Source organism: Arachis hypogaea, chromosome 13, assembly GCF_003086295.3.
Source record: "Arachis hypogaea cultivar Tifrunner chromosome 13, arahy.Tifrunner.gnm2.J5K5, whole genome shotgun sequence".
NCBI classification, from domain to species: domain Eukaryota; kingdom Viridiplantae; phylum Streptophyta; class Magnoliopsida; order Fabales; family Fabaceae; genus Arachis; species Arachis hypogaea.
Window position 1 is genome coordinate 20944237 of NC_092048.1, and position 72089 is coordinate 21016325.

The 72089-nt window shown below is 32.3% G+C and overlaps 4 protein-coding genes across 5 annotated transcripts; 2 read left to right on the forward strand and 2 right to left on the reverse strand.

Moving 5' to 3' along the window:
• Positions 1-7499: 7499 nt before the first annotated feature.
• On the reverse strand, positions 7500-10828 carry LOC112732934 (heparanase-like protein 2). The gene is made up of 8 exons (XM_072210592.1): positions 10586-10828; positions 9495-9531; positions 9013-9193; positions 8775-8917; positions 8444-8674; positions 8140-8329; positions 7917-8042; positions 7500-7827 (listed from the first exon to the last, which is right to left on the reverse strand). Exons 1-8 carry the CDS (start codon positions 10826-10828, stop codon positions 7719-7721), a joined length of 1260 nt encoding a protein of 419 aa, XP_072066693.1. The 3' UTR covers positions 7500-7718.
• Positions 10829-21876: 11048 nt separating this feature from the next.
• On the reverse strand, positions 21877-23953 carry LOC112737613 (uncharacterized). The gene is made up of 2 exons (XM_025787579.3): positions 23396-23953; positions 21877-22891 (listed from the first exon to the last, which is right to left on the reverse strand). Exons 1-2 carry the CDS (start codon positions 23694-23696, stop codon positions 22194-22196), a joined length of 999 nt encoding a protein of 332 aa, XP_025643364.1. The 5' UTR covers positions 23697-23953; the 3' UTR covers positions 21877-22193.
• Positions 23954-24784: 831 nt separating this feature from the next.
• Positions 24785-29807, forward strand: LOC112737614 (monocopper oxidase-like protein SKU5). Of its 2 annotated transcripts, none has more exons than XM_025787580.3 (9): positions 24785-25041; positions 25771-25880; positions 25967-26237; positions 26323-26461; positions 26635-26995; positions 27293-27658; positions 27749-27827; positions 28937-29133; positions 29423-29807. In XM_025787580.3, the coding sequence occupies exons 1-9, from the start codon at positions 24898-24900 to the stop codon at positions 29550-29552; spliced, it is 1797 nt and encodes a 598-aa protein (XP_025643365.1). In that variant the 5' UTR covers positions 24785-24897; the 3' UTR covers positions 29553-29807. The 2 variants fall into 2 exon arrangements, with proteins under 2 accessions (XP_025643365.1, XP_025643366.1); XM_025787581.3 differs by having other exon boundaries at positions 24793-25041; positions 25956-26237.
• A 6396-nt stretch (positions 29808-36203) lies between these two features.
• LOC112737615 (probable galacturonosyltransferase 10) lies at positions 36204-39476 on the forward strand. Its single transcript, XM_025787582.2, has 2 exons — positions 36204-36748; positions 37738-39476. The coding sequence occupies exons 1-2, from the start codon at positions 36581-36583 to the stop codon at positions 39187-39189; spliced, it is 1620 nt and encodes a 539-aa protein (XP_025643367.1). The 5' UTR covers positions 36204-36580; the 3' UTR covers positions 39190-39476.
• The last annotated feature ends 32613 nt before the right edge of the window (positions 39477-72089 follow it).

Genomic DNA, 72089 nt, shown 5'->3' on the forward strand with positions numbered 1-72089 from the left:
AAGAAGCATACAAAGAACGTGATGATATTCTTCTTTAAATTATGGCAATCATCCTGTTATTCAAATTAAATCATACACACCAAACAAATTTAGCAACCGAATTCAGTAGACAAATATATAATCAAACTCGATAAACACTTATAATCAAACTTGGTAGTCAAATATAGCACTGAATCTGAATATAATCAAACTCTGTAAACATGATAATCAAACTCAATAGTCAAATATAGCATTAAATCCCCACACATTCATAGAATCAGTATCATCATCTGATCTAAGCAAATGCAGCAAGCAAAATCCAATGAAATTTACCAAACAATGCACATGTTTTAGAAAGAAACTCACATTAGTCCATTTTGGCATGGCTTTGGATGGTTCCCACAATTCCATCCATTTCATTACAAACAAACTACAATCATGCAAATTTGGTTGTTTGGGAATGTCCAGATATTCAATTGTTGGAGTTGAGGGGGTTTGAACATATGCAGGATCCACAATTCCTAACATGTTGTCAAGATAATTTGCCTGTCAAGATAACATGAAATTATCAAAGTTATATGATAATCAAATATCAAGACCTAAATAAAAGTTGTTATAACAAAATAAACTTACAACATATTGATCTATTTCATCCTGTTTAGCAGTCTCAGATGTGTACAACGGGTCGAGGACGTAAAACCTGTTATTAGAAATATCTAATGCATATAACCATCAATGACGGTTGTGGCAAAAAGGCAAGAAAACAAGTTTTCTTCCTCGCATCCTAATTTTATCAAAATTAGGGATCCTAGATATGTCAGCTGATGTAGAGCTCTTCCCACCTTGTCCATCTTTATAAAAACTCAACAACTGCAATTAGAATCAAATTGATCATAAATTAGAATAGAACAAAATCTGTCAAATAAAAAAACGAAGAGATACATAATAAAATTTCTTACCACTGAGTCTGAATTCATGCAATATATATCTTTCTTGAATCTTGTTTGTGGTAACTCATTAAGCATGCATGAATGATAGTTAACCACCTTGATACAAGCAAAGCAAACAATTAATAATCAAATAATTCAAGAATAAAATAAGTACTTTATACTAAATAAAATATTTTATATTACTAACCCAATTATCTATTTCATTTCGTGGCTTTAATGTTTGCGCATTAGTCCTTTTAAGGAAGACATTGCGCTGGCCACTAAATGTTGCCACAATCTCCTCTTCATCTTTCCTTTCATCCATCGTCCACTCGTATAATTTTTCTGTCATATTAGCATCCGATACTAATTCCTCAACAATTGGTTCTGACACATCTATTGGCACATCTGAAGATAGATTTAGGCATGGTATCTTTGAACCCAACACTTGTTAGGTTGGAACATCAATTGAATCCAGGGTCATAGCTATTGGAGGTGTTGGAGGTGCTAGAGGTGTTGGAGAAAATTCAACTCCAAGGTCGAAGGCATTAATGATGAGTGTGTTTTCTTTTCATTCCGACTGTGGATAATGCACAGAAAAGCAAGGATATAATCAAACTAGAAACATATTTGCGATTTACATTTCATGAAGATTTAGATTGTACTATGGGAAGGATAATCAAATTCATTAGTCATTTATAATCAAACTCAATAAACATGTATAATCAAACACAGTAGTCAAATATAGCACTGAACCTGAGCATAATTAAACTCAGCAAACACATATAATCAAACTCAGCAATGAAATATAGCACTGAACCTAAATATAATCAAACTCGATAAACATGTATAATCAAACTTAAATTATAATCAAATGCAGCAAACACATATGATCAAACTCAGCAGTCAAATATAGCACTGAACCTGAATATAATCAAACTCGGTAAACATGTATAATCAAACTCAGATTATAACCAAACTCAGCAAACACATATAATCAAACTCAGTAGTCAAATATAGCACTAAACCTAAGTATAATCAAACTTTATTTAAAATATAAAGAGAATTTGAAAATATGTCTTTGAAACTTTGGATTAATTGAAAATAGCCTCTAAGCAAAATTTGACTAAGAGCTTTTCACAGAGCAAGAACACTAGCTAGGGTCGAATTGGTTTAAGAAAATATTTTATTTTTCTTTCACATTTTCATAAAATCATAAGGAAATAAACATTGAAAAAAAAAGATTACAAACTAATCGGGTTCCTAATTTCTCTCCCAGAATTAATTAAAACAAAAGCATGCATTAAGTCTCAAAAACCAAAGAATGCATTAAATCTCAAACTATATGTACAGAAATATATATATATATATATATATATTTAATTTGAAAATAAAATATTTAATTATATAGCACTGAACCTGAGCATAATCAAACTCAACAAACACATATAATCAAACTCAGCAGTGAAATATAGCACTGAACCTGAATATAATCAAACTCGATAAACATGTATAATCAAACTCAAATTATAATCAAACTTAGTAAACATGTATAATCAAACTCAGTAGTCAAATATAGCACTAAACCTGAGTATAATTAAACTTTAAAAATATGTATAATCAAACTCAGTGTATAATCAAACTTTGAAAATATGTAAACATGTATAATCAAACTCAGAGTATAATCAAAGGAAGCAAGTAATTATTAATTTTTAACATCATGTACGAAAGTGAATGTAGTATGCATGAGTGCTGAAAAGCCAAAACAGAGAATGGTGGGAATGCCAAACTAACTAACTTTTCATTCGAACTTGTGTTTGCTCCTCCTTCTTGCTTCTTTTCTCTCTTTAATTTTGTAGAGTCTTCTTGCCTCAATTCCTTTTCACTTTCTTGCTTTTTCACTTTAGTTGATTCTACAGAATCTTCTTGCCTCAATTCTTTTTTATCCTTCTCAGGGCTGTCTACAACTTTTTTTCTTTTTGCTTTGCTCTTTTTTCACTTTGGTAGCCTCTTTCACAACCCTTTTCTTTGGTCAAACTTGCCGTTTAGGCACAGGTTGCTCTTCCTTTGACTTAACCAGCCCCTATAACACATGCATAATTAGTGATAATTCATTCATTATGGATAGAAAATAAAATTTTAGAGAGCAGACAATGTTAGTACCGATGAACTTTTCCTTTCTAATGCTATTTGGGCAGAAATGAGTTCCTTTGTCCAATGAGGAAGCCAAGGCGGTTGTGGTTCTTTCTCAAAATCAAAGGGTCCATATTTTTGCTTATGGAAGTATAAAATCTGAATTCAATTAATTGAAGTTATATTATAATCAAAGATGCTTTAGATAATAGTCAAAGAAAAAATTAGTTTAAATGAAAAATACCTGAAGTACATATATGCACCCATTCAAACTTGACACCACTCCTTCTTTAAAGTTGTTAACTCCATCAGTAAGGCCATCAACAATGCATCTAACGCAATTGTACTTCATTGGATTATCAACATCAATTACAAATTGGAAAATTTTATCCCGAGTCATTATTGTATTTATTGGTAACAAAAATGTTATCAATGCATACAACAAGAAAGCTCTCCTAAATCTGGGACCCCCTCTTGAATTTTCTACCATGATTTATCTCAAAGCATTTGGACTTTTTTTCTTGAACTCTAAAAACATGCGCTCATGCTCTTTAGTTACCTCCTTGAATGGGTCACCTATTTTAAAGAAAATAATGAGAGTAAACATGATTATAATCAAACTCGGTAAACATGTATAATCAAACTCAGAGTATAATCAAACTCAGCAGTCAACATGATAATCAAACTCAGCATAGCACGATATTTTTAATGCAACCATTGCTTTAATAGCTTCAATATGTAAAAAATTCAGCAAGCAGGTCATTAGTGATTCAATATATAGTTATACTCCTATACCACTCAAGTGATATTAAAAAATCAAATTTAATAGTAACATAATGAAGGATCTTAAAACATGTTATACAGCATGTTTGATTTTATACAGTCAATCCTAATTAATAAAATCAAAGGATCTTAAAGAAATTTTAATTATTACCGTATGCACGTAATCCCAAGACAGCTGCAAATGAATCCCAAGTAACATTTACTTTTCCTATTGGAGTGAGAAGATAAAATTTGGAGGGATTATAGGCGTTTGCAAGGGCCAAAATCAAATCATGGTTTAAATTTCTCTTTGGAATACCCAAGAGGAATCCAAAACCCATTGCTCGGACCTCGTTGCATTGCGCATCATTCAAATAATCATAACAAAGTGTTGCTAACAAGTTTGGTGTGCATCTCGTGTCAACATAGCACTACATTAATGAAAATACTAATCATATTCAAATCAAATTATAGATATAAAGTAGTAGCGTGCTCAGTTTCAATTCAAATTACCAAGTTACAATTAGTTAAAGTAATAAACATTTTAGTAAGGCAATAATGTAACATCTATATGAATAACATTATAATCAAACTATGTAGTTACTATATAGAATGAGAATAGTAGAATATTGAATCTCCCCTTTTCCCTTTATATTAATTACCATTACTACATTGACAGAAAAAAAAAAAAGACCATATCAGAATTTCTATTAGTGACACTGTTTCTTTTCAATTACCATTACTAACACTTAATTTTTAGACCATGTTGACTATATATAACAAGAAGGAATGTTGTTTCTTAAATTATGAAAAATAGGACCTGAAGTGCTAAACAGCAATCAAAGATATTTATTAGACATGAAATGGAGTAAAATGATGTCTAGACAAAATGAAGCATGGGAACAAGACTAAAAAAAAGAGGAGCTTACTTACAGAACCTTTCCTTAGGCAGAGTCAGAATGAGATACTAAATATTTAACAAGTATATATATAAAGGAAGGAACAGGGTGCATATCCAACATGAATGTAGCACAAAATGAAAATTTCATTATCATGAAACTTACAATTATACCCAAGGTGCCACCACTAAACCAACAGTTAAATCTACTTGCTTTCAATTTTTGCTAGAAATCTACTTGCTTTCAATTTTTGCTAGAAGAACCTTTAATAATCTAGAGATTTGACACATTCACCCATAAAACTTAGAAATAACTGAAGCATAGCATAACCCAACACGAATGGCAATCATATAAAACACATGCAGCAGAATGAAGAAGCAAATTATGTTATATCCCATTATTAGTTTTTCTTCTTTTGGATTACTCCCCTGTCAGCTTCTTTTTTTTTTCAATTTTTATATATCATTTTTATCATATATTGCCAAAATTTTTAGCTAATTGATAATGAACTGGTTTCCAACTAAAAAGACCTGCAGATTCTTCGTGCTTCTTTATTAATTGCTAAAGTGGCAAAATAAAAGATTTGAACTCAATACTGCATTCAGTGGCTATTATTCCTAAAATTCAGAGATAATAATCAAACACTATAATACAGCATGTGTTAGCTAAAGTGACATTTGTTTCGTTGTGTAAACTAATATTTAGTAAAGCACTATGCATAATAAAATCAGAGCATGCAAAGACCTTATCAGATGGAAAAAAATCCAACATAAAAGATAAAAAAATAAAGACAAAATACCTTTCTCCACTCCATCTCCTTTGAAGTTTCTTTGGATACATTTTTTGTCTTTGGTGTCTCTATTTTCTGGCTCTCTTTCTACTCGTTTTGGTGCAGTCTTCTTTCGCATATTTCAAAACTAGCAAATTAAACAATCAAACTCCAATCAAATTTAAAAAGTAAAAAAAGTTAAAACTCAATAATCAAATTAAGGCATAATCAAATAAACTCCAAATCATATCACAAAAATCCAGTTATAATCAAACATGCTGTAGATATCACATTTGTTTAAGTCTGAAGAAAATGGAGACTTAGAAATTAAGGCATGAATATCCATGCCGAGTTTAAAATATAAAGGATAATGGCATAGTGATTTGGCATGAGGCCAGCAGAAATCATCTCTTTGAATAAAATACAAGCGTCATCAGACATGCCATTTTGTGCATATCCTGAAATCAAACAAGACCAAGAAACAGTGTTTCTTTGGAGCATTTCAGCAAATAGCTTCCGTGCACAAAATAAATTGCCAATTCTGATATAAATGTTGACAAGAGTATTGGACAGGAAAGCATCCAACTATGCTATAGTATAGTTTTTAAAAATTGAGCATAATCAAACACAATTAATAGTCTACTAATAATCAATTGTTAAAATTAGCTTACTGAGACTTTAATTCAAAACCCTAACTTAAATATTTTTAGTACAAACTATGCACAACACAAATTTATTTATAGAAACTCAAAATGAAGAAGGAAAATGCAGTCGAAGAAGCTGATAGAAGCTCAAAACGAACAAGAAAAATTCCATTGAAAAAGCTGATAGAATAAAACAAGGAAAATGCAAGAAAAATGTAGAATCAAACAAGGAATAGAAATTTACCTTACAGAATCAAACAAAAAAAACAATCGATGAAATTCGTGCCTGAGACAGAGAGCACCACTACGCCCAAGACAGAGGAAGGAGAATCGCAACCGCGCCTGAAAGAGAGCGAAGGAGAATCGTGCCACCGGAGAGAGAGGGAAAGAGAATCGTGCCACCGGAGAGAGAGAAGGAGAATCACCGTTGAGAATGAGGATGAGAAAGGAGTCGCGTCAGAGAGTGAGAATGAGAGTAAGGGAACGAGAAAGAAGAACGTTGTTTTAGCGAACGAGTGAGAGTAAGATTGAGAGTGAAGTTTTTATTTTTAATTTTTGAATTTTATATTTTGTATTATATACGTATATAAATACGTACAGTAGCTGAAAGTGGTGGCTGAAAGTGGTGTGCATGTCGCACAACTAATATTTAATTATAATAAAAAAGTTAAAAATTTAAGATAGCTAAGGAAGATTGTTACTAATAACTTAGGTAATGTTATTAAGAATGAAACTTGCTGACAATTTACCACTAGTATATATTATAATACCATATTTTTATTATAAAGCAATATTAAGAAATTATCTATGAGTATTTCAAATTTTATTTAATTATAAAATTAAATTGTTATATATGAATAATAGTGTCAATTAATCAATTAGTTTTTAAACATGTAAATAATATACGTATCCTTGAAGTCATCAATAATAAAAAGATATAAATATATAACTAATAATTGAAAATAAAAAATTAAAAAAATAATCATAAACTATTTCCAGCAATATATATATATATATATATATATATATATATCTTAACAACTCTAAGTTCTATAAAAAAAAATAAAAAAAAAAACATTAGAAAATCCTAATAATTTATTTTGTAGGAGGTGCACATGCAGGTGCATTGAAATTATTGATTTGCACAAAGACTATTGAATGAGGTGCAACTTTGATTGGAGAAGAAGAAGCATCAACAATCTTTGGTTTAAGCTCTGGAATTTTCTTTGACTTGGTGAGTTCCAATGGAGTTCCATTCAAAAGCACAACATCACTTTGAATGTTTCCATCTTTAGGTGTCAAGTGGTACTCTTCCCTTTTCAATGAATCCATCAAATTCAATTTTTCTTCTTCCTCCTCTTCTTCTTCTTTTTCTTTTTCCTCCTCTTCTTCTTCTTTTTCTTTTTCTTCTGATGCCAACTCCTCCGGATAAAGATTCATGTCATTCACAAGAAAGACATTGAAAGATGTCGACTTCTCCATGTTTATTAATAGCAATGTGATTCCACTCTGAAACAATAGTTAGATTCATATTATGTTATAACTTTTAAAAAGTTGTTTTAAAATTAAAAAAAAAAACTTTTAAAATATATAAATAAAATTATTAGTTTACCCTTTTTTTTGAACAATGAGTATATGTACGTAGATATGGTGAACTATCATGAGAAATAGAAAGCACATTGGTTCCCATAAGTCGATGCCACAAAAGTGCTCTGTTTAAAGAAAATAAAATTGTTATCTATTCAAAAATGACATTTAATTTAACTACTTAAATGAATATGAATGAATATATGTGACATACCCATAATAATCTGGATTAGGAATGAATGATGTGGTATTCAGCAAAGCATAATCTCCTCCAATCAAAGATTGTCTACAATAAACTTTATGGTTGAAGGTTGATGTCATACCCAATTGGTCCAAATACCTATAGTTATTATTAATTAAAAAAATTATTAGAAAAAATATGTAAAAGAAACTAGAGAGCTGAAATTCAATTTAAAATAAAAAAAAAAAAAACTTACCAAAAGCCATTAACAAAAGTATGTGATACATCTTTGCCTCCACCATTATAAGCTCCACCAGATTCTCCAACCCATGCTCCAGCCCGTGGTGTAAATTCCTTCACCGCCGTTGAAACATCCTTGAAAGTTTGTGCAATTTTGCTCAAGAAATATGGGTCTTGAACCTTGCTAATAAGATCCCTATCAACACCTATATAGTATAATTTTATAATATAATTATATTCTTAGAATTAAACAAATTAATCAAGCAACAAAAAACATATATGTTTATTGTTATCGTTATTATTATTATTATGATACGTACCAGCACCAAGGTTATAAATGTGATGTGTAACTCCATCAATGACACCAGGTCCAACATGTTGCAAGAAGCTATCAAACCATTCTTTATCATAAAATCCAGCTGGACCCAACACATTTGGTCTTGTGGCATTTGGGTATAATGAGTTAACTATGTGCCTTAGTTTTGTGATATCTTTTGCATATTGAACACTATCTATTCTTGCTGATACTCCTTCAGAGCATAGCTCGTTTTCTATATGATTAATTAACACAAGATGTTAAATTTATAAAAAATCATGGGTAAAAATTAAATTAGTTAATTAAAAAAGATAAGTTTTAATTTAATTTGGTACCTAATTCATATGAGTCTATATTGTATCCTTTTGAGACAGTGTACTTCATGAGGTATATGGCATTGTTTGGATTCCAATTTAATTGGTCCTCATTGGAATTTTTCTTTTCAATAAGTGCGTTTAAGCTAAATGTAAATTTGACACTGCAAAGTTTAAAGTAAATAAGACAAGATAAGATTCATTGTTTGTGAAGTAATTATAATAACATTGAGAAATTAAAATAATATATATTAATTACCCAGTTTTGTTGAAAAAGTGATTCACTTCATCCCATCTTTTTCTTGAAAGACATCCAACATTGAACCCAAACAAGCCGTTATCTTCCTTTCTCATAGTTGGGCATTGCTTTTGCTTCTCAAATTGACAAATAATTTGATCTTGTAGTGAAGCTCCTAATTTAATCCTGAGAGGATTGAATGCTGCAACAATTTTAAAAATAATTAAATTAGATGAACTTTTGAATGATTAATAATAATGTGGAATACACCATTATTTTCTTTTAGTTTTTTAAATATTTACTAACAAAAATACAGTGATTAATCATTTTATCGCGAGTCATTTACTTAAGAATAAACGGTTAGATTATTTATTAATAATAAAATGGTCATTCAAAAAAAAAAAAATAAGCATTTGAGATTTAAGAATATAGATATAAATTAATAAATAAATAAGCATTATGATATTTTAAAATAGTTTGACTTCATAGAAAATATAGCTTACCCTTGATTGCGTTTGAGAGTATCTCGTTATTCAAATCCTGCATAAAAGTTGCAAAAACAATAATTAATTACATTATGATATTTAAACGGTGCTTGTTCCGGTACGTAGAATATATTTATCTGATAAGCATTACTTATTTTTTTTATTTATTTTTAAAATATTATATCATTATATATACTAATAAAATACCCTAAAAAAATTATAAAAGAACAAAGATAATATTTTATTATTCTTATTAACCAACTAAATAACTTTTTACTATTGTGTTCGAAATTAAAATCCTTTTACAATTACAAAAAAAACAAATAATCTTAATCTAATAATTTAAAAAATGAAAAAAAAAAAAGAGCAAAGAACCCTAATTATTTATCTGAAAAAATGGCTATCTGTTCATCTTCATTCCGGAAAAAACAAATCACCAGCATTGTCAGCAGACTCCGCCGGATATGGTGAAGCTGAACCCGACGTGAGTTGCCTGAATATGCGGTGCTTCAGGTGCGCGACAATGCTCTCCATCGCGATCGACATCAGTAGTGCTCTGCGGAATAACAAAACTAATTATCGCATCCTTAATGAGACTAAGAAGTTTGCTGGTTGAAAACTTGGCTGGGTCGCTTCTGAAATCCTCTGCCATCAACCAATTCAGCCCGAGCTTTATCACTTGTCGCCTTCATTACCTGATTTTGCCATCTTCGGTGTCGCCAAACTTGCATCCTCCATTGTTTCGATACCGCATAGCTTGCAACCTTCTCTTTTCCTTTCCGCGTTCTCCATTAGTTAACGATGCATATGTCCCAAAGCCGGCTCCCAAGCGAGCGCCTCTTCCTGACCCAGTTCACCTCAGGGTCTTGGTGAAAATAGCTTCTTTTTTAGCAGCGTGACTTGAAGAACTGGATAAAGTTTGGACTTGAATATGAACAGATAGGGATTTATTTTATCAGGTGAATAATTGGATTTCTAATCTTTTTTTTTTTCATGATTAGATTAACTACCTATTTAAAAATGCATACGAAAACCTAAAAAAAATGCACACACTATTCTGAACAGTAATATACGACAATAATATCAAACAAAATAAATAAATAAAATACCAAGTTGAGAATCCCAGCATTTTCCCATGGACATTGATTATAATCACATTTATTAGATGGCCACCAATCCAATGTTGCACATATGAAATTCTCATCAGTTGTAGCAATGTTTGTGACTCCTTTCACTTTAAGCTTCACATCCGATGAAGAAGGAGAAAGGCAAGATAATACCAAGACAACTGCAAGGATAGCTACTCCCACGCACGGATTCACGTTCACATTCACACCCACATCCACAGCCATTGTGGGAGAAAAAGAGAAAATATTATGAAAATTTTCTGTTGATGTTACTTTAGAGGATAAAGCACAGTTATTTACTATTTATTTTATAGATAAGATTAAAAAAATATATAAAAAATTCATTTAAAGGAGAAAAATTATGTTTTGGACTCTGTTTAAGAAGTTTTAAATTTTTTTTTTTAACTTTTGACTTATGAAAAGTGGTCACGGATTTGTTATTTCCACTTTGTTGTGGGAGTAAGGTTACCAACATAAAAATATTTATAAATTAGACTCCATTTTTTTGTTTTTGGAAAAACCAATATTAAAATTTGCCTCTCTGTTTTTTACTTTCTACACATTTTCTTTTTTGTTTAATCAAAATTTCTATGAGATGAATCAGTTATCTCTGCTAGGGTTTATCATTCATTCTTCACTCTTCCCAGGTGAGACAATCCTTTTTAGCATTCCTCCTCCTCCCTTCTCTTTTTATATATTGCCGCTTTGTTCTTCTTCTTCACTACTAACTCCGGTCTGGTCCTTCTCTCGCATCTCTGCCCTTGCGAACTACTTTTGTAAGGTTTTATTTTATTTTATTGTCTTTTCTATGAAAATTATGTGAATTTGGATGCTCTTATTCTAGTAGGATCTCACGATAAATTTGAGACTCGATGCAAGTATAATTTGTACTTAACTCAATATTTCTATCTATGTAATGATCTATGTAAATAGACAATACTTGTCCAGTCAACTGTAACAAAAGTGGAATTCTTCAATGGATTTTGTAATAATTTTTGAGTATCCATGAACAAATATTTCTGACCAGTAAAGATTGATGGACTATTTAAAATTGTTTCTCTTTAGTTGACAATTGCATAAAATGGTAAGCATTTATGAGGAATGCATTTCATGGCTTTCACTTGGTCCGTGAAGCATCCACCCTTATATTCGGAACATGAAATTTATCATGCAACATTTTAACTGGCGTCTAAAGTTTCGATAATGTTTGGTAGTATTTGATATAATACAAATGTTCTAGGAATACTGGTTTGAAAAAATCTTGAAAATGAGGTGTGAATTGTAGCAAGAGACCTAAGTTGCTTGTAAAATTTGCCAAAATTTAGATGTTAGTAAAACAAGAATGATGTTAATATTTTACCTTCAAGATGGTGTAAGATGGTATTCCTTGTTATAAACTTGTCTATTATGATGAAATGCATGAAGAAGCTAGGTTGCAGTTCCTATATTCTCTAATTGTAAGAAAGTATTGAGTAGTACTTTGTTTCTTGTTTGCATTTCGGAACTTGTACCTCTGATTTTTTTTCCATCATAATTTTTTTTTGTGCTTAATTTGTGACATGATGTGATTTTTAAGATTTTTTGGTTTTGAAATACTGGAGCAAAAAAAAAGATTCACTGATATAATAAGAATAGTCTCACAATCTGAATTATATAACTAAATTTATTTATCCGTTAGTACTTTCTCATTTTGAATCCATTATCTAGTGAATGAGCTAAATATTACTTTACTGCATTGGACTTCATCTTACTTCCTTTATTTGTTCTTTTGTTTGTAAAAAAGAAGTTTTGCATCTTTATAAGTGCAAGATGAAAGCAAGAGTGATTATTGAACCAACAATAAATAATTATATTTTAAATATAAAGTTCTAGAGTATTCAAGTAAACTGGTCTTAGAAAATAAGTTTATTCATAATTGTTTTATGAATTTGAAGTTAACACAGGATTACTTTTACTATTTGGTTGTCTAAAACTGAAAGTGATAAAAAATACTCTAGGCATTAAAGTAGTAGAATTAGGTGCATATTAGTTCTCAAAAATTGGAGTAATATCCTAGTGTAATAATTATTTTACTTTATTTTATGATTGATGTTGTATTTTGTAGCTTTATATGATTACATGTATTGAATTTTGATCGAATTATCTAAAAAGAAAAAAAAATTAACGATATTAAAATAGTTCATATTCTAGAGATGTAATATAAGACCCTTTTTTTTTTAACTGAGATCCATGAAGTTTATCCACAGGTATGAGAGTGATAATTTTGAGAAAATAAGGGTGTACCTGAGAACAAACATGTTAAGCAATTTTCAATACATAATCAATTACTTAAAAAAAAAAAGAGAGAAAATATATTTATATGCTTAATGGTTCATTTTAAATCAGTGTGCAACTAAGTTTTAAAAATTTCTATCATAGGTGACAAATTTTCAGTAAATCATGTTTGGGTCTAATTTATTAAGCCTTAAAATAACATAAGAATTAAGAGATAAAAGAATAATTATGAAAAAAATAAGATAAACAAGAGGGAAGGATACTCTTAAAAAATTTATATCATTTACAAGTCAAAATTAGCAAGTATAAAATAATGGCTACCATATCAACCTAATCTTTACAGGATTTTAGTATTTACAGTCCCTTAACCTTTTTTCTTCATTAGCCGATTTTAACCAACACCTTTTGCAACTTTTGGAGTTGGCTTTGACACTATTTGTGACATTCACAAGTATGCACCAAGGTGTTGTCCTCATTCATATTCTCTCTATTAACTTTTTTCTGTTTTTCTTCATCCTACTCATCCCGGTCATATGATTTATGCTCACTATTAATCTTGTCATCTGAAAATTTTCGACCCATTACTTTCTGAACATCAATACATAATTCAAAATGAAGAAAAAAATAACCATGGAAAATAACACTTTTGTCAACGTAAAAACATGGAAAACAAGCCAAAGGTGATTACTAGTTTAAGATGCGGATAACGTAAAAATATGGAAAACAAGAAAACGTATTTGTTTAAGTTAATGGATGATATAATAACTCTGTCTGGATTATTCAAGTCATGAAGTGTCATAAAAGCATAGTTATCAGAACCGAACCGATGATCGAATCGGTCAGGTTACTGGATCACTGAGTCATTAGTTCAACCGGTGGATCATTAGTTGAACCGATTAACTCAGTCCTATAAAAATAAAAAATAAAATATAGCAAAAAATTTAGAATTAAAAATTTATAATACATATTTTTACTAATATTTTAAAAATATCTAGCTATTCTAAACAATATGAAACAAAAATAATAAGTATTTTATTAATTTTACTCTATCATAAATATTTTTATTTTGTTTTTATATTAAAATAACTATTATTTTCAAATTTTAATAATTTATTAATTAGTTTATATCTATTATACTATATATACTACAAATATTTATTAAAAAATAATATTAATAGATATTATATAATTATGAAAAGAAAATAATAAGTGAGTTTATAATTACTGTTAAATAAAAATATAATTAATTTAAGAATGAGCGAGCTTATAATTAAAATTAAAATAAATTAAATAGAAATAAATTATTTGCTGAAAAATATCAATATGTATTTTAATTTGCATATATATTAGTTACAAGCAAGTTAGCCTGGTGGTTATGGCTACCGTTTATCTCCTTGAGAGAGGGGGTTCAAACCACAACTATTTCATTTTGAGGAAATTTTAAAATTGAAACGGTTTGGTCGGACCGGTGTTTACCGAATTTGATCGGTTTCTACCGATTCACTTTGAGTTTGACCGATTCGCACCGATTTCTTATCTTGTGTGGTTCAATCATCGGATCGGACCGATATAAAATTCGATTTACCAATTTTTCGGTCGAATCGGCTGATCCGATCCGGTTTTAATAACAATGCATAAAAGATTTTGAAAACCTTTAAACAAAGGAACCAACATAAATAACACTCTATTTATCTATTTTCCCTCAAATAACTTCAATTCTTGACTTTAATTCCTTCAACAATCATCAAAACTCATTTTGAAAGTTCTTTCATTTTTGTTCTAACTGAATACAACTTTAAAAAAAATATTAATTTCTTTCATTCTTGTTCTAACTGAATACAATTTTTTATAAAAAAATTTACAAATGCAGCGATGATTCTAAGAGACGGATCTACTTTTATAGGTGTGGGGGCAAGCGCCCCTACTACAATTTGAAATTTTATTGAGTAGTATATAATAATAATAATATTTATTTGTCCCCCCTAAATTATTAAATTTGACCCCAAAATAATTTTTTATTCAACTTTTGACACTTGATAGTCAATTTAAAATTAAAACTTCATATTAGATGTCCATTATAATGATCAATTTTCAAATTTAAATAAGATTGGTATTCTTTCTTAGAAATCGACTCGAAAGAATATTATCTATTTATTTCTTCTTTTGAAATTAGCTTTAGTCTTTTTTCATAATAACTACACCAATTGAATGAACTTTTTCAATTATTAATATCATCAAAAGCTAATTGTATGAAAGTTGAGTTTTAAATGATTGTTTAACGACATATACAAAAAAAAAGACATTTTGATTATATTGTCAAGATTTCAAATTAAAATATGAAATATAAAAAATTAAATTTTAAATTATATGTTATTATTTAAATTACTATTTTAGTATTTTAATTTGTAGTTAGATATTTTGAAACCTAATCATATTTTACAATAACAAAATATAATTATAACAACAATTATGCTATGTATACATAAAATAATCAACAAATTTTAAAATATAAATTTTGAAATACAAAATACACATTAAAAATAAGTTAAATAATATATGTATTTATACACAAATTTATAATAGATAATTTGATAGCTAATTTTTTATGTAAACGTAATATTTTTATTATAAAATTATAATATTATGTTATATATATTTCGCCCCACTATCAAAATTTTTTCGATTCGTCATTGGGTTCTAATGCACCATGCATCAGTATAACAACAAATATAACAATCTTTGGCATTTGCATCGACATTTAATAGGCTACATTATTCTGGCAATTCCCTCCTCGCCATGTTGTAGCATATAGTCTTTCTTCATTTTCTTTACGACTGCATCATTAGTGCCGTAAAAAAATATAACAAATAGAAAAAGAGGTCCATTACTACATGTCCAATACTAAACTCCTGATTGAGTGTGTATATAAAAGTAAGCCAATCATAATACCCCACGATAAAATGATAGTAGATATAGTTGAAAAGATTACATGATCAAATGAGTTTTATGGCGAATATTTATAGAAAATTAAAGTACAAAACCAGCATCAATTATTAAAATAATCTAGCAGAAAATTCAAAAATTGACATCTATTGTGAAGACTCCGAATTGGAGGTGCTATTCTCTTGTTCTTGTTATTTGTATCTTTTATATATTTTCTCCAAAACCACAAAACTTGCATCAGACCATCATTTTGAACATGCAATAGAAATACATGTGGTTACATTGTGAACTTAGTCAATATAAATTTAACAAACACAAAAAGTCGTATAAGCCTAGAAGATGTCATTCCAAATCCTTTTCTTGTCATACACAAACATTAATGGATTATAATTAACAAATGCACCAAAGAAATGGGGATTAAACATAGGAACTTCAGGAACATGACTAACAAAATTTAAAGCATACTTCGAAATTTTGGATATATGCAATTCCAACAAAGTTGTCAAACTTAAATAACAAACCAGTGTATTAGGAATACAGAAGCTGAACAATGTCTATTCTCTAAGCTCACAACTAAAGTCTGTTCTCTTTCTTACTAACAGTGAATATTGAATGCAACTCTACTATATTATGATGACCAGAAATTTATTTATTGCGTATAATTAAAAGAAAATGCTACAAAAAAATTTAAAATTAATTAAGATAATATTTTTGTTAGAAGAGATTAAGACTTTCAATTCTCATGAGATATGTTCGATCAATTAATTTTTTTATGCAAATACATTACAAAATAATAAGTAATTAATTATTAGGCCTAACAATCCTATAGATAACAAGATTTAACTTCTAATTGATAAAGAAAGACCAATTTTACATAATGTATCTCTCGAACTCATGTCTCACATAATGTATTAAGATCGCTTCAACGGCTTACACTAATTTCTTTTAAAAAAAAAGCAAAAAAAAAAGGGTAGAGGAATAAAATAAAATAAAATAAAAATTGTGGTGCGAAAACAGTATAAAAACCTCCAAATTCATAAAAATTGCCATAGAAAAAGTAATAAAATTAAAAATAAAATGGAACCTGAATAGTGAGCAGGGACAGAAATGAATCACAACAACGTAGAGGAATTGAAAAGTGCGGTGCGGAGGCGATAGAAGGAGTGAAAGTAAAATAGAATATGAGTAGTGTACAGGGACAAAAATGAAATACAACAACGCAGAATAGTAGTATTAATGTCTAATGCAATTTTTAAAACTAAATTGTAACTTTTTAAGAAGTTATTAAGTATTTATGGAGAAATTAAAAAAAAAGTTATTCTTTTAAAATGAGTACTTTTAGAACTAAAAAACCAAATACAAAATAACTTATTTATAAGCTACTTTTAATATAAATATTTATTGTTTAAGCTATTTTTTTAAAAGGAACTTAATTAAACTGTATACCTAAACTAAACCTTTATCTTATACAAAATTTAGAGGATCTAAAATTCATGTTTATTATATGATTTATATGATTGATATTTATAGCGAGATATTTTTATTTAAATTAAATAAATATAAAATTTATAAAAATATATAAAGTATTCTGTAATTACAGATATGCACAATTAGCCTAATTTCGGTTACCGAGAGAGTTTCAAAAATTAAACACATCTCGGATTGTGTCAAAAGAGTTAGATGGGGTCTCAATATAATATAAACTCATATCGAGATATGCAAAATGCACGAATTGGTGACTCGTACCGAGATGTACTCATCCAATTTAATTCAAATAATTTTAAATTTTAAAATTATAAAAATATTTCATTTAAAATTTAGATTATTATAATTTAAATTAATATTTTAATTTAATTCAATAAAAATAAATATACTTGTATTATTGTATTAATTATTTATGAGTACTACAAAATTAATTTTAAAAAAATATATTATTAAATTAAATTATGCGCGTATAAAAATAAATTGACTATACTCTACACGTATAAATACATTATTAATTACTTATTATTAAAATGTACTTAATCTAATAATGCCATCTTCTATGTTGGTTTGATATAGTAAGATAACATCTATAAAATATAAAATTAATCTAATAATTTAATTATAAATAATTAAATATAATAATTTCTCAATACTCATAAATAATCAGTATAATAATACGAGTATATTTAATTAATAATTTTTAATAAAAATAAATATATCTAATTATTATTTATAAAAAAATACCTTATTTTTTTTATAAAAAGTTAATTTTTAATTTATTTATTACTTATTATTAAAATAAAAGTTTAAAATTTTTATTTATAAATACCATTGGAATCTGGAGGAAACAACGTATTCATAAAAAAAATTTGAACTTACTGACAACAGTTATGCAGTGGGATAAGTTATGCAGTGGGATAAGAAGTATTTATGGCAATTTCACATCATCTAAGACCAACAACAGATATGTTTTTTTTTTTTTTCATCCTTATATACCCTCCCTCATCTTATTCAGTGTCTCATGAGTTTTTAACAATCCAATAATCAGTTTTTAATAATCCAATAATCAGTACCAGTATAATTTGTATCATGATCAACCTCATACTCACATATTCTATCAAAAATACCATTGGAATAAAGAATCAACATATCAATTACTGAGTCATCAATTCGCGCATTGTGTATATTTCGAATATTGAGTTCGTATTCTATTCTTGCATGTATCTCGGTACTTAGACAATTAGACCTCATTTAAATCTTTTGATATAGATTGTGGTCAATTATGTATTTATGTAATTATGTTGTACTTTATGTATTTTTGTAAATTTTATATTTATTTAATTTAAATAAAAAAATCCATTTATAGCATTAATAGGATTTGTTTGGGTAAGTTTAAAAATTTTTTTTAATTATTTTTTTAAAAGATTTTTTAAAAGAGTGAAAATAATTTTATATTTAGATATCTCATATAAAAAAATTATTTATCAATTATATTTGGGTACAATAATATAAAAGTATTTTTTATTTATTTATTACGTAAAAAATATTTTTTATAAAAAAAATCTTTTTTAAAAAAACTGTAAATTATAACTTCTCAAAAAAAATATTGGTATTTTTACTTTTATTATTATAAATTTGTCAAACATACTAAACAATAAAAAAGTTCTTTTTTTATTGAAAATAGATTTTTTTTATCAACTTAATAATACCTAAACAAGCACATATAGTCTAGTTAATTATAACTACTTTTAAGTAAATACATATTTCTAAATCTAAAAATATGTTTATCTAAAATAATTTAAAGTTTAAATTCTATCATTCTATTTTTTTATGGAACTTAAATTTTAAACATCTTTTATCTAGAGTATTTTTTATTATTTTAAATATTCGCTTCTTGCATTGGTCCGATTGCCAGTTTATTTATTTTTGTATGAGGTGCTATTTTACATTTTTCTATTATAATATTTGGTGTCAAACTTAACTTTTTTTCAACAATATTTTTAATTTGTTTCTTTATTTTTTTTTATTAAACAACGGGGCAAACGTCTAGAAAAACAAACTTACAGAAAAATCACTTTAGGAAGAGCTTTTCCAATATAAAGGTATGTTTTAATTTTTTTTATCGTTTATACCCTTGACTAATGATCATGAACTATATATGTGTACTGATATCTTAAATAAGAAATAAGAAAACTCTTAAGATTAAATTAGTCTAAATATTTTAAATATTTTTAAATTAATGATATCTTAATGTGTGTGTTCTTCTATAATAGGTAACTTGTATATTTGCACAAGTTTAAATTGGATTGATCTTATTCTTATCGTATTTGAATAAATGGCATGAATAATGAATTAGATTAGATTAGCTTGCATATTTAATTTCAAACTGATTCATTCATATTATATTATATAAGATAATATTATTATTTATTATTAATTTATACTCTTATTTACAATAATTTTTTGAAAACAATTCTTTAACATAGCCTCTTTAATAACATACTTTAATCTATATTTTTAAATATTAATAATAAAAAATAATAAAATATGATTACTTAAACCCCAAAATGGTCTCTAAGATTGGCGTCGTAACTAAAATCGTTCTGAGATTCTAATTACACTAATTACGTCATTGAGATTGACAAAAATGCACCACATTAGTCCGTGATCCATTTTTTATTAACGGCGTGATGACATGGCGTGTTAGTGACACGTGTCACCCCATGATTTAACCACGTGTAATGGTATGATGATGTGTTGACTAGTGACACGTGGCATGCTGACATGGATAGTTGCGTCGCGTGTCACAATGCTATTTGGCCACGTGTTTGTTTGTGCCACATGTCGCAACAGTATTCGTCCACATGTCATCCATTATGTCATGATTGTAGATGCACCAAATTAGCCTCTCACTTTGCGTTAAGTGACTCATTTTAGTCTCTAAAATTGAATGTCTTGCACCAAACCAAACTAGTCTCTTTACTAGTTTTTTCTCCTTTTTTTTTTCTATAAATTCAAAACTATCAATATTTTTGAATCCATTAATTTCAATTCTATTTTTTCACATGTTATTTAAATACAAGTACTTTTATAAAATATTTTTTCTCTTGCGGGTACCTTGAACCGCAATCTTGGAGTTGACGTGAAGATATTTCAAACACCCCCACTACCATCTCCGACCTCTTCAGTCTAGACAAAAGAAGTCGGAGATGGTACTGAGGGTACCCTCGGTTCGGTCTAGCCCATTTTCACACAATGAAAATAAGTATTTCATAAGAACCGAAAAAAAAAATGTGTATTTTAGTTCTTAATTTCTTGTTAAAAATACATTTTTTTTTATGAAAAAATGTGTCTAATCAATCGTATTATTCTTTTTTTATAATAACATACTTATATATTACAAAATTTATCAATATTAAATTATTATAGAAAAAAATTATATAATTAAAACTAAAATTTTAAAAATTTTTATAAAAGCACTTGTATTTAAACAATATGTGAAAAAATAAAATTGAAATTAATGTATCTAAAATATTGAAAATTTTAAATTTTAAAAAAAATGAGAAAAAACTAGTGAAGAGACTAGTTTGGTATATGATATTCAATTTCAAGAACTAAAATAAGTCACTTAAGGCAAAGTGAGGGACTAATTTGGAGCATCTACAATGATGACATAATAGATGACACGTGGACGAATACTGTTGCAACACATGGTACAAACAGACACGTGGCCAAATAGCATTGTGACACGTGTCACAACCATCCACGTCAGCATGCCACGTGTCACTGGTTAACACATCATCATACCATTACACATGGTCAAATCATAGAGTGACACATGTCACTAATATGCCACATCATCAAGACATATCATCACGCCATTAATAGAAAATGGGTCAGGGACTAACGTGGTGCATTTTTGTTAATCTCAGAGACGTAATTACTTCAATTGAAATTTTAAAGACGAATTGAAATTTTAAAGACGATTTTAGTGTACGACACCAATCTCAGGGCTCATTTTGGAGTTTAACTCAAAATGTGATATCTCTCTAACATACCTCTTTAAAAATAATACAAACTCATGATTTGTAACAAACACAAAATGAAGTCCTTGTAAAAATTACAAGTATCTCCGAAAATTTAACTGAAAAAAGCCTAAGCCTAACAATACTTCGCAGGTTTCTTTGCAAATATGAACCGAGTTTCTTAAGACGAAAAGACTTTAACATGAGCTTGAGCATGAAACAAATGCCAAGATATTTTTGTAACGTTTTATATGAAGATTAAGTTACATCGTCAAACGTGTATGCTCATCAGCTCATCATTGATTTCTCATCTTTTATTAATTTCTTCCCTTTTTCTCGGTGTAACCTTTCTAATAGTAGGGATGTGCACATGACCAAATCGTGTAATTTACACAAGAAAAGATCCATTCTTTCATTCTCTGGCTGCAAGGAAGCCATTTTTCTAGTAAATCCTAAAATCAAAACTATATACCAACAATTCTTGAAAACTTGAACCAAATTTAAGTCTATATCCAAAAAGAAATAAAGAAAAAACACACATGAAGATGAAGTCAAGAGTCTCCATTTGATATAACAATCTAAAACTTAGTTGAAGTCTGAAGTCCTTAATATCAATCAAGTTATCTTGAAACTGCTGGCTATATTACATGACAATAACAGATTGAAACAGATGACTATTAAATGGAATACAAATTTTTTTATGACAAGAATATGTGAAAAGCCTTGTGATACAATCCTCTATTCTTAGGAACATAAGAAAACCAAATATGCATAATAATAGAACAGAACAATAACTGCTCTAGTCATTTATGTCACGTCCTACCTCAAAAACCTTAGATCAAGAGGCTCCATTCTCTCAGCGATCATACAACCATCCACGTCAAGTGCCGATACCCGGCCCACTTAGCAGCGAGACGTAAGCCAATCGCTAAAGCAGCAACAAGTAGTGGTACTGGAATCCTCCTCTCTGTCATTTCTTGGTCTTCAACCTGTTTCCCTTCCAAAAGTGTTTGGGAATACTGATAAATAGCCAAGGCTACAAATGTGATGAGCACCAAAACTCTAACCCAAGTCTCCCCAACAGCAGCTAGTACAGCTGCAACAGGCATTGCGCATGAAACATTGTCTCTCTTTTTGATTAATTTTGAGAAAGTGTACAACCCTAGTAGAAGGGTCCAGAAGAAAGGTTCGGATATATAGCCTCTAACTGCCGCATAGCCAATAAGACCAGACACAGTCAAAACATAAGGTTGCTTGTTGATACAGTTAGGGACGGCAGCTTCGGCAATTGCTAAAACAACCGACGCAAGCACAATGACTGTGGTCAATTCTGGTATGGGAGCATTGTTGATTGTCCAAGAGTAGAAGGCTCGAACAGTATAGAACGAATCCTCCATGCATCTAATTGAAAAAGTGATCGGACTTCCTATGAATCGATACAGCATGGCGAAAAGATATGTCAAAAGGTTTCCCATAAAGCGGACAATACCAAAGACAGCATCCTTCCAGTTCGATAGTTCAAATAGAACAGCTCTCCAAGCATAGATGAGAAAGCCAAGTACTGCACAAAAGTAACACAGAACACATGAGTACACAAAAAAGACAGCATGTACAATTGGACCCAAAAAGAATCAACTGACCATTGAAAGCTTAGAGTTTTTAATTTCCACATGAGAGGTTATAGCTTAAATCCCAACAAAATATTTCTCATTATACACTGCTATGAGGTTAGAGAGTAGCCAGAAATTTTCAGAATTGCAGCAACCATGAACTTCTTGCTATGAATAACCAAATAAACACCACAAAGAAACTTGGGGGACATATCAAAAACCTTTTCGGTTCCACAGCACAATAAGAAATTAATGGATAAATGAATGTGTCCAAAAGCTGAACACTCCAACAGCACTTGAATTGCAACAAAATAATTTCCAAATACTTGCCCATTCATGCAACTACCCCAAATACAATAAAATTTCACACTTTGTGGCTCAAACACATGGAATTTTCTGAATTTCTAAAAATTGAAAGCAATAAATTAAAAAAATAGAGAGGTTAAGGGACTGACCAAGAAGCCAAGGCCACCTGACAGGAGGATCAGGAGCTTCCTTAGCAAGGTACCGAAAGCGTTCCGGCATAGTGCTCCGCGCTCGAGCCTCCTTCTCTGCTTTCTCCCAATCAACAAAACCGCCGCCACTACCAGCGCCATCGTTGTCGTTTACTGCAAAACGCTTCAAACGAGAGATTCTGGAAAGTTCTTTAGGTGAAAATACAGTAACGAACCTCGGAGGCCTGAGAAAACATTGAGGTTTGGCGGGTGGGAGACGGGGTCTGAAGGAGAGGGTGGGAGATAGAAGAGTGGTGGACATGACTATGCCTATAGGTTGGGATTTAGAGAGGGTTTCCCGTTCATTTTTCCTTTGAAAAAATGCTTCAAGCACGAAGTTTACCCGTGATACGTTGGGGCGGGTTGACCCATTGGGCTTATATTATTCAATTTAATTTTAATTTAGTGATTGATATGGTACACGTAGCAGAAAGGACAAGGGACAGATTTTCTAAGTCACGAAGCAGAAGCCAGAAGGAGATGGCTCTGCAGTTGAATCACACAGCGCATGGAAGATCCGTTAGAAGAATGAGAGCAGGGTGGAAAACAATTCTGTTTGCTTGGTTGGGTTTTCATTTGGGCCTGAAAGGCCTTGACAAAATAGAAAGAAAGCGGGGGCCTATTCAAGACAACATTGTTAGGAGAATATATCCACCAAAAATTATTTGTCATTGTTTTAATGTTAAAATTTTTTTTTGTATTTATTATCTATTATCTCTATTACTCATTTATTATTTTATTTATTATTTATTCTATTATATAAAAATCTAATTTCTACACTTAATAATAAAATTGATATAACATGTTTCAGAGAATATTTTTTAATTTAATTATTTTAATTTATTAAATATAATTTATTATAATAACTTAATTATATCAACTAATTAATTTAATTAAATATTTAAATATTAATATAATTTATTATACTTTATATTAATTAATTAATTATACTGCATTAATTATAATTTTTTATATTAGTTAATTGATTTATATATATAAGGAAATAGAAATCAGTGCTATAATAACATTAAAATATAATAATATATAAGAAAATAATCATAGCTGTTTAACTATAATAATATAGAATATATATGAATTAAATAACATGTAAAATAAACATCAAGCCTAAAATAGGAAATAAATACAAGTATAAAATAGAAAAGTTTAAAATTTATAATTAATCCAAGAATATAAAAGTCACCAAAAAAATCCAAGAATATAAATTTATATATAAAAAAATAATTACGGGTATAAAATAGGAAAAGTAGAAAATCATTGGGGCCCACGACAGCACTAGTAAGTCAAAAAGAGTCTGCACTGGCTCTCTCTTCCCTACCATGTGATGATTAAGAGAAGTTGCCAACTTTGCTTAATTGAGTAAATCCAGTTGCAGTTATTTCTCTTACTATTCGTGTTCCCGTTTTCTCTCGACAGAAAACCCATATCCACAACCCAGCGCCACCATGCCATCACCTTCTTCCTTCATCACAACGCTACTTCTATGCTGCTTCTTACAGTTATATCTTGCTTTTGCCGGTGACCCATTTGTTTTCTATGATTGGACTGTTTCCTACATCGGAGCCTCCCCCCTTGGAGTTAAACAGAAGGTTCCTTCGTTTTCTCTTTCTCTAGAAATTTGAAGTGCTGTTATCATGTATTCTCTCTTTTGCAAGTTCCCGAGTTAAATTCGACATTATGTATCGCTTTCTTTTGCTTTTGGATAGCACTGTGATAGATGCAATTTAGGCCACGGCAAGGGTTGTAATAAAACTCTAAAATTGTTTCATAAATCACAAAGTTGAGGAATTGAACTTGGCAACTTGCTGTATACTTTAATTCGTTGTTTATATGCTTTCTATGCACTTGTTTGCTTCTAAGCTAAGTGTTAATTATTGTTTTCTCAAACGGATAAGAGGAGGGTGAATTTTATTAACAATGTGCCTTTAAATGTCATCGCCATAAATCTTTTGGGGTGGATAGGAGAACCAACTAGCCCCATAATTCAACAAACTATTGAAAACTGGCCTTCAAACTTTTCACCTTTAAGATATGTCACAGACTAGCATAGAATCCATGTCAACTGTGGACAAACTTTGTCACTTTCGGAATTTAAAATTATCCAGCTGTTTTACTGATTGCATTAAAGTAAATTTAGTAGAATTAGTTCATGTATCCAACCAGTGCTGCTGAAAAAGTGGTTTGTTTGTGTATTTTCTTATTTTCTTGTTTAGTGGAATTTAGTGGTATATACATGTTTGATTAATATTCACTAAATAATGAGTTACTACATTGTCTCTTACTCTACTCATAGTATGACAAAAAAAATCCTATTTCAGGTAATTGGGATCAATGGGCAGTTTCCAGGACCAATTCTAAACGCCACCACAAACTGGAATGTTGTTGTAAATGTCAAGAATGACCTTGACGAACCATTGCTTTTGACATGGTAGATAAATTGTATTTTCTTAAATAGTGATGATGATAACTAGTAATGATTGATGGTTATGATCATGTTGAGTAGTTAATGTGCAGGAATGGTGTACAACATAGGAAAAACTCTTGGCAAGATGGAGTTTCAGGAACTAGTTGTCCAATTCCGGCAGGTTGGAATTGGACATATCAGTTTCAAGTTAAAGATCAGATAGGGAGTTTCTTCTACTTCCCTTCCTTAAACTTTCAGAAAGCAGCAGGAGGATATGGAGGAGTTATCATAAACAACCGAGAAGTTATTCCTCTTCCGTTTGGGTTCCCAGATGGAGATATCACAATACTTTTGAGTGACTGGTACACTAGGAGTCATAAGGTCTGATTGCTTTCTGTGACTTCCTTTTGTTATTTTATCTGTTCATTGAAATTGAGTCAATTGATCAATGCATTTGGTGATACAGGATCTCAGGAAGGATGTGGAAAATGGGGTTGATCTCGGAGTCCCAGATGGAGTTCTTATTAATGGATTTGGTCCTTATCGCTACGATGACACACTTGTCCCAGGTGGAATTTCCTACCAAATAATAAATGTTGAACCTGGTAAGGATCTCGGAAGTACATGTTTTCATCTACTTCTCATTTTCATATGACTAGTTTTATGCATATATTTGTCTACTGGCAGCCGAGTGGTCAAAATTTAAAGGTGAAAACATATGTTTGCTTCTGCTGTACTCAATCGCTATCAACTGTCTACCATTATGTCTGAAACACAGGGAAAACATATCGCTTCAGGGTTCATAATGTTGGTATCTCAACAAGCTTGAACTTCAGAATACAAAATCACAACTTGCTTCTTGTGGAGACTGAGGGGTCATACACAGTTCAGCAGAACTATGAAAACATGGATATTCATGTGGGTCAGTCGTATTCATTCTTAGTTACCATGGATCAAAATGCCACCACAGATTACTATATTGTTGCCAGTCCTCGGTTTGTTAATACATCGTGGGATAGAGCTACTGGAGTTGCCATTTTGCACTACTCCAATTCTCAGGGACCTGCTTCAGGTCCTCTTCCCGCTCTTATGGGTCAAGACGATCCTTCTTTCTCTATGAATCAAGCAAGATCAATAAGGTTAGCATTGTTTTTTATATTTAGCATTACCATTCATTTTGTTTTTCAAAGACTGCTCTAAGGTCTAACCTTAGAATCTTATATTCATTGGAAACCTGCTCTTTGATACATGCTTAAGTTTGATGCTAGCATGGAAAAGTTTAATCAAAGATGTTGGACATTATAGGATAAAGCTGTAATTTTAATTTATTTGTTTCTCTTTTGATCACTTTTATGTTTTAGTGTTGTTTATAAGCATATTTTGAGATTGTAAAATCCTGATTGTTCAATCTTGTTTCTGATGGTGGTGTACTGTAGGTGGAATGTTTCTGCTGGAGCTGCACGTCCAAACCCACAAGGTTCCTTCCGATATGGTGATATTACCGTGACAGATGTGTATGTTATTCTTAATCGACCTCCAGAGCTTATAAATGGAAAGTGGCGTACTACACTTAACGGCATATCATATTTACCACCTTCAACACCCCTGAAGCTTGCGCAACAATTCAAAGTTCTAGGGGTGTATAAACTAGATTTTCCAAATAAATTCATGAACAGGCCTCCCAAAGTTGATACCTCCCTGATTAATGGCACTTTCAAAGGCTTTATGGAAATAATCTTTCAAAATAATGACACTACAGTCCAGACCTACCATATGGATGGCTATGCATTCTTTGTTGTTGGGTGAGACTTTAGCCTTCAATTTTTTTTCCATTTTTATGATGTTTTAGGAATAGGAACATTAAATGACTCATTTCATTATTTCAATTGTAGCATGGATTTTGGAGTATGGACAGAAAATAGCAGAAGTACTTATAACAAGTGGGATGGTGTTGCTCGCAGCACTACGCAGGTATTACTCTATTACTTTCTTGACCCCAAAATCATTCTCCCATTCCATGCATCAGCCAGGGACGGATCCAGAAATGATATTATGGGGGGGCCAATAACACATATAATATTAAAAATTATGTAAAAAAATTATATAATATAAGATGTATTATAAAAATATACGGATAGAGTATATATTTTAAAGTAAAAAAATATGTGTATACTTTTTACTAACGAAGTGGTCGATTCTTCGTATCATAAAATTCACTGATAATAGAATTTGTGTCAAAATTTTCAACAATTTTCTTTTCAATATAATTAAAAGACAATTAGCAAGAAATTCATCTTTTATTTTGTTTCTAAGTTATTTTTCACAATATTCATAGTTGAAAAAGATCTCTTAATTGTAGCAGTTGAAACAGAGAGAATTAATATCAAACGAATAAAAAAAACAGCCACAAGAAGAAAAAGAATTCACTATATGAGATTTAAAAATTTTTATTTAATTAAAAAATATTAGTAATAATATCTTTTTCAGATTTTTTTAATATTGTTATTTATTTTTTAGATATTAAAAATTATTAATATTTAAATTAGACTGAACTTTTATTTATATTAGACTAAATACTAAATATTTTTTTTAAAAAAATTAAATTATACATAACAACTTATTACTATTAAAAAAAGTTGGGGGGGCCGAGGCCGCCACTCGCCCCCCCCCCCTTATGTCCGTCCCTGGCATCAGCTTAGGATATTATACTACTGCTATGTCACAACCAATTCCATATAGAGGATGTTCATAGATTCTGCCTCTTCCCTTTGAAATATTAGGTTAGCATCAATTTTGTTTCTTAAAGATATTGCTTTCGTCCCTCAATCATATAGCAAATGAATTCAATTATATAAAATCAACACCAATTCAACCCCAACATTTTAAGCACAAAATGGTTTTTAAAGCATAGATATTTTCTCTTAGCAAGTCACGAGCAACAGTCTAGTGAGGAAAAATTTGGACAGCATGCATGAAGTCCGCATTGCTGATAATGAACAAAAAGTAAAAGACCACCTCAATCATGTATAGAGGATTTTCTTGTGAATTTGACTTGCTCAGCTTTACCTAACATTTTGTAGGTCTTTCCTGGTGCTTGGACAGCCATTTTAGTATCTCTTGACAATGCCGGCATTTGGAACCTTCGTGCAGAGAACCTCAATTCTTGGTATCTTGGTCAAGAAGTTTATATACAAGTTGTAAACCCGGAGGTTGATTATACAGAGAGCTCTTTGCCTCAGAATGCAATATACTGTGGCTTACTCTCCTCCCTTCAAAAGTAAGAATGAAAATCAAGGTTTCTTTTTCATTATTTTGGTACCTACAAGGTTAAAATTAACTTCCAAAATTCAGTCCTTGGTTTAAGATTCTTTTCCTTATAAACACACTTCTCTGAGTTCTCTCATCTTTCTGTATTTCTTTCTCATGGGTTAATCCATTTCCTTCCTATATCATATATTTGATCACTTACAAGGATTTATTATATGTGCCATGCATAAGGCTTTCATGCTGATATGTTGTAATTTACTTTGGATAAATAGTAACAAATTCTTGTTTCTCAAATTCAGGGAGCAATCTCACAAATTCGATTTCTCAATGGGATCACCTTTCTGCAGTAATTCTAGAGTAATGTTAGCCTTGTTACTCTTAGTACTAATTGAAAGTTTCTTCTTTAGCATGTGGAGTGTTGTACTTTAACATAATTCCAATTGTGAAGGTCATTTTTTTTGTAATATGATAGTAAATTTATATAGGCATTGATACCGAAAAGGAAATTTTTAGGTGTATTATATCTTGGGAAAACTCCTTGCACCACTGTAATCACCATTATAGTCTAAGTTTTTTTTATTTTCTTTTAAAAGTTTTCTGAATGCTTTTCTTATAAAGTTTGAGGGATTTGAACTTCTTGTACTTTAAACTGAGATGTAATGATTTATTCCACTCCCTTCTTTACTCTTCCTTTCTATTTGAGACTAAATCACTTTAGTTACACACCATTTTATTAGACATCAGTTGTATTGTCATTAGATCATATTTGACTTAGCTTATGGCATGTTGTGATATTCATCCATTTTCATTTCACCCTTAGATTTAAAAAAGGTGTCCAAGTGGATATTAATTTTTTGATAAATGGTTTGAGTAATAACTAGATTTAGACCCTGCGTTGCGCGAAAATAAAATGGATATATACTGTATAAAATGTATAAATTAATTTAAATTTAATATTATATAATTAAAAATTTATACATAATTTTGACTTTAAATAAAATTATGAAAATACTCCATTCAAATTTATTTATTTGATTTTATATTATTATCTTTATTTTTGTTCTTCTAAGTAGTCATTTTTATTTATTTTTTTTAGATTATATTTAAGTATTATAGTACAAATATAAAATTATTAGATGAAATAAAATTTTGAATATAATGTTTCAATAGTTGAAATTAATATTTAATTTTTTAATTTTATTTTTCATGAGGATAATATTATATATTTTTAATAATATTACAACTAAATAATATTAGAAAAAATATAAATAGTTGAAAGGAAAAAAAGTAATATATGTATGATATAATTAATGAATACAATTAGACTAAAAATAAAAAAATTAAAAAAAATTGTAAAGGACATGATATATAATTGAAATTAATATTTAATTTTTTAATTTTATTTTTCGTGACTCACGATAGTATCATATATTTTTAACATATTACAACTAAATGATATTAAAAAATATAAATTATTAAAAGAAAAAGAAATGATATATGGATGATATAACTAATGAATACAATTAGACCAAAGATAAAAGAAATCATAAAAAATTATAAAAGTCTAGTGTTTTAGGAATTTATTACCTAATACATATGTTTAACAAACTAAAATAAAGAGTTGTGATTATCAACCGAATTCTTCAAATACTTGTGTAAAATATTAGTAAGAATGAAGAAAAAAGAATAAGTGGCATGATATTTTGTAAAATGAGGAGATAAAGAAGAGGTATGAGGTGAATGTTGATTTATATGAAAAATATAAGAAGGAGTAAATATGAAAGAAGAGGATGAATTATGTTTTATCGCTCAATTTATACATATTTTAAAGAGAAATAATATTAACATTGAAACCATATAGTATTCTATATAAAGTAAAGAGTAAGAGAATATAAAAAGTATAGAGTAACCTAAAGAAAAATAAATGACATAAGAGTGAGAAGGAAAATGAAGAAGAATCCTAAGTTATAATTCTTTATAGTGATCATAAGAAAAATTGAGTATAAAAGAGAATGAATTATATTTATACCTAATAAAGAGAAATAATATTAACATTGAAGGCATATAGCATCCTATATAAAAGTAAAAAATAAAAGAATATAAAAATTATAGAATAACCTAAAAGGAAAATAAAATGTCATGAGAGTGAGAAAAAAAATAAAAAAGAATCTTAAACTATAATAATGAGGCACATGAGAAATAGAAATAAAAAATTTAAAAATAATTAAATTAGAAACAAAAGGATTAAAAAATAATTCAATTAAATAAGTAGTAAGCAAATTTTCTAATTTTATTTTTTATGACTCACAATAATACTATATATTTTCAATAATATTACAAGTAAGTAAATGGTGAAAAGGAAAAAAAAAAGTGATATATGGATGATATAAGTAATGAATACAGTTAGACTAAAAATGGAAAAACTAAAAAGAAATTGTAAAGTACATGATATATAATTGAAATTAACATTCTATTTTCTAATTTTATTTTTCATGACTCACAATAGTATCATATATTTTTAACTTATTACAACTAAATAATATTAAAAATTATAAATTGTTTAAAGAAAAAATGATATATAAATGATATAACTAATAAATATAATTAGACAAAAAAAAAAAAAAAAAAAAAAAAAAAACCAAAACCTTGTATGTAAAGGTCTAGTGTTTTAGGAATTTATTACCTAATACATATGTTTAGCAAATTAAAAAACGAGTTGTGGTCATCAACCTAATTCTTTAAATACTTGTGCAAAATATTAGTAAGAATGCCAAAATGGAGAAAAAAGAATAAGTGGCATGATATTATAATATGAGAAGAGGAGATAAAGTGTAACACTCTAACTTTTAGCACCTCATGATCGTACTAAAAGTTCGAGTGCTACTTACCTCTAAACCTTTTTATTATATACTATCTTTATTTAATATTAAGCCTTCGCGAATACGAACCGAAACTTTAATTAAGAAAACGAAAAGATACTTTATTTTACACCACTAAATCGCAAAAGTATATATATATTCACATAGTATTAAATACATGAACTTATTTCAAGATTCCTAAAAACGAATCCTACCCCTCTAAAAACTCTAACTAACAAGGCGAGGGGAAAATAAATCCTAACAACTCAACTTATAAACATATTCCTCTGTGCTCTCGCAGCTTGACAATGAGCCTTTGCACCTGTAGCTGAAAGGGGTGGAGATAGGAGGTAAGAACTGGGAAGTTCTTAGTAGGGTTGGGGTTAGAAGTTAAGTTCATTTTGCCATTATTAACCGACCGCAACTAACAACAAAACACTTATAAGCATGAATATTAAAAGAACTCAGAAGCCAATCAGTCATGCAGCGCACACACACAATCACAGAGTTACATAGCACAGAGATATGCGCAAACAAGCATGATGCATGTCTATTCCTATCACAGGTAATGAGCTCATTTGTCGGTTTCGACCCGCACCCGACGCAATCCGACTTGCAAGTCAGATAAGGCATTCCAGCGGCATAACCTCTGCAAGTTTCCACTTCTTGTAGGCGCTGATTCTCCAGCTGAAGTATACCGAACATGACCTCTGCAAGTACTTGCAGGCGCTGATTCTCCAGCTGAAGCATGTGTCACTTTCTCCTGGAAGCCATTCCATACACACGGGCGTCCCCGCACAACCATTCAAAAACAAAGCCCACGACTTAACACTTTCACATCGGCACCATAACTATTTACTTTCTGTCACCCTCTCGTGACCTTTCAATCATTCTCATAAATATACGTGCCGATTTATCTTCTCTTTTTCTTTTAAAACTAAAATCACATCTTTATGACATTCTCCAAAATCTTTAAAACAATTAATAATCCAACCGCTTCCAAAATCAAACCGACTCCAGCAGCAAAAATATTTCTTTAATAATTCAAAATCAGTTAATATATTTCTTAAAGCTTTTAAAAAATTCATTTTTTACTCCCAAAATAATTAAAGCATCCCAACTAGTTGTTCATACATAACTGAATCAAAATCTCAAGCAAACAACAATAATTCAACAATAGTTTAACATAAACCCATTCAAATTCAAGCAATAATCAACCAAATCAACATTCATTTATCAAACTCACATTTAATTATTATAAAGTTACCAAACCCTACCTCCGTACAGAAATTACAACAACGAAAATTCTGGAAAAACTTTTTGACCGAGCTGCTGAAGAAAAAAACGTCAGAATCGTCTGTGCCTCTTAGAACTCCAATTGACCGAACTCAAGAAGAAGAGAAACTACGTCACTGTCAACTTCTACCGGACAAGAATAACACTAACGTGTAGAGGAAGAGGATACGAACACTTTTATCAGATTAAATTTTTTATTGGAGTTACGAATTTAAAGAAATCAGAACTAAAAGCTCATGAAAGGTCACGGTTCTTCGAGAGAGACTCTCTCAGCCTCTCTCTTTCTTTTTAGTTCAATTGGTAATTAATGAAGGGAAATGGAAGATGAGTATGGATTGATAATATTAACTGAATCTTTGTGGTTATCAAAAGCTTCATTAGGTGTCATTTGTATTATATACATATATTGCATACATGCCACGTTTCATGTATATATAACCACGTTTCAGTTTCAGTTTTATATATATTAGGGGTGCATATGGGCCGGGTGAAGCCAGGTTTGATGTGACCCAGACTCGATCCGAAATATACACCAGGTCTATTTATTAGACCTGAACTCGGCCCTAGACCCGATGAAATCAATACACTTTCGGGCCACAATTATACCGGGTGAAAACTGGGTGAAAACTGGGCCGTTAACATTACATTACGTTGATACCTTCTTGTAAGCTAGCATGTAAAAATATCCAAATTTCCAAGACTCCAACCATTAGTTAACATGGTAAAATTCACTTAGAAAAATATAACAAGAACCAACCATTCTTCAAAATTAAAGCATAACCACAATCAATACTAAAGTATAACCACAATCAATACTAATATTGTCTAATAATACCAAATATTTAAATCAATACAAATAACACAATCTTATGTATTAGTCTAAAGTCTTATGCATTCTAAACATAAAACATTAATTTATAGTCTTATAATGACTAATAACACAAAATATTAAGGTTTACAATACTTAAATTCCACATAAGAATAATCATGATCCATCATTAATAACACAAAATATTAATTGTGTATGATGACCGGGCCACCGGGCCGACTTCGAGTGACCCGAGCTATGGCCCGGACTCGACCCAAAATAATGACCGGGTCTATTTTTGAGACCCGTACCCGACCCTAAACCCGATGAAATCACACCAAATTAGTCCTTAAAGTGTTCGGGACCGGGCCGGGCCTTCGGGTCGGGCCGGGTCTGTGCACCCCTAATATATATATATATATATATACCCTAACTTTTAGCACCTCATGATCGTACTAAAAGTTAGGGTGTTACATAAAGAAGAGGTGTGAAGTGAATGTTGATTTATATAGAAATTATAAAAAGGAGTAAGTATGAAAGAAGATGTTGAATTATGTTTTATTACTCAATTTATACATATTAAAGAGAAATAACATTAACATTGAAATCATATAATATCCTATATAAAAGTAAAGAGTAAGAGAATATAAAAAGTATAAAGTAACCTAAAGAAAAATAAATGACATAAAATTGAGAAAAAAAATGAAAAAAATTCTAAATTTTAATGCTCTATAATAATCATAAAAAAGAGTAAGTATAAAAGATGATGAATTATATTTATACCTAATAAAGAGAAATAATATTAACATTGAAGTCATATAGTAGTATCTTATATAAAAATAAAAAGTAAAAAAATATGAAAATTATAGAATAGTTTAAAGAAAAATAAATATTATGAGAGTGAGAAAAAAAAAATGAAAAAGAATCATAAGCTATAATAAAGAGGTACATGAGAAGTAAAAATAAAAGATTTAAAAGTAATTCAATTAGAAATAAAAAGATTAAAAAGTAATTCAATTAGATAAGTAGTGAGCAAATTGCACTGAATATCTATAGATCTCATATCTATTTAAAGGTTTGGCGTTAGTTAATGGGTTGCTGCATATACAAGAGAGGATTCAAACGTTCAACACTTACTTAAGTGAACGAATGAGCTAACTACTCGACTAAATCAAATTAGTTAAAAAGTTAAAAGATTAAGAATACATTAAAATACTATATTCAATTCTGTTTTAGTATATTATAAATAAATAGATGCTAATTCAAAATTGTTGGATAACTTTAAAAGTAACAATAAAGGTGCCGATGAGAGAATGAGTTTGTAAGATTCACAGAAAAAATGTGTAGAATTATACCCTTGTTATCGTCATTTAAAGTTCTTAATAATTCTGAGTGGTTTGAAAATTGAGAAAGTCAGCACTTTTAGTTGATGAAATATTGTATAAAAATAGTAGAAGGTCAGTATTTTTAGCAGATCAAATATTGTGTGAAAATAATAGTAAAGAGTTAATATTTTTAATAAAAATAATGGTAGAGGATCAATATTTTTAGTAAAAACAGGAACATTTTTTACAAAACTAAAAATGAAAATAACACAATGATCTCCTTTATTTTAAAGTCAAAATTTTTGTAATGAGAGTAAGAAAATAACTTTTGAAAAAAAGTCATATTTTTCTACTTCTTAAAACTCTCAATTAACTATTCGAGAAATCAAAAAGTATTTCTCAAAAATATACCAAATACTCATAATATAACTCTTCATAATTCAAAAAAAAAAAGGAAAGAAATAATTTTTGCTACTTCCTAAATGAACTCTAAATAATAGTCTAAAACAATTAATTTTAATACGCCTCTAGTACTTCTCGTTTAATTATTCTGATCACATTTTAAAATATTTAAAAAGTATTTTTATTGCTAATGAGTAATAGTTTAAATGGCATAGTCTCTCCATATTCATTTAAGAGGTTGCGGGTTCGAGTCTCCTATCTTTAAAAGAAAAAAAAAAAAAGTATTTTTATTGTTAACAAATTTGAATAAAATTTTTCTCAATTTTCGTGGTTCACTCAAATAAATTGGTATTGGCAATCATTTACTATCAGTCCCACACTTCCCACCGGCAGGTAGAAACCCATTTCTAATTGTTGTTGTTGGTGTTTTTTTTTTTTTCCTCTTTCATTTTCTGTATCTATTTCTCTCTATGGTTCTGTGCTTACTAAGAGACGTTGAAGCTCGTGTGTGCATGCGTGTGTATGTGCGCACCAACGTTAACACAAACTCATCAAAGATTTCACCAAATTTCGATTCTTTTTTCCATCAAAGATCGCATCCCCTCTCCACCCAAATAGGATCTTCCTCATTTGACCCATTTTCTCTCTTCTGCATCTCAAACACCATAGTTTTCCCGGAAAATAAAAAGACACTTTTTTCCGGGAAACAAAAAAAGAAGAAGTAGTAAACAACAGCAGATATTATCAGGGTGTGTAATTGAATTTACAATGAGGCGAAGAGGTGCGGATTTTCGAAGGCCAGTGAGGAGGAGGGTGCAGGATGTGGCGTGGTGGACACTCTGTAGCGTAGTAGCTCTCTTATTTATTTATATTCTTGTCACCACCACCAAAGGCTCCAACACTACTAGTACTACCTCAATGCCCCCTTTCTCCTTGGTAACTCAACTTTATCCTTTTTCTCTTCCCGTAAAAATTATTGTTGTTGTTTCATTTGTGTTTTTATCTACTAAAGTTTATTAATGTGTGTTCTTGAATGCTAGAACTTTGTGTAGTGAAAATAACAAGGTAAGCAAATTGAATTATTTCCAATGAAATAGACAAGCTGATTGAATTGTTCTTATTGATGCTCTGCTTTTGGAATAATGTACCATGTGACAGTGTCGTGTGTCATCTAGAATATCATAGTTACATGAATTTACCGATTAGGTGCGTGTTGGAACATCATAGGTATATTTTTCACATAAAATATTTTACATATAGTGTACCACGTACCCGTTCTCGTACCAAAATATATTGCGTTTCATGTAACTATGATCTAAATATGGTTGTTTAGAGAGAGGGAGAGAGAATGTGTTCTTATATTTAGTAAATGATTCTCTTTTCTCCCTTCTCATAATGTATATTATCAGGATCATCATGGTTTCATGAATTTTGGAATCGATGTAGATTAGAATTCAGTAATTGACAAATTTAAGGCAAGTTCTACTTGTTCCCCCTCATGCAAGTAATGAAAGACTTAGCATAATTGCTGAGTTAATTCATATCTTGCAATCACTCTCTGCTAAATTTACTAAAATTTCCTTAGTTTGCTTCAATGATATAATATCAGCTTATCGACGAATCTTTTATGCAATGAAAAGTGTTTTGGTTTATCCAGATATTTGCACTGGTTTTTATTACATTTCCTTTTATGAATATAAGAACTAAAAAGAATCACTATGTTTTGTAAGGATTCTTCTTATCTAATATTGGAATTTTAATGATGAATGGTCAAATTTGGCTAGAAAGAAGAAAGTGTGGATCATACAAAATAGTAGATAAATTTGGTTAAATTCTAACTCAGCTCCATGAGATGCTTGATTACACACTAAGGAGTATAAATGTTATCCTTTGTTTATCAATTACTTCTAATTTATTTTGTGCAGAGAAACTTCAGGAATGAAAGGATCATGGAAAGCCTTAATATTACTGAAGAGATGTTAAGCCCTGACTCAGTAGCAAGACAACTAAATGATCAAATATCTCTAGCAAAAGCCTTTGTTGTAATTGCCAAAGAAAGTAACAATCTCCAATTAGCTTTGTCCTTAACTTCCCAGATTCAAAATTTGCAGATTCTCCTCTCAAATGCAGCCACCAGGCGCGCTCCCTTGACAATAATGGAGTCAGAGAAAGCGATTCATGATATGGCATCATTGCTGTATCAGGCACAGCAGCTCCATTATGACAGTGCAGGCATGATCATGAGACAGAAAGCAAAGATTGAATCTCTTGAAGAACAGATGAATTATGTAAATGAAAAGAGTTCGAAATACGGACAAGTAGCTGCTGAAGAAGTCCCCAAGAGCCTATACTGCCTAGGTGTAAAGTTGACATCAAAATGGTTAAACAATTTCGATTTGCAGAACAAATTGATGGACAAATTGCAATCTGACATGAAACTTAGGGACAACAATCTTTACCACTTTTGTGTGTTCTCTGATAACATCCTTGCTACTTCAGTTGCAATCAACTCGACCGCGCAAAATTCTAAGAATCCAGATAGAATTGTTTTCCACATTGTCACGGATGAAATAAGTTATGCTGTTATGAAGGCATGGTTTGCTTTAAACGATTTTCGTGGTGTGACAGTTGAAGTTCAGAAGTATGAAGACTTCGATTGGTTAAATGCTTCATATGCTCCTGTGCTTAAGCAGCTCCAAGACTCAGAGATCCAGAGCTACTACTTTCGAGGAAGCAAAGACGATGGAAGTACTCCGATCAAGTTTCGGAACCCAAAATATCTCTCCATGCTTAACCACCTAAGATTCTACATACCCGAAGTCTTTCCGGATCTAAAGAGGGTGGTGTTCCTCGACGATGATGTCGTGGTCCAAAAGGATCTTTCTAAGCTTTTCTCAATTGATTTGAATGAAAATGTTAATGGAGCAGTTGAGACATGTATGGAGACATTTCATAGGTACCATAAATACTTGAACTATTCACATCCTTTAATTAGAGCACACTTTGATCCTGATGCATGTGGTTGGGCATTTGGGATGAATGTGTTTGATTTGGTTCAATGGAGAAAAATGAATGTAACTGGAATCTACCACTACTGGCAAGAAAAGAATGTAGATAGAACATTGTGGAAACTTGGAACATTGCCACCAGGGTTGTTAACATTTTATGGATTAACTGAGCCATTGGATCCATCATGGCATGTGTTGGGTTTTGGCTACACCTCTGTGGATCCTGTGTTGATAGAGAAGGGTGCTGTGTTGCATTTCAATGGAAACTCCAAACCATGGTTGAAGATTGGGATGGAAAAGTACAAGCCCTTGTGGGAAAAATACATGGATTATTCTCATCCTTTGTTGCAACAGTGCAACTTTCATTGAGTTCCAAAACATTAGGAATTGCAAAATCTAGTAGCCAATCAGTTTATTCATGTTCATGCTTTTTTTTCTTTTCTTTGAGATGATAGGAGTTAATATAGTAGTAGCCAAATCATTCTTGATACATTTGTAAGCTTTGGAAAATTTTGTTTAGAGATTCAGTGATTGATCAAAGATGCAGATTAATGTGGCATTATAGAATTTTAGGCCACTGGGCCAATGTTAATTGGGTTGCAAAGGATATTCATATGTGCTACTTTCATTTTGTAAATAGTTGCTTTTCTTTCAAATTGTGTATATACAATTTTCATTTTTCTCTTCTTTCTCTAGAGACTAGAGTTACCAAATAATGAATGTGTAGCCATGGAACTATGGAAGGGATATAATTACCAGTACATTTGATTTTAAGTCTTCAATTTTGTTGGTGAGTTATCTGGTGCCCTTTATTTTGAAGTTGAAATTACTAAAGTTTCATCTTCTTTATAGTTTTAGAAAGGGTAAACTACTAAATTGTTCCACTATGTTTAGACGTAATTTTGTTTTGGTCCTTAAGGTTTAAAGTGTTATATTTAAATCCAAAAAAGTTTCAATTAGCTTCAATGTAGAAGTCAAAATTAAATAATTAATGAAATGTCCTACAGCAGTACAAGAATAAGGTCGATAATCTAGATAATTAATGGAATGTCCTACAATATAAGCTCCAACCGTGGATGCATCAATACATTTATTTATCATTTTTTTTACAATTTAAATGAAATATTTTTTATAAAACTAAGGATAATGATAAATAAATATATTAATACATCCACAGTTAATTTTGTGCCTTTAGAGCTTGTACTTGTTCTCTAGATTATCGACTTTGTTCTTGTACTGCTGTCAAATAGGACCTTCCGTTAATTATTTAACACTTCACGATGGGACTACATTAAAGCTAAAGGAAACTTTTTTTAATTTAAATAAAAACTTTAAAAATTTTAAGAACCAAAATAAGATTACACCCAAACATAAAAGACGAATTTAGTAACCCTTTTTGGAAATGTTATTGACGGGATCCATCACTTTGTATATGAAAATAATAAAGTTTTGCTTCTTTTTGATAAATTCAGCATTTAATTACATTTCGCTACGATACTTCCTCACAGGTCACAATAACCCATGAAATCTAGCATATTTTCATTGATTAAGTACTATTGTAAAATTTATATTAAGATTCATTTTATCAATCAATAATAAAAGAGTAATGCTAAGTAATAAACATTATAACAGTTAATTTCAGTTAATATTATAATAGATTATCAAATAAATCTATTATCAAGCCCATTAAAATTAAGTTTTTGTTGAGTTTGAATATGTTTTTAATTTAAGTTTCAAATCTTTTTATTTTAAAGAATTTTAGATAATTTTTTACGTTAAATATTAATTACAATATTAGCCATGTAATGTATATTCGGAAGACTTTTTCACAATAGAAATCTAAATTTTGTAGCTTAATCTTAGTTTGGTAAAGTTTTTAATTTTTAAAAGTAGTTTATAAAAGTTAACTTTTAAAATATGACTTTTTAAAAATGGTAACATTTATGTTTGGTAAATCATTAAAAATAGTTTTTAATAAACACAAGCAACATCAATTGCGTTTGGTAAAATAACTTTTAAAATTTAAAAATATTATAATAGATATAAATGTGAGTATTAAATTTAAAAATTAGTTAACATATGAGGTTATATTAAACTTTTAAATTTTAAAAAAACGCAAGCTAATTTTGAAAAACTCTATTTTAGATGTTTTCAGAAGTTCTCCAATCTTTTAAAATGTGTAAGCACATGCACATAGTCTTCTTGATGTACTAAATACAAAATAAAAAATGTAAACTTTTAAAAAATATAAACACCTTTTCAAAAAATTTTACCAAACCAAAATTTAGTACGAGAGAATACATTTTGGTGGATAACTAGTAACCAGTTGAGGACAAAGGAAATGATAATACAAAGCTTTCAATTCTTTTGTTGTCCTCTAATCTGTCAAAGTCAGTGCCGGCGTTACTCAACAAAATATGGCGGAATTATCACCAAACCATTTTCGCTTCCATTGTTGTCTTCTACTTGGCTTGCTCTCCGTTCATTTCTAGTCTCATCAGTGACCACTTCATTTAAATAATAATAATGATAAAAATAATAAATAAATTTAATTCCCATTCCTTTTTTTTCTCTTTCAATTTCCTTGCCTATAAAACCATATTAAGCATCCAACCATTTTAAAAAATAAAATAAAAAATTTATACATTAAGAAAAGCTATTTTTCCTTCTATATCAATTTTTACGATAATAATTAGAATTTAATTTTGATGTATTGTTAGTTTAAAATAATTTTACACGCACATTTAATTATATATCATTATGTCAGAAAAAATAACTACTTTTTTATTGATTGCGTGAATAGTCATTTAAAAAACAAATATAATTAAACGACTATATAAAATATTTTATACTATTAATATATCAGAATTAAATTCTAATAATTATTACATGTATATGATTGCTTTTTTTTATAAATATTGCACGTATATAATTGGAATGCTTTAGAATCACGAAAGTTAAAAATAAATATATGATATTATTATTATCATCCTCTAGACTTATATTTGCATGTACATCTCTGTAGGATTTTTTTTTCTAATATAAAATGAAAAAATAATTAATTTTTAAAATAAGATATTTAAATTTTAAATTTTAGAATACTATTTTTTTTAGTATTAGGGACAAATTCGTTGTATATAATTTATATAGAGTTTGCCGCACCTCCGACGAATTCTAAGTTGAGTTCGGTAGAGTATATAAACGTGGTGGGGTCATTCTCATTTATTCTTTTCCTTCCAAATCTCTCCTCCAAATTCATTTTGTTTCTCTTTTCTGTCTTTCGACGTCCGTACAATTCGTTATCCACGACATTTTCAGTTTTATGTCAGTAAATAATATGTTAGTTAAAACTACTATTTTCAGGTTAGTTAGAATTACTGTTTACATGTTAATTAAAGTTACTGGTTAGTGGTTACATGTTAGTTAGAGTTACAGATTTATTGTTTACATATTAGTTAGAGTTATTGTTTACTGTTTACATGTTAGTTAAAGTTACTATGTAAATGTTATTTAGAGGTACTGTGCACTGTTTACATGTAGTTAGCAGGCACGGACCCAGTAAGGGCAATGAGGGGGCACTTGCCCCACTGCTTTTTCATTTTTTTTTTTCCAAAATAGTTATATATAAAAATATATCTCTAGTTTTAAATTTTAAACGATCCTACTACAAATAAATTACACTCAATTGGTTAAAGTTTTAAATTAACTTTTTAATTTTCTATTATTTTTACTATTATTTAACTTACTTAAATTTAATTTTTGTATTGTTACTCTTTTATTCTCTTAAATTTTTTTATTTTTATATTTTTAACATTTTTTTTGTCTAGTAGTCATTTTCTGTTCATCAAAAAGTAAATTTCAAATTCTCTATATCTTTTTATATAATTTTCTATGACTCTATGTATCTTCCAATTTCATTGTTTTTCTTTTTGATATTTTCAATAACAAATTTTAATTCAAACAATTATAGTTTAGGTATTAATTTAATATTTCTCTTCATGACTTTATATATTTTATTTTATTCTCAATTTATTCATCTTTATTACTTATTTTTTTTATCTTTTGTTCTATTATATGGACCTGTGTTGCATATAAAATTTTAAAATAAATTAATTAATTTATTAATTTAGAATATATTTTTTATTTTTGAAAATAGTAAAGATAAAATATTTTAATTACAATACATAATTAAACAGATGAATAAAATTTTTCATCTAACATTATATCAAAATTAAATTAAAAAATATATAACAAACTTAATTATTTTAAAAAGAATGAAAGAAAAAAAATTGTAAATTAAGGTTATATTATTTTATATACAGATTTAATTTTTCTAGTATTTATATATAATTTTAGTTTTGAATTATAAATACTAGTGTGTCATTAGTTGTTAATGTGGCATTTAAGTTAGTCTTTTATTATTAAATGTGTATAAAAAAATTAGTTAAGATAATAAGTTATCTATAATTTAATTAAAATATTTTAAGTTTAAGTTTTAGAAATAAAAAATATTTTTTATAAAAATAAAAGTGTTCATTAACTTTTTTTAATTTTTATATCTTTATATAATTAATAATATTCAATAAAATTTATTTTAGTGTATATATTTTTGTCTCCACTCCTAAAATTTTTTGGGTCCGTCACTGGTAGTTAAAGTATATAACATGTTAGCTAGATTTTTTATGTTATTGTTTTCAAGTATAGTTGCAGTTTATTGTTTATAACATGTAATTAGTATAAGTTGTTAGTCAATTCTAAGTTAGTTTAGTAAGAATAATTAGTTTAAGTTGTGAATTACAAGGTAATTAGTGGAATAATTAGTTAGGTTAGATTAGATTAGCAAGAAAAATAATTAGGGTTCAGTTAGTTATTGATTAGAGTTGTTTAGGGTGTTAGTTAACGGTCTCATGTAGTTGTGTTAAATTTTAATTAATAAATTTATAAACTGATTAAGAATTAAGGTAGACAATTAGTAGATTTAAATATATTTTTTAAGAATTTAGTTAATGTGAAAGGAATGAGTTCAATATATGTTATTTTATTTTACTAGAGTAGTAGTTTATCTCTTCTTTCTCATCACCATCATCAGAAATTTTGGGTGGTTCATCATCAGCATCGTCTCTGTCATCGGGGTTAACTTCATACTGATCCATCATCGGATCCCTGAAAACAGAACCCTCATGACTTTTAACATTGTCATTCATGAAGTCAACATTACGAACTTTAACATTAGACCCTCTTGACTATTTTCAAATGGCATATTTAGATCCATCATCGTCTTTATGATATTTCGTCTAACAGCTCCACTCAATGAATTATCATCGACAGTATCTACAGATGATCCTCGGTCACCCAACTCAACGAGGAACACGAATAATTCTAACAGATGAACATTTGTCCATCGATTGTACTACGACCGTATAAGACGTACATCCTCGTCGTCAAGTAAACAATACCTACTTCAAAACAACAACAAAATATCTCATAACTGTGGTCAAACAAATATACTATCAACAGAGACAAGACAACTGTGATATACCTTTTAGAAAACAAACTGCCATCTACTTCGATCAGATATTTGTAGTAAAATTTTTTCATCTTTTTTGTCTCTTGTTGTCCGACGGAATGCAATATCAGATTCTTCAATGCTGTTAGATTGTTGACTTCCGGTGTCATATAGGTAATTATCGGTTGTTCCGATCTAAAAACGATAGAATCTTATTCATTATACACTATTTTACTATCGTAATAAATGGATAACAATGGATTCATTGACATTGTACAGAAAAATATCAACAATGAGAACAAAGTAGAGAATAAAATTGTGATTCTCAACTCTGCTCTCCAACAGACATGCTTTTATTTTGAAAACCCAACCTAAAATTCACTCGGAGTACGACAAACTTGCCCCTAAATCCTAATGCTAAAAAAAATCATAATCTAAAATTTAAAGTTTAAATATCTTATTTTAAGAATTAATTATTTTTTTATTTTATATTAGAAAAAAATCCCATCTCTGTACTATATATAATTTTCTATATCTATACTTCTATACTTACTAGATATAATTGGGTTTTTCTATTTAAATAAAAAAAATTTTATTTTTACAATCAAAAACCGTAAAAATCTTATTGTATGACTTTTGGTAACTATGCCGATGAAAATAGAAAAAAAAAATTATTTTTTTTATTTTTGTACATACGGTCAACAAAAATAAATTAATTAAATTTTTTTATTTTCGTTGATACAGTCACCAAAAACATATAATAGTTAATTGCGAAAATAAAACTAAACGGACATATTAATAAATTTTTATATCCTGATTTAAATGGGTAAATCAAGAATTTTTTATTTATATAAAAAAACCTATACCGAGGATATAAAAAAGATTAGTATACAACTTTTTTTTTCTAAAATATTCTTTATTATATATAATTTGTAAAAAAATATTTTGTTTATTATTTTTAAAATTTGAACCCAATAACTCTTAATTTATAAGTAAATTATTATCTGAATTAATTTTTTTAATTATTTGTACACACATTTAATAAATAAAAAATAAATTAATAGATAAGTTAATGTCTATTAATATACTACTAATAATAATTCTTTCTCTAGTTCTGTTATTTATTTATTTTATGAGTTTAGCTAACATAAAAAAATTGCATACGATAAGATTACGATTAATAAAAGTTTTTAAAAATTTTTAATAATATAAAAGAAATGTATTAAAAATTAAAAATTTTATATTTTTAATAATTTTTTGAGTAATTATTTAAATCAGACTCCAAGAATTTAAAAACAGATATTTTAATTTTTAAGAAAAATTAATACAATTAATTTTTAAAATTTTAATCATCAGATCCAAATCAGTCCCTAATAATTTTAAAAATAGATATTTTAGTCCTAAAAAAATTAATACACAAATTAATTTCAACATTTTTCTCTATTCGATATAACAGTACTCTCCATCCATTTTATTTTTACTACATGTTAATCTTTATTATTATTAGCTTAATTTTATACATGTGGATGATGACACTAACATATTGATACACTCTTTTCGTTGGAAACAAACAAGACGAATAATAATGATTTATTTGAAATCCAAATTAAAATATTTTCTTTTAATACAAACATACTTTAAAAAAAAAAGAGTAAAATATTGTTTTTGTCCTCAACGTTTGGGATAAGTCCTAAAGTTGTCCCTAACATTTCAATCGTCCTATTTAAGTCCCTAACGTTTTAAAACTGACTTATTGTTGTCCTGCCGTTAGGGATCTGTTAATAGAATTGACGGCGGGACAAAATTGAGACGATTTTGAAACGTTAGGGACTTAAATAAGACAAAAACGTTGGGACAAAAATGATACATAGAAATAAATTTTAATTTTATCCTTCAATAATATCATTTTTTTACTATACATAGTATTTAATTATTTTTTAATCACATATAAGTAAATTACACTTAATCATATTATTTTTATTTTAAATAAATTAATTTTTTTTTATAATTTTACTCTTAAAGATGTTTAGTTATCATGAAATGTTTGTAGAATGATTAGTATATAAACTTGCAAAAAAGAAAAAATAATATATATACAATAAAATATAAATTATACCTTTTGTCTCTAATGTATCAAAATTCTTTAAAATTATAAAAAAATAAATTTATTTAAAATAAAAATAATGTGATTAAGTGTAATTTATTTAGATATAATTAAAAAATAATTGAATACTATGTATAGTAAAAAATTAATATTATTGAAAGATAAAATTAAATTAAAATTTATTTTTATGTATCGTTTTTGTCCCTAACGTTTTCGTTCTATTTAAGTCCATAACGTTTTCGTCCTATTTAAGTCCCTAACGTTTCAAAATCGTCTCAATTTTGTTCCGCCGTCAATTCTGTTAACGGACTCCTAACGGCAGGATAACATTGAGTCAATTTTGAAACGTTAGGGATTTAAATAGGACGATTGAAACGTTAGGGACAACTTTAGGACTTACCTCAAACGTTAGGGACAAAAACGATACTTTACTCAAAAAAATAGATATTGTCATATTTTTGTTGACAATTTGACATTATGCATATGAAATTAAGTTGCAAATTTGACACACTTCTTTTTTTAACATAATTTTTGTACACATTATAAATCAAAGAAAAATAATATATATATGCCACATGAATGTGTATGTTAAGTTAGTCTAATTATAAAATAAGAATTCAATTAGTTTTTTGAGTTAATTGATAATTTGATTATCAAGTTCAGATTCAAGTGAAAATAGAAGAATAACTTTGATTATATTTAATTCTTAGCTATCGCACCAAGCTAAGTTATATTAAATATAAAAATATCAAATAGTTTTAAATTTGAATTTTTTATAAAATAATCTCTAATAATTTTATTTAACAATATTATTATTATTATTATTATTATTATTATTATTATTATTAGAGAAAATACTCAATTTGATCCCTAAAGTTACATTCGTGTCTCAATTTAGTCTTTAAAATTTGAAAAGTTTAGGGACTAACTTGAGGCAATCGAAACTTAAAGGACTAAATTGAGATTCGAGTGTAACTTTAGGAACCAAACTGAGTATCTTCTATTATTATTATTATTATTATTATTATTATTATTATTATTATTATTATTATTATTATTAATAATAATAATAATAATAATAATAATAATAATAATAATAATAATAATAATAATAATAATAATAAACTATAGAGGAATTAAGCTTATGAGTCATACTATGAAGTTATGGGAAATGGTGATAGAACGGAGGTTGAGAAAAGAGACACAAGTAATAGAGAACCAATTTGGATTTATGCCATGCAGATCTACCACTGAAGCGATATACATATTAAGAAGGATGATGGAGAGGTATCGTAGTAATAAAAGGGATCTACATATGGTGTTTATTGATTTAGAAAAAGCGTATGATAGGGTATGATGAGCGGATAATTTATACGCTTTTTGGCATTGTTTTTAGTATGTTTTCAGTATATTTTAATTAGTTTTTATTATATTTTTATTAGTTTTTAAATAAAAATCACTTTTCTGGGCTTTACTATGAGTTTGTGTGTTTTTCTATGATTTCAGGTATTTTCTGGCTGAAATTGAGGGACCTGAGCAAAAATCTGATTCAAAGGCTGAAAAAGGACTGTAGATGCTGTTGGATTCTGACCTCCCTGCACTCAAAGTGAATTTTCTAGAGCTACAGAAGCTCAATTGGCGCGCTCTCAATTTTGTTGGAAAGTAGATATCCTGGGCTTTCCAGCAATGTATAATAGTCCATACTTTGCCCGAGATTTGATGGCCCAAACAGGCATTCCAAGTCAGCTCAAGAATTCTGGCGTTTAACTCCAACTGGCACAAAAGCTGGAGTTAAACGCCCAAACTGGCATAAAAGCTGGCGTTTAACTCCAAGAAATGTCTACACATGAAAGCTTCAATGCTCAACCCAAGCACACACCAAGTGGGTCCCGGAAGTAGAATTTTACAATAAACACCCTAGCTTACTCATTTTCTGTAACCATAGGTCACTAGTTTACTATAAATACTACTTTCAGTGATTCATATTGTACCTCATGACACTTTACACGTTTCTTGTTGTGTTCTTCACGGCATGAGTCTCTAAACCCCATTGTTGGGGGTGAGGAGCTCTGCTGTTCTTCATGAATTAATGCAATTACTACTGTTTTCCATTCTATTACGCTTGCCTCCATTCTAAGATATTCATTCGTTCTTCAACTTGATGAATGTGATGATCCATGACACTCATCATCATTCTCACCTATGAACATGTGCCTGACAACCACCTCTGTTCTACTAGCAATGGCTTGAATGCGTATCTCTTGGGTTTCTAATCTAAGATTGGAACCTTCGTGATATAGGCTAGAATTAATGGCAGCCATTCCTGAGATCCGAAAAGTCTAAACCTTGTCTGTGGTATTCCGAGTAGGATCTAGGAAGGGATGACTGTGAAGAGTTTCAAACTCGCGATTGTGGGGCGTGTGACAGACGCAAAAGGATCAATGGATCCTATTCCGACATGATCGAGAACCAACAGATGATTAGCCGTGCGGTGACAGCGCATTTGGAACATTTTCACTGAGAGGACGGGATGTAGCCATTGACAACGGTGATGCCCAACATAAAGCTTGCCATGGAAGGAGTCTTGCGTGCATGAAGAAGAAGACAGTAGGAAAGCAGAGGTTCAGAAGACAAAGCATCTCCAAAGCCTCAACCTGCTCTTCATTACTGCATAACAAGTATTTATTTCATGTTCTTTTACTTTTTACAATTAAATATGAGAATTACTGATATCCTGACTAAGAGTTACAAGATAACCATAGCTTGTTTCAAGCCGACAATCTCCGTGGGATCGACCCTTACTCACATAAGGTATTACTTGGACGACCTAGTGCACTTGCTGGTTAGTTTTGCGGAGTTACAAAAGTGTGATTGTAATTTCATGCACCAAGTTTTTGGCGCCGTTGCCGGGGATTGTTCGAGTTTGGACAACTGACGGTTTATCTTGTTGCTTAGATTAGGAATATTTTATTTTTGTTGGTTTAGAGTCTTTTATTTGAGTTTAGTTTCATATTTTAAGTTTGGTGTCAATTGCATGCTTTTATTTTCTTTTGATTTTTCGAATTTGCATGTTCATAGTTCTTCTTGATCTTTAAAAAATTTTTAAGTTTGGTGTCTTCTTTGTGTTTTCCTTTAAAATTTTCGAAAATTTGTGCTTGGTTTTCTAAAAATTTTAAGTTTGGTGTCCCTTGTGCTTTTATTTACTTAAAAATTTTTCAAAAATTTATTCTTGGTGTTCATCTTGATCTTCAAAGTGTTCTTGGTGTTCATCTTGACATTCAAAATTTTCTTGTTTGTTTTCATTGTTTTGATTTAAAATTTCTAAGTTTAGAGTCATTTTGTTGTTTTTTCTCTTTCCTCATTAAAATTCAAAAATCAAAAAAATATCTTTTCCTTATTTTACTCATAATTTTTGAAATTTTGCATTAGTTTAGTCAAAGATTTTTAAAATCATATCTTTTTTTTAGTCAAGTCAATATTCTAATTTCAAAAATTGATCTTTTCATATCTTTTTCAAAATAATTTTCAATCATATATTTTTAATTGCTAATTTCAAAATCTTTTTAATTGATTAATTAATTTAGTTTTCAATTTGCTTTTATTTTCTTTTTGTTTCGAAATTTTATTTTATTTTTCATTTATTTTACTTATTATTTTCGGTTACTTTTAATAAAAAAAATAATTCATATCAATTCCCTTTTCTCCATCATGGACATAAGTGGAAATGAACAATCCAGAAGGACTCTGGCGTCATATGCTAACCCCATTACAGCTGCATATGGGAGTAGCATCTGTATACCTCCCATCAAAGCAAGCAGCTTTGAGCTAAATCCTTAGCTCATTATCATGGTGCAGCAAAATTGCCAGTATTCCGGTCTTCCACAGGAAGAACCTACTGAGTTTTTGGCACAGTTCTTACAAATTGCTGACACAGTACGTGATGAAGAAGTGGATCAGGATGTCTACAGATTATTACTGTTTTCATTTGTTGTAAAAGATCAAGCTAAGAGGTAGTTAAATAACCAACCAACAGCAAGCATAAAAATATGGAGACAGTTATCAGACAAATTCCTGAATCAATTTTACCCTTCAAAAAGGATGACACAGCTAAGGCTGGACATCCAAGGCTTTAAACAAGAGGATCACGAATCCCTTTATAATGCCTGGGAGAGGTACAGGGGGATGCTAAGAAAATGCCCCTCTGAAATGTTTTCAGAATGGGTACAGTTAGACATCTTCTACTATGGACTTACAGAAAAAGCTCAGATGTCCCTAGACCACTCAGCTGGTGGATCTATACACATGAGAAAAACGATTGAAGAGGCTCAAGAACTCATAGATACAGTTGCTAGAAATCAACATCTATACTCAAGCAGTGAGTCCTCTACAAAAGAAGAAGCTATGGCAGTAACTACTGATCTTAATCCTCAAGAACAGATTGTTGAGCTTAATCAGCAATTACTCCTTATGACAAAATAATTAGCAGAATTTAAAGAGATGCTCTAAGACACTAAAAATGCTAACAAGAATATGGAAGCACAATTGAATCAGACAAGACAGCAGCTATCTAAACAGATAACAGAAGAATGCCAAGCTGTTAAATTAAGGAGTGGGAGGACACTGAATGTATCAGTTCAAAGTGGCAAAAAGCCAAGAAAGGAACAACTGACAGAGGATGACCAAACCACTGCCCAAAATCCCTCTAGGACAGTAAGAGCCCAGAGAGGAATACTTCTGGCGTTCAAACGCCAGAAAAGGGGGGAAAAGCTGGCATTAAACGCCCATTCTGTACCCAATCCTGGCGTTCAAACGCCAATGAGGAATCAGACACCTGATAGTAACCCCTCTAAGAAGGCTTCTCCAACCACCTCTGTAGGGAGTAAACCTGCAGCAACTAAGGTTGAAGAATATAAAGCCAATATGCCTTATCCTCAGAAACTCCGCCAAGCAGAACAGGATAAACAATTTGCTCGCTTTGCAGACTATCTCAGGACTCTTGAAATAAAGATTCCGTTTGCAGAGGCACTTGAGCAAATACCTTCTTATGCTAAGTTCATGAAAGAGATCTTAAGTCATAAGAAGGATTGGAGAGAAACTGAAAAGGTGTTTCTCACTGAAGAATGCAGTGCAGTCATTCTGAAAAGCTTACCAGAGAAGCTTCAAGATCCAGGAAGCTTTATGATACCATGCACATTAGAGGGCGCTTGTACCAAGACAGCCCTATGTGACCTTGGAGCAAGTATTAACCTAATACCTGCATCCACTATCAGAAAGCTTGGGTTGACTGAAGAAGTCAAACCAACCCGGATATGTCTCCAACTTGCTGATGGCTCCATTAAATATCCATCAGGCATGATTGAGGACATAATTGTCAAGGTTGGGCCATTTGCCTTTCCCACTGACTTTGTAGTGCTGGAGATGGAGGAGCACAAGAGTGCAACTCTCATCCTAGGAAGACCTTTCCTAGCAACTGGACGAACTCTTATTGATGTACAAAAATGGGAAGTAACCCTGAGAGTCAATGAGGATGAGTTCAAGTTGAATGCTGTCAAAGCTATGCAGCATCCAGACACATCAAATGACTGCATGAGCACTGATATTATTGACTCTTTGGTGGAAGAGATCAATATGACTGAGAGTCTCGAATCAGAGCTAGAGGATATCTTTAAAGATGTTCAGCCTGACCTGGAGGAACCAGAGGAAATAAAAGAACCTCTGAAAATTCCTCAGGAAGAGGATAAGCCTCCTAAACCCGAGCTCAAGCCACTACCACCATCCCTGAAGTATGCATTTCTGGGAGAAGGTGACACTTTTCCAGTGATCATAAGCTCTGCTTTAAATTCACAGGAAGAGGAAGCACTGATTCAAGTGCCGAGGACACACAAGACAGCTCTTGGGTGGTCCATAAGTGATCTTAAGGGCATTTGCCCAGCAAGATGCATGCACAAAATCCTATTGGAAGATAATGCCAAGCCAGTGATTCAACCACAGAGGCGGCTAAATCCAGCCATGAAGGAGGTGGTGCAGAAAGAGGTCACTAAGTTACTAGAAGCTGGGATTATTTATCCCATTTCTGATAGTCCCTAGGTGAGCCCTGTCCAAGTTGTCCCCAAGAAGGGAGGCATGACAGTGGTTCATAATGAAAAGAATGAACTGGTTCCTACAAGAACAGTTACAGGGTGGCGTATGTGTATTGACTACAGAAGGCTCAATACAGCCACCAGGAAGGATCATTTTCATCTACCATTCATAGATCAAATGCTAGAAAGACTAGCGGGTCATGATTATTACTGCTTTTTAGATGGCTATTCAGCCTATAATCAAATTGCAGTGGACCCTAAAGATCAGGAGAAAACAGCATTCACCTGTCCTTCTGGCGTATTTGCCTACAGAAGAATGCCTTTTGGTCTATGCAATGCACCTGCAACTTTTCAGAGGTGCATGCTCTCCATCTTCTCTGATATGATAGAGAAGTTCCTGGAAGTCTTCATGGATGACTTTTCAGTATTCGGAGACTCATTCAGCTCCTGTCTTGATCATCTAGCACTTGTCCTGAAAAGGTGCCAAGAGACTAACCTGGTCTTAAACTGGGAGAAATGTCACTTTATGGTGACTGAAGGAATCGTCCTTGGGCACAAAATTTCAAGCAAGGGAATAGAGGTGGATCAAGCAAAGGTAGAGGTAATTGAAAAATTACCACCACCTGCCAATGTTAAGGCAATCAGAAGCTTCTTGGGGCATGCAGGATTCTACAGAAGGTTTATAAAGGATTTTTCAAAAATTGCAAAACCTCTGAGTAACCTGCTAGCTGCTGACACACCATTTGTGTTTGACACAGAGTGTCTACAGGCGTTTGAGGCCCTGAAAGCCAAACTGGTCACAGCACCAGTCATCTCTGCACCAGACTGGACATTACCATTCAAACTAATGTGTGATGCCAGTGACCATGCCATTGGTGCAGTGTTGGGACAGAGGCACAACAAGCTTCTGCACGTCATTTATTATGCTAGCCGTGTTCTAAATGACGCACAGAAGAATTACACAACCACAGAAAAGAGTTACTTGCAGTGGTTTATGCCATTGACAAGTTTAGATCTTATTTAGTAGGATCAAAAGTGATTGTGTACACTGATCATGCTGCTCTTAAATACTTACTCACAAAGCAGGATTCAAAACCCAGGCTCATAAGATGGGTGTTGCTTCTGCAAGAGTTTGATATAGAAATAAGAGACAGAAAAGGGACAGAGAACCAGGTAGCTGATCAGCTGTCCTGGATAGAACCAGTAGCTGGGGAGTCCCTCCCTTCTACTGAGATCTCTGAGACCTTTCCGGATGAGCAACTCTTTGCCATTCAGGAAGCACCATGGTTTGCAGACATTGCAAACTATAAAGCTATGAGGTTCATACCCCAGGAGTACAGCAAGGTGCAAAAGAAAAAACTAATTTCTGATGCAAAGTACTACTTGTGGGATGAACCATATCTCTTTAAGAGATGTGCAGACGGGATGATCCGCAAATGCGTCCCTAGAGAGGAGGCACATAAGATCCTATGGCATTGCCATGGATCCCAGTATGGAGGACATTTTGGAAGTGAGCGCACAGCCACTAAAGTTCTCCAATGTGGCTTCTACTGGCCTACTCTCTATAGAGATGCCCGAGAGTTTGTGCGTAACTGTGACAGTTGCCAAAGAGCTGGTAACTTGCCTCATGGTTACGCCATGCCTCAACAAGGGATCTTAGAGATTGAGTTGTTTGATGTATGGGGCATTGACTTCATGGGTCCTTTCCCACCATCATACTCAAACACTTACATTCTGGTGGCGGTAGACTACGTATCTAAATGGGTAGAAGCAATTGCCACACCCACTAATGATACCAAGACTGTGCTGAAGTTCCTCCAGAAATATATTTTCAGCAGATTTGGTGTTCCCAGAGTACTAATCAGTGATGGGGGCACCCATTTCTGCAATAAACAGCTTTACTCTGCTATGGTTCAATATGGAATTAGCCACAAAGTAGCAACTCCATATCATCCACAGATAAATGGGCAGGCTGAAGTCTCTAACAGAGAACTAAAGAGAATCCTGGAACGGACTGTAATTGCCCATAGAAAGGATTGGGCAAAAAACTTGGATGATGCTCTGTGGGCATACAGAACAGCATTCAAGACTCCTATAGGAACCTCTCCATACCAGCTTGTATATGGCAAGGCCTGTCATTTGCCCGTAGAACTAGAACATAAAGCCTACTGGGCAACCAGATTCCTAAACATGGATGCTAAGCTAGCTAGTGAGAAAAGATTGCTCCAGCTAAATGAGCTAGAGGAATTCAGACTCAATGCTTTTGAAAATACAAAAATTTATAAGGAAAAAGCAAAAAAGTGGCATGACAAGAATTTGTCATCCAGAGTCTTTGAGCCAGGACAAAAAGTCCTGCTGTTCAACTCTAGGCTTAGATTATTCCCTGGGAAATTAAAATCCCGGTGGAGGGGACCATATGTGATTACAGGTGTATCACCATATGGATATGTTGAGCTTCAGGATATTGACTCTGACAAAAAGTTCATTGTTAATGGACAAAAAATCAAACACTATCTTGAAAGAAATTTTGAGCAAGAATGCTCAAAACTGAGGCTTGAATGAAACTCAGTCAAGGTCCAGCTAAAGACATTAAAGAAGAGCTTATTGGGAGGTAACCCAATCTTTATCTATGTTAAATTTCTATTTTCTATTGTTATTTTATGTTTTCTGTAGGTTGATGATCATGTGAAGTTACAAAAACAATTGAAAAAGCAAAAAACAGAATGAAAAATAGAAAGAAAAACAGCACACCCTGGAGGATAAGCTTGCTGGCGTTTAAACGCTAGTAAGGGCAGCAATTGGGCGTTTAACGCCCAGTCTGGCACCATTCTGGGCGTTTAATGCCAGAAATGGGCACCAGACTGGCATTTAACGCCAGGAATGGGCAAGGAGCTGGCGTTAAACGCCAGAAAAGGGCACCAGCCCGGCGTTTAACGCCAGGATTGGCAGAAAGGGCATTTTTGCACGCCACTTGGTGCAGGGATGAGCTATCCTTGACACCTCAGGATCTGTGGATCCCACAGGATCCCCACCTACCCCACCATTCTCTCTCTTCTTCACCCATTCACCAATCACCTCAATACCTCTTCCAAAAAATCCCCTCACCTATCAAATCCCACCATTCTCTTCACCACTCACATCCATCCTTCATTTTCACACAACCTAAACACTACTTCGCCCCTTCGCCGAACCACAAAGCCTCCTCCATCTCCTCCATTTTCTTCTTCTTCTACTCTTTTCTTTTTTCTTTTGCTCGAGGACGAGCAAACCTTCTAAGTTTGGTGTGGTAAAACCATTGCTTTTTTTTTTCCATAACCATTTATGGCACCAAAGGCCGGAGAAACCTCTAGAAAGAGGAAAGGGAAGGCAAAAGCTTCCACCTCCGAGTCATGGGAGATGGAGAGATTCCTCTCAAAGGTGCATCAAGACCACTTCTATGAAGTTGTGGCCAAGAAGAAGGTGATCCCCGAGGTCCCCTTCAAGCTCAAAAAGGGTCAACTTTGATCAAAGGTTGGACCAAGTCCTCATAGACATCTGTGAAGAGGGCGCTCAATGGAAGAGTGATTCAAGAGGAAAGCCGGTTCAACTAAGAAGGCATGACCTCAAGCCCATCACCAAGAAAAGGATGGAGCAAATAAGAGAACCTCACCAAGAGCATGAGGAAATTCCTCATCATGAAATCCCTGAGATGCCTCAAGCGATGCACTTTCCTCCACAAAACTATTGGGAGCAAATCAACACCTCCTTAGGAGAATTGAGTTCCAACATGGGACAACTAAGGGTGGAGCACCAAGAACATTCCATCCTCCTCCATGAAATTAGAGAAGACCAAAGAATCATGAGAGAGGAGCAACAAAGGCAAGGAAGAGACATTGGGGAGCTCAAGAACTCCATAAGATCTTCAAGAGGAAGAACAAACCGCCATCACTAAGGTGGACCCGTTCTTTAATTTTCTTGTTCTTTATTTTCCTGTTTTTCGAATTTTTATGCTTATGTTTATCTATGTTTGTGTCTTATTACATGATCATTAGTGTCTTAGTGTCTATGCCTTAAAGCTATGAGTGTCCTATGAATCCATCACCTTTCTTAAATGAAAAATATTTTTAATTGAAAAAGAAAAAGAAGTGCATGAATTTCAAATTTTAAAACAGTTTAATTATTTTGATGTGGCGGCAATACTATTGTCTTTCTGAATGAATGCTTGAACAGTGCATATTTTTGAATTTGATTGTTTATGAATGTTAAAATTGTTGGCTCTTGAAAGAATGAAAGGAAAAAGAGAAATGTTATCTGATGATCTGAAAAATCATAAAATTTATTCTTGAAGCAAGAAAAAGCAGTGAAAACCTTGCCAAAAAAAAAGAGAAAAGAAAAAAAAAAGAAAAGCAAGTAGAAAAAGCCAATACCCCTTTAAACCAAAAGGCAAGGGTGATAAAAAGGATCCAAGGCTTTGAGCATCAGTGGATAGGAGGGCCCACAGGAATAAAATTCTGGCCTAAGCGGCTAAACCAAGCTGTCCCTAACCATGTGCTTGTGGCGTGAAGGTGTTAAGTGAAAACTTGAGACTGAGCGGTTAAAGTCGAGGTCCAAAGCAAAAAGAAGAGTGTGCTTAAGAACCCTGGACACCTCTAATTGGGGACTCTAGCAAAGCTGAGTCACAATCTGAAAAGGTTCACCCAGTTATGTGTCTGTGGCATTTTTGTATCCGGTGGTAATACTGGAAAACAAAGTGCTTAGGGCCACGGCCAAGACTCATAAAGTAGCTGTGTTCAAGAATCAACATACTTAACTAGGAGCATCAATAACACTATCTGGATTCTGAGTTCCTATAGATGCCAATCATTCTGAACTTCAAGGGATAAAGTGAGATGCCAAAACTGTTCAGAAGCAAAAAGCTAAAAGCCCCGCTCATCTAATTAATACTGATCTTCATAGATGTTTTTGGAATTTATTGTACATTCTCTTCTTTTTATCCTATTTGATTTTTAGTTGCTTGGGAACAAGCAACAATTTAAGTTTGGTGTTGTGATGAGCGGATAATTTATACGCTTTTTGGCATTGTTTTTAGTATGTTTTCAGTATATTTTAATTAGTTTTTATTATATTTTTATTAGTTTTTAAATAAAAATCACTTTTCTAGGCTTTACTATGAGTTTGTGTATTTTCCTATGATTTCAGGTATTTTCTGGCTGAAATTGAGGGACCTGAGCAAAAATCTGATTCAAAGGCTGAAAAAGGACTGTAGATGCTATTGGATTCTGACCTTCCTGCACTCAAAGTGAATTTTCTGTAGCTACAAAAACCCAATTGGTGCGCTCTCAATTGCGTTGGAAAGTAGACATCCTGGGCTTTCCAGTAATATATAATAGTCCATACTTTGCTCGAGATTTGATGGCCCAAACAGGCATTCCAAGTCAGCTCAAGAATTCTGGCGTTTAACTCCAGAACTGGCACAAAAGCTAGAGTTAAACGCCCAAACTGGCATAAAAGCTGGCGTTTAACTCCAAGAAATGTCTCTACACATGAAAGCTTCAATGCTCATCCCAAGCACACACCAAGTGGGCCCCGGAAGTGGAATTTTACAATAAACACCCTAGCTTACTCATTTTCTGTAACCCTAGGTCACTAGTTTACTATAAATACTACTTTTAGTGATTCATATTGTACCTCATGACACTTTACACATTTCTTGTTGTGTTCTTCACGGCATGAGTCTCTAAACCCCATTGTTGGGGGTGAGGAGCTCTGCTGTTCTTCATGAATTAATGCAATTACTACTGTTTTCCATTCTATTACGCTTGCCTCCATTCTAAGATATTCATTCGTTCTTCAACTTGATGAATGTGATGATCCGTGACACTCATCATCATTCTCACCTATGAACATGTGCCTGACAACCACCTCTGTTCTACTAGCAATGGCTTGAATGCGTATCTTTTGGGTTTCTAATCTAAGATTGGAACCTTCGTGGTATATGCTAGAATTAATGGCAGCTATTCCTGAGATCCAGAAAGTCTAAACCTTGTCTGTGGTATTCCGAGTAGGATCTAGGAAGGGATGACTGTGACGAGCTTCAAACTCGCGATTGTGGGGCGTGTGACAGACGCAAAAGGATCAATGGATCCTATTCCGACATGATCAAGAACCGACAGATGATTAGCCGTACGGTGACAGCGCATTTGGAACATTTTCACTGAGAGGACGGGATGTAGCCATTGACAATGGTGATGCCCAACATAAAGCTTGCCATGGAAGGAGTCTTGCGTGCATGAAGAAGAAGAAAGTAGGAAAGCAGAGGTTCAGAAGACAAAGCATCTCCAACGCCTCAACCTGCTCTTCATTACTGCATAACAAGTATTTATTTCATGTTCTTTTACTTTTTACAATTAAATTTGAGAATTACTGATATCCTGACTAAGAGTTACAAGATAACTGATGAGCGGATAATTTATACGCTTTTTGGCATTATTTTTAGTATGTTTTTAGTAGAATCTAGTTACTTTTAGGGATGTTTTCATTAGTTTTTATGTTAAATTCACAATTCTGGACTTTACTATGAGTTTGTGTGTTTTTCTGTGATTTCAGGTATTTTCTGGCTGAAATTGAGGGACTTGAGCAAAAATCAGATTCAGAGGTTGAAGAAGGACTGCTGATGCTGTTGGATTCTAACCTCCCTGCACTCAAAATGGATTTTCTGGAGCTATAGAACTCAAAATGGCGCGCTTCTAATTGCGTTGGAAAGTAGACATCCAGGGCTTTCCAGCAATATATAATAGTCCATACTTTGCCCAAGTTTAGATGACGCAAACTGGCGTTCAACGCCAGCTCTCTGCCCAATTCTGGCGTCCAGCGCCAGAAACAAGTTGCAAAGTGGAGTTCAACGCCCAAAATGGCACAAAAGCTGGCGTTCAACTCCAAGAATGACCTCTCCACGTGTAGACTTCAAGCTCAGCCCAAGCACACACCAAGTGGGCCTCGGAAGTGGATTTATGCATCAATTACTTACTTCTGTAAACCCTAGTAGCTAGTTTATTATAATTAGGACTTTTTACTATTGTATTAGACATCTTGGAACATCTTTTGATCATCTTTGAATCCGGGATTGTATCTTTGAACATCTTTGGATGCCTGGTTCTTAGATCAGGGGGGCTGGCCATTCGGCCATGCCTGGACCTTTCACTTATGTATTTTCAAACGGTAGAGTTTCTACACTCCATAGATTAAGGTGTGGAGCTCTGATGTTCCTCAAAGATTAATGCAAAGTACTATTGTTTTTTATTCAATTCATCTTATTTCGCTTCTAAGATATTCATTCACACTTCAACCTGAATGTGATAAACGTGACAATCATCATCATTCCCTATGAACGCGTGCCTAACAACCACTTCCGTTCTACATTAGATTGAATGAGTATCTCTTAGATCTCTTAATCAGAATCTTCGTGGTATAAGCTAGATTGATGGCGGCATTCATGAGAGTCTGGAAAGTCTAAACCTTGTCCGTGGTATTCCGAGTAGGACTCTGGGATTGAATGACTGTGACGAACTTCAAACTCGCAAGTGCTGGGCGTAGTGACAGACGCAAAAGGATAGTAAATTCTATTCCAGTATGATCGAGAACCTCAAAGATGATTAGCCATGCAGTGACAGCGCATCGGACCATTTTCATAGAGAGGAATAGGATGCAACCATCGACAAGGGTGATGCCTCCAGACGATTAGCCGTGCTGTGACAGAGCATTTGGACCATTTTCCCGAGAGGATTGAAAGTAGCCATTGGCACCGGTGACATCCTTACAAAAAGCCAGCCATAGAAAGGAGTAAGACTGATTGGATGAAGACAGCAGGAAAGCAGAGGTTTAGAGGAACGAAAGCATCTCTATGCGCTTATCTGAAATTCTCACCAATGATTTACATAAGTATTTCTATCCTTATTATATTATCCATTTTCGAAAACTCCATAATTATTTTATATCCGCCTGACTGAGATTTACAAGGTGACCATAGCTTGCTTCATACCAACAATCTCCGTGGGATCGACCCTTACTCACGTAAGGTTTATTACTTGGACGACCCAGTGCACTTGCTGGTTAGTTGTATCGAAGTTGTGACAAATTATGAATTGAGATTAGAGCACCAAGCCTTTGGAGCCATTACCAGAGATCACAATTTCGTGCACCAAGTTTTTGGCGCCGTTGCCGGGGATTGTTTGAGTTTGGACAACTGACGGTTCATCTTGTTGCTCAGATTAGGTAATTTTCTTTTTTGTTTTATTTTCAATAATTTTTTCAAAAAAATAAAATAAAATAAAATTCTTTCAAAAATTTTCTCCTTTGTTTTCGAAAAAAAAATTAAAAAAAAAATGTTTTCAAAAATATATTTTTCTTCAGAATTTTTAAGAATGAATTCTAGCGTTTTATGAAGCATGTTGAAGCCTGGCTGTCTGTAAAGCCATGTCCAATTCTTCTGGATAGGGTATGTCAGGCGTGTCGTGTCTGAGTTACATACTAAAGCTTGGTTGGCTATTCAGCCATGCCTAACCCTTTGATTGGAGCTTTAGACTAAAGAGCATAAGATTCCTGGAATTCATATTAAAAATTTTGGAATCCTTATTTTTCTCTTTCAAAATGATTTTCGAAAAAATTAAAAGAAAATACAAAAAAATTCATAAAATCATAAAAATCAAAAATATTTTTGTGTTTCTTGTTTGAGTCTTGAGTCATGTTATAAGTTTGGTGTCAATTGCATACTCATCTTGCATTTTTCAAAAATTTTCATGCATTCATAGTGTTCTTCATGATCTTCAAGTTGTTCTTGGTAAGTCTTCTTGTTTGATCTTTGCATTTGCATGTTTTGTGTCTTTTCTTGTTTTTCATATGCATTCTTGAATTCTTAGTGTCTAAGCATTAAAGAATTCTAAGTTTGGTGTCTTGCATGTTTTCTTTGCATTAAAATTTTTTTAAAAAAAAATATGTTCTTGATGTTCATCATGATCTTCATAGTGTTCTTGGTGTTCATCTTAACATTCATAGCATTCTTGCATGCATTCATTGTTTTGATCTAAAAATTTTCACGCATTGCATCATTTTCATGTTTTTCTCTCTCATCATAAAAAATTCAAAAATAAAAAAAATATCTTTCCCTTTTTCTCTCTTAAAATTTTGAAAATTAGATTTGACTTTTTTAAAAATTTTTAAAAATCTAGTTGTTTTTATGAGTCAAATCAAATTTTTAATTTAAAAATCTTATCTTTTTCAAAAATCAAATCTTTTTCATTTTTCTTAGTTATTTTCGAAAATTTTAAAAATATTTTTCAAAAATCTTTTTCTTATCTTTATCTCCTAATTTTCGAAAATAACATCATCAATTAATATTTTGATTCAAAAAATTTCAAGTTTGCTACTTACTTGTTAAGAAAGATTCAAACTTTAAGTTCTAGAATCATATCTTGTGATTTCTTATGAATCAAGTCATTAATTGTGATTTTATAAAAATCAAATCTTTTTCAAAACTAACTTCAATCATATCTTTTCAAAAATATCTTCTTATCTTATCTTTTTCAAAAAAAAATTTGATTTTAAAATATCTTTTCTAACCTCTTATCTTCTTATCTTTTCAAAATTGATTTTCAAATTTGTTTCAACTAACTAACTAACTTTTTGTTTGTTTCTTATCTTTTTCAAAACCACCTAACTAACTCTCTCTCTCTCTAATTTTCGAAAATATCTTCCCTCTTTTTCAAAAATTATTTTTAATTAACTAATTATTTTAATTTTTGATTTTAATTTTCAAAAATTACTAACCTTTTTCAAAAACTATTTTCGAAAATCACTAACTCTTTTTCAAAAATTATTTTCAAAATTTTCCCTCTCTCATCTTATTCTATTCATCCACTAACATCTCATCATCTCACATCACTGCTCCTATCCTTACCATTGTGTTTGGATTCTTCATTCTTCTTCACCCCTATTCCTTTTCTTCTTCTACTAACAATAAGGAACCTCTTTACTGTGACATAGAGGATTCCTCTCCTTTTCTTGTTCTCTTCTCTTTCTTATGAGCAGGAACAAAGAAAAAGGCGTTCTTGTTGAAGCTGATCTAGAACCTGAAAGGACTCTGAAGAGGAAACTAAGAGAAGCTAAATTACAACAACCCAGAGCCAACCTTATTGAAAATTTCGAACAAGTAAAGGAGATGGCAGCCGAACCCAACAACAATAATGCAAGGAGAATGCTTGGTGACTTTACTGCACCGAATTCCAATTTACATGGAAGAAGCATCTCCATCCCTACCATTGGAGCAAACAATTTTGAGCTGAAACCTCAGCTAGTTTCTCTGATACAGCAGAACTGCAAGTTTTATGGACTTCCATCTGAAGATCCTTTTCAGTTCTTAACTGAATTCTTGCAGATCTGTGATACTGTTAAGACTAATGGAGTAGATCCTGAAGTCTACAGGCTCATGCTTTTCCCTTTTGCTGTAAGAGACAGAGCTAGAGTGTGGTTGGACTCTCAACCCAAAGACAGCCTGAACTCTTGGGATAAGCTGGTCACGGCTTTCTTAGCCAAGTTCTTTCCTCCTCAAAAGCTGAGCAAGCATAGAGTGGATGTTCAAACCTTCAGACAGAAAGAAGGTGAATCCCTCTATGAAGCTTGGGAAAGATACAAGCAGCTGACCAAAAAGTGTCCTTCTGACATGCTTTCAGAATGGACCATCCTGGATATATTCTATGATGGTTTATCTGAGCTATCAAAGATGTCATTGGATGCTTCTGCAAGTGGATCCATTCACCTAAAGAAAACGCCTGCAGAAGCTCAAGAACTCATTGACATGGTTGCTAATAACCAGTTCATGTACACTTCTGAGAGGAATCCTGTGAGTAATGGGACACCTATGAAGAAGGGAGTTCTTGAAATTAATACTCTGAATGCCATATTGGCTCAAAATAAAATATTGACTCAGCAAGTCAATATGATTTCTCAGAGTCTGAATGGAATGCAAGCTGCATCCAACAGTACTCAAGAGGCATCTTCTGAAGAAGAAGCTTATGATCCTGAGAACCCTGCAATAGCAGAGGTGAATTACTTAGGTGAACCTTATGGAAACACCTATAATCCATCATGGAGAAATCATCCAAATCTCTCATGGAAGGATCAACAAAAGCCTCAACAAGGCTTTAATAATGGTGGAAGATACAGGTTTAGCAATAGCAAGCCTTTTCCATCATCCACTCAGCAACAGACAGAGAACTCTGAACAAAATACCTCTAAATTAGCAAACTTAGTCTCTGATCTATCTAAGGCCACTGTAAGTTTCATGAATAAAACAAGGTCATCCATTAGAAATTTGGAGGCACAAGTGGGCCAGCTGAGTAAAAGGATCACTGAAATCCCTCCTAGTACTCTCCCAAGCAATACAGAAGAAAATCCAAAAGGAGAGTGCAAGGCCAATGAATTCACTACCATGGCCGAACCTGTAAGGGTAGGAGAGAACGTGAATCCCAAGGAGGAAGACCTCCTGGGATGTCCAGTGATCAATAAGGAGCTTCCCTCTGAGGAACCAAAAGAATCTGAGGCTCAACTAGAGACCATAGAGATTCCATTAAACCTCCTTATGCCATTCATGAGCTCTGATGAGTATTCCTCTTCTGAAGAGAATGAGGATGTCACTGAGGAGAAAGTCACCAAGTACCTTGGTGCAATCATGAAGCTGAATGCCAAATTATTTGGCATTGAAACTTGGGAAGATGAACTTCCCTTGTTCACCAATGAACTAAGTGATCTGGAGCAACTGACATTGCCTCAGAAGAAACAGGATCCTGGAAAGTTCTTAATACCTTGTACCATAGGCACCATGACCTTTAAGGCTCTGTGTGACCTTGGTTCAGGAATAAACCTCATGCCCCTCTCTGTAATAGAGAAACTGGGAATCTTTGAGGTGCAAGCTGCTAAAATCTCATTAGAGATGGCAGACAATTCAAGAAAACAGGCTTATGGACAAGTAGAGGACGTGTTAGTAAAGGTTGAAGGCCTTCACATCCCTACTGATTTCATAGTCCTAGATACTGGGAAGGATGAGGATGAATCCATCATCCTAGGAAGACCTTTTCTAGCCATAGCAAGAGCTGTGATTGATGTGGACAGAGAAAAATTGATCCTTCAAATAAATGAGGATAACCTTGTGTTTACAACTCAAGGATCTCTCTCTGCATCCATGGAGAGGAAGCATAAAAAGCTTCTCTCAAAGCAAAGTCAACCAAAGCCCCCACAGTCAGACTCTAAGTTTGGTGTTGGGAGGCCACAACCAAACTCTAAGTTTGGTGTCAAACCCCCATATCCAAACTCTAAGTTTGGTGTTGGGAGGTCTCAACAAAGCTCTGCAAATCTGTGAGGCTCCATGAGAGCCAACTGTCAAGCTATTGACATTAAAGAAGCGCTTGTTGGGAGGCAACCCAATGTTTATTCATCTAATTTTCATTGTTTTTCATGTTTTATTAGGTTCATGATCATGTGGAGTCACAAAATAAATATAAAAATTGAAAACGGAATCAAAAACAGCAGAAAAAAAAATCTCACCCTGGAGGAAGACCTTACTGGCGTTTAAACGCCAGTAAGAAGCACGTCTTGGGCGTTCAACGCCAGAACAGAGCATGGTTCTGGCGCTGAACGCCAGAAATGGGCAGCATCTGGGCGTTTGAATGCCAGAAATGCACCCTGGAGAAGAGCTGGCGCTGAACGCCCAGAACAAGAATGGTTCTGGCGTTCAACGCCATAAATGGGCAACAAATGGGCGTTCAACGCCCAGAACAAGCACCAATCTGGCGCTGAACGCCCAGAGTTGTGTGCAAGGGCATTTTGCATGCCTAATTTGGTGCAAGGTTGTAAATCCTTGAACACCTCAGGATCTGTGGACCCCACAGGATCCCCACCTACCTCCACTCACTTCTTTTCACCCCTCTTTCACACAATCCCATAAACACTCTTCCCCAAAACTCTTCACCAATCACCTCAATCTCTCTTCCCTATCACCACTTTACCACTCACATCCATCCACTCTTCCCCATAAACCTACCTCATAAACTCCACCTACCTTCAAAATTCAAAATTAATTTCCCACCCAAACCCACCCTAAATGGCCAAACTTACCCCCCTCCCCCCACTATATATAGCCCTCCATTCTTCCTCCATTTTCACACAACACAACCCTCTCTTTTCTTCTTGGCCGAAACACAACCCCTTCTCCCTCTCCTCCATTTTCTTCTTCTTCTTCATCTATTCTTTCTTCTCTTGCTCGAGGGCGAGCAAAATTCTAAGTTTGGTGTGGTAAAAGCATAAGCTTTTTGTTTTTCCATTACCATTGATGGCACCTAAGACCGGAGAATCCTCTAGAAAAGGAAAAGGGAAGACAAAAGCTTCCACCTCCGAGTCATGGGAGATGGAAAGATTCATCTCCAAAACTCATCAATACCACTTCTATGATGTTGTGGCCAAGAAGAAGGTGATCCCTGAGGTCCCTTTCAAACTCAAGAGAAATGAGTATCCGGAGATCCGACATGAAATCCAAAGAAGAGGTTGGGAAGTTCTAACAAACCCCATCCAATAAGTCGGCATCCTAATGGTTCAAGAGTTCTATGCCAATGCATGGATCACTAGGAACTATGATCAAAGTAAGAACCCGAATCCAAAGAATTATGTTATAATGGTTCAGGGGAAATACTTAGATTTTAGTCCGGAGAATGTGAGGTTGGCGTTTAACTTGCCTATGATGCAAGGAGATGAGCGCCCCTACACTAGAAGGGTCAACTTTAATCAAAGGTTGGACCAAGTCCTCATGGACATATGCGTGGAAGGAGCTCAATGGAAGATTGACTCCAAAGGCAAGCCGGTTCAACTAAGAAGACTGGACCTCAAGCCTGTAGCTAGAGGATGGTTGGAGTTCATCCAACGCTCCATCATCCCCACTAGCAACCGATCTGAAGTTACTGTGGATCGGGCCATCATGATCCATAGCATCATGATTGGAGAGGAAATAGAAGTTCATGAAGTCATCTCCCTTGAACTCTACAAAATAGCTGAAAAGCCCTCCCCTGGGGCAAGGCTAGCTTTTCCTCATCTTATTTGCCATCTATGTTACTCAGCTGGAGCTTTCATAGAAGGAGACATTCACATTGAGGAAGAGAAGCCCATCACTAAGAAAAAGATGGAGCAAGCAAGAGAGCCCATTCATGGAGCTCAAGAGGCGCAGGAAGCTCATCACCATGAGATCCCGGAGATGCCTCAAATGCATTTTCCTCCACAAAACTATTGGGAACAAATCAATACCTCCCTAGGAGAATTAAGTTCCAACATGGGACAACTAAGGGTGGAACATCAAGAGCACTCCATCATCCTTCATGAAATAAGAGAAGATCAAAAAGCAATGAGGGAGGAGCAACAAAGACAAGGAAGAGACATAGAAGAGCTCAAGGACATCATTGGTTCCTCAAGAAGGAAACGCCACCATCACTAAGGTGGACTCATTCCTTGTTCTTACTTTTTCTGTTTTTCGTTTTCTATGTTAAAGTGCTTATCTATGTTTGTGTCTTCATTACATGATCATTAGTAGTTAGTAACTTTGTCTTAAAGTTATGAATGTCCTATGAATTCATCACCTCTCTTAAATGAAAAATGTTTTAATTCAAAAGAACAAGAAGTACATGAGTTTCGAACTTATCCTTGAACTTAGTTTAATTATATTGATGTGGTGACAATGCTTCTTGTTTTCTGAATGAATGCTTGAACAGTGCATATATGTTTTGAAGTTGTTGTTTTAGAATGTTAAATATGTTGGCACTTGAAAGAATGAAGACAAGGAGACATGTTATTTGATAATCTGAAAAATCATAAAAAATTATTCTTGAAGCAAGAAAAAGCAGCAAAGAATAAAGCTTGCAGAAAAAAAAATAGCGAAAAAAAAATAGAAAGAAAAAAAAAAGAAAAAGCAAGCAGAAAAAGCCAAAGCTCTTAAAACCAAGAGGCAAGAGCAAAAAGCCAATAACTCTTAAAACCAAAAGGCAAGGGTAAATAAAAAGGATCCCAAGGCTTTGAGCATCAGTGGATAGGAGGGCCTAAAGGAATAAAATCCTGGCCTAAGCGGCTAAACCAAGTTGTCCCTAACCATGTGCTTGTGGCGTGAAGGTGTCAAGTGAAAACTTGAGACTGAGCGGTTAAAGTCAAGGTCCAAAGCAAAAAAAAGAGTGTGCTTAAGAACCCTGAACACCTCTAATTAGGGACTTTAGCAAAGCTGAGTCACAATCTGAAAAGGTTCACCCAATTATGTGCCTGTGGCATTTATGTATCCGGTGGTAATACTGGAAAACAAAGTGCTTAGGGCCACGACCAAAACTCATAAAATAGCTGTGTTTAAGAATCATCATACTGAACTAGGAGAATCAATAACACTATCTGAACTCTGAGTTCCTATAGATGCCAATCATTCTGAACCTCAATGGATAAAGTGAGATGCCAAAACTATTCAAGAGGCAAAAAGCTACAAGTCCCGCTCATCTGATTGGAGCTATGTTTCATTGATAGTTTGGAATTTATAGTATATTCTCTTCTTTTTATCCTATTTGATTTTCAGTTGCTTGGGGACAAGCAACAATTTAAGTTTGGTGTTGTGATGAGCGGATAATTTATACGCTTTTTGGCATTGTTTTTAGTATGTTTTTAGTAGAATCTAGTTACTTTTAGGGATGTTTTCATTAGTTTTTATGTTAAATTCACAATTCTGGACTTTACTATGAGTTTGTGTGTTTTTCTGTGATTTCAGGTATTTTCTGGCTGAAATTGAGGGACTTGAGCAAAAATCAGATTCAGAGGTTGAAGAAGGACTGCTGATGCTGTTGGATTCTGACCTCCCTGCACTCAAAATATATTTTCTGGAGCTACAAAACTCAAAATGGCGCGCTTCCAATTGCGTTAGAAAGTAGACATCCAGGGCTTTCCAGCAATATATAATAGTCCATACTTTGCCCAAGTTTAGATGACGCAAACTGGCATTCAACGCTAGCTCTCTGCCCAATTCTGGCGTCCAGCGCCAGAAACAAGTTGCAAAGTGGAGTTCAACGCCCAAAATGGCACAAAAGCTGGCGTTCAACTCCAAGAATGACCTCTCCATGTGTAGACTTCAAGCTCAGCCCAAGCACACACCAAATGGGCCCTGGAAGTGGATTTATGCATCAATTACTTACTTCTGTAAACCCTAGTAGCTAGTTTATTATAAATAGGACTTTTTACTATTGTATTAGACATCTTGGAACATCTTTTGATCATCTTTGAATCCGGGATTGTATCTTTGAACATCTTTGGATGCCTGGTTCTTAGATCAGGGTGGCTGGCCATTCGGCCATGCCTGGACCTTTAACTTATGTATTTTCAAACGGTAGAGTTTCTACACTCCATAGATTAAGGTGTGGAGCTCTGATGTTCCTCAAAGATTAATGCAAAGTACTATTGTTTTCTATTCAATTCATCTTATTTCGCTTCTAAGATATTCATTCACACTTCAACCTGAATGTGATGAACGTGACAATCATCATCATTCCCTATGAACGCGTGCCTGACAACCACTTCCGTTCTACATTAGATTGAATGAGTATCTCTTAGATCTCTTAATCAGAATCTTTGTGGTATAAGATAGATTGATGGCGGCATTCATGAGAGTCTGGAAAGTCTAAACCTTGTCCGTGGTATTCCGAGTAGGACTCTGGGATTGAATGACTGTGACGAACTTCAAACTCGCAAGTGCTGGGCGTAGTGACAGACGCAAAAGGATAGTAAATTCTATTCCAGTATGATCGAGAACCTCAAAGATGATTAGCCATGCAGTGACAGTGCATCGGACCATTTTCACAGAGAGGAATAGGATGCAACCATCGACAAGGGTGATGCCTCCAGACGATTAGCCGTGCTGTGACAAAGCATTTGGACCATTTTCCCGAGATGATTGAAAGTAGCCATTGGCACCGGTGACATCCTTACAAAAAGCCAGCCATAGAAAGGAGTAAGACTGATTGGATGAAGACAGCAGGAAAGCAGGAAAGCAGAGGTTTAGAGGAACGAAAGCATTTCTATGCGCTTATCTGAAATTCTCACCAATGATTTACATAAGTATTTCTATCCTTATTATATTATCCATTTTCGAAAACTCCATAATTATTTTATATCCGCCTGACTGAGATTTACAAGGTGACCATAGCTTGCTTCATACCAACAATCTCCGTGGGATCGACCCTTACTCACGTAAGGTTTATTACTTGGACGACCCAGTGCACTTGCTGGTTAGTTGTATCGAAGTTGTGACAAATTATGAATTGAGATTAGAGCACCAAGCCTTTGGATCCATTACCAGAGATCACAATTTCGTGCACCAATAACCATAGCTTGCTTCAAGCCGACAATCTCCGTGGGATCGACCTTACTCACGTAAGGTATTACTTGGACGACCCAGTGCACTTGCTGGTTAGTTGTGCGGAGTTACAAAAGTGTGATTGTAATTTCGTGCACCAGGGTACCAAAGGAGGTCTTATGGAAGGTTTTAGAAAAGAGGAGAGTAAGGATCGCATATATTCGGGCAATTAAAGACATGTATGATGGGGCCACAACTAGTGTGAAGACTCAAGGTGGTGTGACAGAGAAATTCCCTATTGGTATAGTATTACACCAGGGATCATCCTTAAGTCCATACCTTTTCACATTAGTCTTGGAAGTACTCACAGAGCACATCCAAGAGCCTGTGCCATGGTGAATGCTTTTTGCCGATGATATCGTCCTTATGGGAGAGTCAAGGGAAGACCTAAATAAGAAGTTGGAGTTATGAAGAGAAGCTCTAGAAGTGTATGGTCTGCGCATAAGCCGTAGCAAGACGGAATATATGAAATGTAAGTTCAGTCTGAGAAGGAAAAACCCCAATATAGATGTGAAGATTGGAGAAAACATCCTACGAAAAGTTAAAAGTTTTAAGTATCTTGGGTGCATCATACAGGATAATGGAGAGATTGAACAGGATGTAAATCATAGGATCCAAACAGGTTGGTCAAAATGGCGGAGTGCATCTGGTTTTATATGCGACAAAAAAGTGCCTTTAAAACTTAAAGGTAAATTCTATCGCACCGCTATAAGACCAGCTATATTGTATGGTACGGAGTGTTGGGCGGCTAAAGGGGAGCACGAACATAAGCTGAGTGTGGCAGAGATGAAGATGTTGAGATGGATGAGTGGTCATACGCGATTGGATAAAATAAGGAATGAAGATATAAGGGAGAGAGTTGGAGTAGCACCCATTGTGGAAAAGATGGTTGAATCGCGTCTCAGGTGGTTTGGACATGTGAGAAGAAGACCGATAGAACATCCAGTTAGGAGGGTGGATGAGATGGAAGATGGACAAAGAGCGAAAGGCAGAGGAAGACCTAAGAAGACCATCCATGAGGTGGTCAAACGAGATCTACATGTAAACGGTCTCTCTGTAGACATGATACATGACAGAGCACAATGGCGTCGTTTGATTCATGTAGCCGACCCCACTTAGTGGGACAAGGCTTTGTTGTTGTTGTATTATTAAATTATTATTATTATTATTATTATTATTATTATTATTATTATTATTATTATTATTATTATTATTATTATTATTATTATTATTATTATTATTATTATTATATCGTAGTTGCTTTTTTTTTTTGTTTACCCAAACGTTATCTCCCAACCCGACAGGTTAAGGACTAATCCATCGCGAATCTGAGCTCCATTTAAGAGTCTGCCGCTGGCCAATGAGCTGCTGCATGCACAAGGCGAGGTTCGAACTCCCAACACTTGCTTAAGCGGACGAGTGAGCTGACTACTCGACCAACCCAAGTTGGTTATTTTATCGTAATTGTTGTTAGAGGAATACTCACATGATGACATCTTCATATGAAAATGACATTGTGAACCGTTAGATGGTTAATCAAACATATTTAGTCAAACATATCAACTCATCTAATAGTCCACAATGCTATTTTTATGTGAAGATGTCATCATAGGAGTATCTACCTTGTTGTTATTGTTGAATTTGAAATTGTGTGTGTAGTGATGAGGATGGTTTAATAATACTTTTTTTGAAAAAAATACCATATTAAAAATCAAATAGGTTTAACTTAACCTTAACAGTTAATTTGATTATAATATCTACTAATATTTTTTTTAATAAATACTTAAAAAATTTAGTGAATCATGCTAAAAAATGAATAAAATAAAAAAAATTTTAGAATTGATATATGTATTAATTTTTTTGGATTAAAATATTTATTTTTTAAAATTTTTAAAGACTAATTTAAATAATTATTTCACTAAAAAATAAAGTAAAAATTAATTTATCTATCAAAATAAAACTTTAAAAATATTTTTGTGTATTAATTTTTTTTAAATTAAAATATTCGTTTTTAAAATCCTTAAAAACTAACGTTGATAATTATTCTTTATTTGTAATCTTTAACATTTGTTGCTAAACACAAGTTAGTTATATTCTTATTTATTTCTTTGCTTGTTCCGAGTTGATCAGCTA

Excerpts from the sequence above, each read along its gene's own strand:
- LOC112732934 (XM_072210592.1), bottom strand. The coding sequence starts at position 10,828 with ATGGCTGTGGATGTGGGTGTGAATGTGAACGTGAATCCGTGCGTGGGA. Across the intron at positions 9,194-9,494 it reads ACTCTCAAACGCAATCAAGG|CATTCAATCCTCTCAGGATT; the intron begins GTAAGCTATATT and ends AAATTGTTGCAG. Across the intron at positions 8,043-8,139 it reads ACTTTTGTTAATGGCTTTTG|GTATTTGGACCAATTGGGTA; the intron begins GTAAGTTTTTTT and ends TAATAACTATAG.
- LOC112737613 (XM_025787579.3), bottom strand. The coding sequence starts at position 23,696 with ATGTCCACCACTCTTCTATCTCCCACCCTCTCCTTCAGACCCCGTCTC. Across the intron at positions 22,892-23,395 it reads CAGGTGGCCTTGGCTTCTTG|TACTTGGCTTTCTCATCTAT; the intron begins GTCAGTCCCTTA and ends ACTTTTGTGCAG.
- LOC112737614 (XM_025787580.3), top strand. The coding sequence starts at position 24,898 with ATGCCATCACCTTCTTCCTTCATCACAACGCTACTTCTATGCTGCTTC. Across the intron at positions 25,042-25,770 it reads CCCTTGGAGTTAAACAGAAG|GTAATTGGGATCAATGGGCA; the intron begins GTTCCTTCGTTT and ends ATCCTATTTCAG. Across the intron at positions 25,881-25,966 it reads GAACCATTGCTTTTGACATG|GAATGGTGTACAACATAGGA; the intron begins GTAGATAAATTG and ends GTTAATGTGCAG.
- LOC112737615 (XM_025787582.2), top strand. The coding sequence starts at position 36,581 with ATGAGGCGAAGAGGTGCGGATTTTCGAAGGCCAGTGAGGAGGAGGGTG. Across the intron at positions 36,749-37,737 it reads CAATGCCCCCTTTCTCCTTG|AGAAACTTCAGGAATGAAAG; the intron begins GTAACTCAACTT and ends TATTTTGTGCAG.